Source organism: Salmo trutta, chromosome 18 (genome assembly GCF_901001165.1).
Source record: "Salmo trutta chromosome 18, fSalTru1.1, whole genome shotgun sequence".
NCBI classification, from domain to species: Eukaryota; Metazoa; Chordata; class Actinopteri; order Salmoniformes; family Salmonidae; genus Salmo; species Salmo trutta.
Genome location: NC_042974.1, coordinates 15374854 through 15446942, shown reverse-complemented (window position 1 = coordinate 15446942; position 72089 = coordinate 15374854). Strand labels below are relative to the sequence as shown.

Here is a 72089-nt window from a genome sequence, read left to right as displayed (position 1 = left end):
GTCCTCAGCAGTTATCTGGCCTGGTCTATAGGGTACACACTATTGAGTCTGACAGCATTTCGATGTCACAGGCAGGTCACATCTCTGTGCTGTCCACCAAGGACCTAGTTGCCTGCCCGCCTTGGCAAATATGGGAAATGTACTGTATGTCTGAAGTAAAAATGTTGAGGTAGGTCTGAAAGTTCTTTGTGTCCTTTAGTGGATCAGACATGCCATGGTTGATTATAACTAGGGATTCATATTTTCCTGAAAATGTTAACTTACAAGCCCTTCTCAGGCATCCCAGTATTCCTGTTGAAAGCGGAAGTGCTAGTTAAAAGCATATAACACCAGCGAAGGAAATCTGACATAATTCTACCACTGAAAAATATACACAGGAATCTAACAGTTTCTTGTTGTTTTTGTTTCATTTTAATCAACTCAAAGTTCTCAAAGTCACCACACTATTTCGTTGATGTAATCTAGTTTTAATGTAGACATATGAAGCACTGTTGGCCGACTTGTAAAATATCTGGAGGTTATTACAACCTAGTGAAAACGTCATTCGTTTTAGCCTACCACTGACGGAAAGCTTGTTGGTCCTTTCCTCTCACTATCATGGGAATGGGGCCAAGTAGTGGTTGTTTTGACAACAGTTTAGTCATTTAGCAGACTCTCTTATCCAGAGAGACTTACAGGAGCAATTAGGGTTAAGTGAAATGCTCAAGGGCACATCAGATTTTTCACCTCGTCGGCTCGGGATTCAAACCAGCAATCTTTCAGTTACTTGCCCAATGCTCTTAAACGCTAGAATACTTACTGTGTTGGCTTAGTCTTAGGGAATGTAGTCTCTGATGCTGCGCCAAACAAACAGAAAAGCAAATGGCCGCAGTAGCGGAGATTCAGCACCATGGTTTATTCCCTGCGGATCTTTAAAATCATGCTCTTACTTTTGTTAGTGTAACATCATGGAACAACGTTGCAAATGTCTATTTCCTTGAGTGCTTTTGCGGACACAATGTATCAGCCGTTTTGTTAACAGTGAGTAGCAGTTTATATTTTGGAGCCTCTGCCAGTGCCGCAAAGCTAGTTTGGAGATTTGTGAACGTGAGATTGAGATTCAACGCAGTTATGGTAAGGAAAGGTCTCATGTAGTCTGCTACAGTTTCATGATAGTCAACGATGCCAGTTAAAAGGAATCTATTGGGGACTTGTGTTGAGTAGTCTGAATTGGTAGGCCGCTAGAATTGTGATCAGTGGTCTAATGTGTGGATGAAGTCAGACATATTAAACATTAACTTTTTCCATAGAAATTACAAAGTGCCTTTGGAAAGTTAAAGATCCCTTGACTTTTTCCACATTTTGGTAGGTTACAACCTTATTCTAAAATGTATTAAATAGTTTTTTTCCCCTCATTAATCCAAACACAATACCCCATAATGACAAAGCTAAAACAGGATTTAATTTTGTTTTGCAAATTTATTAAAAATAAAAAACATATCAAATTTACAAAAGTATTCAGACCCTTTACTCCATACTTTGTTGAAGCACCTTTGGCAGCGATAACAGCCTCGAGTCTTTTTGGGTATGATGCTACAAGCTTGGCACACCTGTATTTGGGAAGTTTCTCCCATTCTTCTCTGCAGATCCTCTCAAGCTCTGTCAGGTTGGATGGGGAGCGTTGCTACACAGCTATTTTCAGGTCTCTCCAGAGATGTTCAATCGGGTTCAAGTCCGGGCTCTGGCTGGTTCACTCAAGGACATTCAGAGACTTGTCCAGAAACCACTCCTGCGTTGTGTTGGCTGTGTGCTTAGGGTTGTTGTCCTTTTGGAAGGTGAACCTTCGCCCCAGCAGCAGGTTTTCATAAAGGATCTCTCTGTACTTTTCTCCGTTCATCTTTGCCTCGATCCTGACTAGTCTCCCAGTCCCTGCTGCTGAAAAACATCTCCACAGCATGATGCTGCCACCACCATGCTTCACTGTAGCGATCGTGGTAGATTCCCTCCAGACGTGATGCTTGGCATTCATGCCAAAGAGTTCAATCTTGGTTTCATCAGACCAGAGAATCTTGTTTCTTAAGGTCTGAGAGTCTTTAGGTGCCTTTTGGCAAACTCCAAGCAGGCTTTCATGTGCCTTTTTCTGAGGAGTGGCTTCCATCTGGTGACTCTACCATAAAGGCCTAATTGGTGGAGTGCTGCAGAGATGGTTGTCCTTCTGGAAGGTTTTCTCATCTTCACAGAGGAACTCTGGAGCTCTGTCAGAGTGACCATCGGGTTCTTGGTCACTTTCCGACCAAGACCCTTCTCCCCGATTGCTCAGTTTGGCCAGCCTGCCAGCTCTAGGAAGAGTTGGTTCCTAACTTCTTCCATTTAACAATGATGAAGGCCAGTGTGTTCTTGCGGACCTTCATGCTGCAGAAATTCTTTGGTACGCTTCCCAAGATATGTGCCTTGAAACAATCCTGTCTCGGAGCTCTACGGACAATTCCTTCGACCTCATGGCATGGTTTTTGCTCTGAAATCACTGTCGACTGTGGGACCTTATATAGACAGGTGTGCCTTTCCAAATCATGTCCAATCAATTGAATTTACCACAGGTGGACTCTCATCAAGTTGCAGAAACATCTCAAGGATGATTCATGGAAACAGGATGCACCTGAGCTCAATTTCGAGTCTCATAGCAAAGTGTCTAAATACTTATGTAAATAAGATGTTTCTGTTTGTTTTTTAATACATTTGCAAAAATTTCGAAAAGCCTGTTTTCGCTTTGTCTTTATGGGGTATTGTGTGTAGATTGATGAGGACATTTTTTTATTTAATACATTTTAGAATAAGGCTGTAACCTAACAAGATGTGGAAAAAGTCAAGGTCTGAATTCTTTCCGAAAGCACTATATATTATAGTTCCCGATATCCCGTAATTTTTTTTTTGGGGGGGGGGGTCGCGGATACTGGTGTTAATCCCTAATTATAAAGTATATTTGTACAGTGTATTGATCTGACACCACTAAAGAAGACTGTTTAATGGGCCTGACCAAGGCTGCGGCCCAAATGGTACCCTATTACCTATATAGTTCACCACTTTGACCAGAGTCTTATGGGACTGGTCAAAACTAGTGCAATAAAAGGAGAATAGTGTACCATTTGGGATGCAATCCAGGTCATTACTCCTACAGAGGCTCATCAGCCACTATGAGCCTTCTACAGATCTGACAGGTGCTGGGTGTGAAGACATCTAAAAGCCCTTCCTATACTGATGATCTAACCTAACCTGTGGCATCACGACTCACTCGCAACCCTCATCAACACACCGCCACCGCACATGCCCAGTGGCCCACAACATCATCATTGACATCATCATGCTTCCACATCAAACTATAAAGACTGGAAATGATAACACAGAAAGCATCTAAAGTGTTCTTTGAGTTCATTGGTTCCCACATGTGGGCACACAGAGAGGAGCAGGCTCAGACATGAGGGCCATTTAGAAAAACAGATGGAGAATATGCATTTCCGCTGGTCTCCACAGAGTTCTCAAACCCAGATTAGATTCAAGCCAATGTTGTAGGTAGCTGAACATGTCATTACTTCGACCTTGTGAAAGTGACAAACTGACACTTTTTTTCCATTTTGTAAAAAAATGACTTTATATGGAAGGAGTGCCTTTGATTTTATGGCCTGCACATGAGCTTAGCTAGCTAACATCGCCATGACATCGCCTACAAGCGTGATCTTGGATTTCTATTGGAGAAGCAGTTTCATCTATCGGCTCTTTGGGGTCTCTCTCACCTAGCTCAGGTGCTGCTCTCTGTCAGTGACATCATCATGGGAAGTCTTTGAGCTTGTACAAAGAGATGTCATGGAATGGATTCACCTCTCTCTCATGTTGTGTAACAATGATGGTGGTGATGATGATGAGCGCACAATGCATGTGTGACTGACTATGAGTCCTACCTGAATGAGACTATTGTCTGTGCTGATGTGTGATGATAACACTTCTTCAACATAAGCTTTATACAGAGCATCCACTGTGTGTACAGGATGCCCAGGCTAAGGCATTTCCCGCCTGGCGCCTGCCCTCCATGGCAAGCTGAAAGGGCACGTACATTTAATTCCAGACTCAGTGGTGGTAGTCACAGTTTAATCATAATTCCAAAATTCTCATCTGCTTTTTTCTCTGTGGGGTGATTTCACTGTACGCAAATAAAATAACCATCATTATACTGAATCTGAATGGATATATGATCACGGTACATTTCCAAAATAAATTATTTTTCAATGGGAGTCCTGGTACTGCATACTGTCAAGGGTATGGAAGGAGTATGTGTAGGTGGGGGGCTTGATGTGAATGGAGAGTGGCCTTGAAATTGTCTGACTGTAACTATGGTAGCATACACTGAGATGGTGTTGACAGTGAATGTGTAATGATGTACATAATACAATGTGTCATGATAAAAACACAGCCAGCAACATTTTAAGTTTCTTTGAGTTCAATGATTCTCACATGTGGGCATACAGAAAGGAGCAGGCTCAGACACAAGAGCCATTTTGAAAAACAGACAGAGAATAGGCGCCTCTGCATGTCTCATCTGGCTCAGGTGCTGCTCTCTGTCAGTGACATCATCATCGGGGGCAGGAAGCCTTTGAGCCGAAGTAAAGAGATGATGCCATGGAATGGATTCACAAATGCACAATGCAGTTGTGATTGACTTTCAGTCCTATCTGAATATGAGACTATTGTCTGTGCTGACGATTGATGATAACACTTCTTCGACAAAAGCTTTAGAGTGTTCACCGTGTGTCTGGATACAAGAGACTGTACAGGATGCTCAGAAGAAGAAGAGGGAGGGTAGGTAGGCACTGCCCGCCTGGCACCTGCCCTCCATGACCAGCTTAAAGGGCACATACTGTACACAGCCACAGGAAGGACACAGCCACACTAGTACAGCCACAGGCAGGACACAGCCACATACTAGCACAGCCACAGGCAGGACACATCCACATACTCGTACAGCCACAGGGAGGACATGGCAGCCACAGGCAGGACACAGCCACATACTATTACAGCCACAGGCAGGACACAGCCACATACTAGCACAGCCACAGGCAGGACACAGCCACATAATAGCACAGCCACAGGCAGGACACAGCCACATACTAGTACAGCCACAGGCAGCACACAGCCATATACTAGTACAGCCACAGGCAGAACATAGCCACGTACTAGTACAGCCACATGCAGGACACAGCCACATGCTATGTACAGCCACAGGCAGGACACAGCCACATACTAGTACAGCCACAGGCAGGACACAGCAACCAGAGGCAGGACACAGCCACTTACTAGCACAGCCACAGGCAGGACACAGCAGCCACAGGAAAGAGACAGCCACATACTATTACAGCCACAGGCAGGACACAGCAGTCACACGCAGCACACAGCCACATATTAGTACAGCCACAGGCAGGACACAGCCACATACTAGTGCAGCAACAGGAAGGACACAGCCATATACTAGCACAGCCACAGGCAGGACACAGCAGCCACAGGAAAGACAAAGCCAAATACTATTACAGCCACAGGCAGGACACAGCAGTCACAGGCAGGACACAGCCACACACTAGTACAGCCACAGGCAGGACACAGCCACATACTAGTACAGCAACAGGAAGGACACAGCCATATACTAGTAGAGCCAATGGCAGAACACAGCAGCCACAGGCAGGACACAGCCACAGGCAGGAAACAGCAGCCACAGGCAAGACACAGCAGTCACAGGCAGGACACAGCCAAATACTAGCACAGCCACATACTATTATAGCCACAGGCAGAACACAGCAGCCACAGGCAGGACACAGTCAAATACTAGCACAGCCACAGGCAGGACACATCCACATACTCGTACAGCCACAGGCAGGACATGGCAGCCACAGGCAGGACACAGCCACATACTATTACAGCCACAGGCAGGACACAGCAGCCACAGGCAGGACACAGCCACATACTAGCACAGCCACAGGCAGGACACAGCCACATAATAGCACAGCCACAGGCAGGACACAGCCACATACTAGTACAGCCACAGGCAGGACACAGCCACAGGCAGGACACAGCCACATACTAGTATAGACACAGGCAGGTCACAGCAGTCATAGGCAGGACACAACCACATACTAGTACAGCCACAGGCAGGACACAGCCACATACTCGTACAGCCACAGGCAGAACACAGCAGCCACAGGCAGGACACAGCCACATACTAGCTCAGCCACGGGCAGGACACAGCCACATACTAGCACAGCCACAGGCAGGACACAGCCACATACTAGCACAGCCACAGGCAGGACACAGCCACATACTCGTACAGCCACAGGCAGAACACAGCAGCCACAGGCAGGACACAGCCACATACTAGCTCAGCCACGGGCAGGACACAGCCACATACTAGCACAGCCACAGGCAGGACACAGCCACATACTAGCACAGCCACAGGCAGGACATAGCCACATACTATCACAGCCACAGGCAGGACACATCCACATACTAGTACAGCCACAGGCAGGACATGGCAGCCGTAGGCAGGACACAGACACATACTATTATAGCCACAGGCAATACACAGCAGCTAAAGGCAGGACACAGCCACATACTAGCACAGCCACAGGCAGGACACAGCCACATACTAACACAGTCACAGCAGGACACAGCCACATACTAGTACAGCCACAGGCAGAACACAGCAGCCACAGGCAGGACACAGCCACATAATAGTACAGCCACAGGCAGGACACAGCAGTCACAGGCAGGACACAGCCACGTACTAGTACAGCCACAGGCAGGACACAGCCCTATACTGGTACAGCTACAGGCAGAACACAGCAGCCACAGGCAGAACACAGCCACATACTTGTACAGCCACAGGCAGGACACAGCAGCCACAGGTAGGACACAGCCACATAATAGTAGAACCAAAGGCAGGACACAGCAGTCACAGGCAGGACACAGCCACATACTAGTACAGCCACAGGCAGGACACAGCCATATACTAGCACAGCCACAGGCAGGACACATCCACATACTATTACAGCCTCAGGCAGGACACAGCAGCCACAGGCAGGACACAGCCACATACTAGCACAGCCACAGGCAGGACACAGCCACATAATAGCACAGCCACACGCAGAACACAGCCACATACTAGTACAGCCACAGGCAGGACACAGCAGCCACAGGCAGGACACAGCCACATAATAGTAGAGCCACAGGCAGGACACAGCAGTCACAGGCAGGACACAGCCACATACTATTACAGCTACAGGCAGGACACAGCCACAGCCAGGACACAAACACATTTAATTACAGACTCAGTTGTGGTAGTCATAGTTTATTCATCATTCCAAAATTGTCATGTGTTTTTTTCTTTGTGGGGTGATTTCACTGTACACAAATAAAATAACTATCATTATGTTGATTCTGAATGGATATATGATAACGATACATTTCCAAAATAAATTATTTTTCAATGGGATTCCTGTCCTGGTACTGTATCAATACTGTAAATGGAATGGAAGGAGAGGGGTGGGAAGGGGGTAAAGGATTTGGAGATTGGGGATGATGTGAATGGAGTGTGGCATTGAACTGAAATTGTATGACTGTAACCATGGTACCATACGCTGAGACGGTGTTGACAGTAAACAGTGAATGTGTCATGTACACAGGAAGGGAATGCCAGATAGAAGTGTTTAGTAGGGACATCACATTCAATTATAACTTAATAATAGCTCATTTATAATCTACGATGATTTCCCTATAAAGGCCAGCGACCCTTCCACTTGTGGATATCCCATACTTCAGAGGAACACTGACGAGAAGGAAAGCAGGGTTTTTGTGTCCTGTGTGTTATCTTGTGTGCACTGTAGGCTAAGCGCTGAAAGCTGAAATCCCACCTGGCTTCTATCAGTGTGTAGGGTTATTGGATCAGTAGACCTGAGAAATCCTGTTACATGGCTACAGCTGTCCCCTCCTGACCCTGCCCAGTTCACCCCAGTCCAGTCCACTCGGACCACAATTACATAACTCAATGATCTTCTCAATGAGAGGAGGGAGTTTCACAACATAAATACAGCAAATCATTCATCAGCTCATTCATTGTTCTGATAAACTCGTCCAGTAACAGACATGTAGTGGGGAGGTCATTTGAGAGAAATCAAAGCTGGTCAGAAAATAACCTGGACTCTTTTTGCCTTTTTTTTTCTTTGAGACAAAAATAATATAGTCTGCTCCTTTTTTAGACTGTCCAAACCGCATCCCTGGTCCTATTCGTAGACACACACAGACTCCAACTGTGCCATAATGTTATTTGTAGAGTATATACACTACTGTTCAAAAGTTTGGGGTCACTTAGAAATGTCCTTGTCTTAGAAAGAAAAACAAAAAATGTTATCTATTAAAATAACATCAAATTGATCAAAAATACAGTGTAGACATTGTAAACGTTGTAAATGACTATTGTAGATGGAAACGGCAGATTTTTTTATGGAATATCTGTCACGTCCTGACCCTGGTAAGAGGTCATTTTCTAAAGTAGAATCGACAGGGCGTGACAGGGGGTGTTTTGGGTGGTTTTCTTGTTTTCTATTTCTATGTGGTTTTTCTAGATTTCTATTTCTATGTTGGGGTTATTGGGATGATCTTCAATTAGAGGCAGCCGGTTCTCGTTGTCTCTAATTGGAGATCATATTTATGTAGGGGGTTTTTCCTTTTGTTTTTGTGGGTTGTTATTTTTGAGTAGTGTGTTTTCCTCTCTGCGTCACGGTTTGTTGTTTTTGTATTTTTCAAGTATTTGGTGTTTTGCTACGTTTCACAATAAATATAAAGATGTGGAACTACAACCATGCTGCACGTTGGTCCGATCATTCTGACAGCCGTGACAGAACAACCCACCACAAAAGGACCAAGCAGCATGGTAAGGAGTATCTGGAGGAATGGACTTGGGAGGAAATTATGGATGGTAAAGGACCCTGGAGGCAGGCTGGGGAGTATCGTCGCCCGAGGGAGGAAATTGAAAAAGCAAAGAGGGAGCGACGATACTACGAGGCGTTATATCCAACTGGAGGCTCCAGTCCGGAGCCTCCAGCGACGCCTCCCAGTCCGGAGCCTCCAGCAACGCTCCCTAGTCCGGAGCTTTCAGCGGCAGTCTGCAGCCCAGAACCTTCAGCGGAAGCCTGCAGCCCAGATCCTCCAGCGGCGGTCTGCTGCACAGAGCTTCCGGTAATCATCTACAGTCCGCTTCTTCTGATAATGATCCACAGGTTGGTGTTACAGAAGTGGAGGGATCTGCGGGCGGAACGGGGGTTACGCCCGGAGCCGGAGTCACCTCCGTTGCTGGAGGATCGGAGGGATAGGAAGGATCTGGGTGTAGCACCAGAGCCGCCATAGACTTTTGTCACCCTCCCTACCTTCCCCTTGTGTTTTTGTGGTTGTTTTGTTGGGGCTTTTTTGTGTGCAGTCGGAGACTGCACCTTTGGGGGGGTACTGTGACGTCCTGACCCTGGTAAGAGGTCATTTTCTATAGTAGAGTGGTCAGGGCGTGACGGGATGTTTTGGGTGGTTTTCTTGTTTCCTATTTCTATGTGGTTTTTCTAGATTTCTATTTCTATGTTGGGGTTATTGGGATGATCTCCAATTAGAGGCAGCCGGTTCTCATTGTCTCTAATTGGAGATCATATTTATGTAGGGGGTTTTTCCTTTTGGTTTTGTGGGTTGTTAATTTTGAGTAGTGTGTTTTCCTCTCTGCGTCACGGTTTGTTGTTTTTGTATTTTTCAAGTATTTGGTGTTTTGCTACGTTTCACAATAAATATAAAGATGTGGAACTACAACCATGCTGCGCATTGGTCCGATCATTTGAACAGCCGTGACAAAATCTTCATAGGCGTACAGTGGCCCATTATCAGAAACCATCAGTCCTGTGTTCCAATGTTAAGTTGTGTATGCTAATCCAAGTTTATCATTTTAAAAGGCTGATTGATCATTAGAAAACCCTTTTGCAATTATGTTACCACAGCTGAAAACTGTTGATAATATACAGTTAGCTGGGTTTTCTGTCCATCTGCAAGACAGAACAGCAACCTTCGGTAAGACGATGGGTGGTGGTCTGTGTCTGTGTCAATAACAGCTTGTGCAGCTTGTGTCTGAGGTAGAGTACCTCATGTTAAGCTGTAGACCACACTATTTACCAAGTTTTCATCTGTCTATTTACCACCATAAGCCTATGCAGGCACTAAGACCTCACTCAACGAGCTGTATAAGGCCATAAGCAAACAAGAGTATGCTCACTCAGAAGCAGCGCGTCTAGTGGCCATTTTACCTAGTAATCCATTTTACCTCATTTCTACTAGCATGTCACATGTGCAACCAGAGGAAAAAAAATGCTAGACCACCTTTACTCCACACACAGCCTTTCAAAGCTCTTGATTACTGCTTACAAGCAAAAAGTCAAGCAGGAAGTACCAGTGACTTGCTCAATACGGAAGTGGTCTGACCAGCCTTTCAAAGCTCTTGAGGAGTTTACCACATCAGTCACTGGCTTCATCAATAAGTGCATCGATGATGTCGACCCCACAGTGACCGTTCATACATATCCCAACCAGAAGATATGGATTACAGGTAACATCTGCACTGAGCTAAAAGCTAGAGCTGCCACTTTCCAGGAGCAGGATACTAATCCGTACGCTTATAAGAAATCCCGCTTCCGACGAACCATCAAACAGGCAAAGCTTCAACACAGGACTAAGATTGAATCCTGCTAAACTGGCTCTGACGTTTGTCGGATGTGGCTGGGCTTGTAAACTATTACAGATTACAAAGGAAACTCAGCCGCCAGCTGCCCAGTGACGCGAGCCTAGCAGACAATCTAAATGCCTTCAATGCTCGCTCAGAGCTTGCGCTGACCAACTGGCAAGTGTCTTCACTGACATGTTCAACCTCGCCCTGACCGAGTCTGTAATGCCTACATGTTTCAAGCTGACCACCATAGTCCCTGTTCCCAAGAATGCCAAGTTAACCTGCCTAAATGACTACCGCCCCGTAGCACAGACATCTGAAGTGCTTTTAAAGGCTGGTCATGGCTCACATCAATACCATCATCCCAGAAACCCTAGACCTACTTCAATTTGCATAATGCCCAAACAGTTCCACAGATTATGCGATCTCCATTGCACTCCACACTGCCCTTTCCCACCTGGACAAAAGGAACACCTACATGAGAATGCTGTTCGTTGACTACAGCTCAGCGTTCAACACCATAGTTCCCTCAAAGCTCATCACTAAGTCCCTTCCTGTACTGCCTGTTTTTATTATTATTATTTTATTTGACCTTTATTTAACCAGGTAAGCTAGTTGAGATCAAGTTCTCATTTGCAACTGCGACCTGGCCAAAATAAAGCAAAGCAGTGTGACAGAAACAACACAGAGTTACACATGGAATAAACAAGCGTACAGTCAATAACACAATAGAAAAAAATGAAAGTCTATATACAGTGTGTGCAAATGGCATGAGGAGATAAGGCAATAAGTAGGCCATATTAGCAAAGTAATTACTATTTAGCAGATTAACACTGGAGTGATAGATGAGCAGATGATGATGAGCAGATGATTGTGTGTAAGTAGTGATACTGGTGTGCAAAAGAGCAGCAAAGTAAATAAAACAATATGGGGATGAGGTAGGTAGATTGGGTAGGCTATTTACAGATGGACTATGTACAGCTGCAGCGATCGGTTAGCTGCTCAGATAGCTGATGTTAAAAGTTAGTGAGGGAAATGTAAGTCTTCAGCTTCAGCGATTTTTGAAATTCATTCCAGTCACTGGCAGCAGAGGCGGCCAAAGGAGGTGTTGGCTTTGGGGATGACCAGTGAGATATACCTGCTGGAGCGCGTGCTACGGGTGGGTGTTGTTATCGTGACCAGTGAGCTGAGATAAGGCAGAGCTTTACCTAGCATAGACTTATAGATGACCTGGAGCCAGTGGGTGGCAACGAATATGAAGCGAGGGCCAGCCAACTAGAGCTTACAGGTCGCAGTGGTGGGTGGTATAAGGCGCTTTGGTGACAAAACGGATGGCACTGTGATAGACTGCATCCAATTTGCTGAGTAGAGTGTTGGAAGCTATTTTGTAGATGACATCGCCAAAGTTGAGGATCGGTAGGATAGTCAGTTTTACTAGGGTAAGTTTGACGGCGTGAGTGAAGGAGACTTGTCCACGTATTCTAGGTCAGAACCGTCCATAGTAGTGATGCTAGTCGGGCGTGCGGGTGCGGGCAGCGAACGGTTGAAAAGCATGCATTTGGTTTTGCTAGCGTTTAAGAGCAGTTGGAGGCCACAGAAGGAGTGTTGTATGGCATTGAAACTCGTTTGGAGGTTAGTTAACACAGTGTCCAAAGAAGGGCCAGATGTATACAGTATGGTGTCGTCTGCGTAGAGGTGGATCAGGGAATCACCCGCAGCAAGAGCGACATCGTTGATATATACAGAGAAAAGAGTCGGCCTGAGAATTGAACCCTGTGGTACCCCATAGAGACTGCCAGAGGTCCGGACAACGGGCCCTCCGATTTTACACACTGAACTCTATCTGCGAAGTAGTTGGTGAACCAGGCGAGGCAGTCATTTGAGAAACCAAGGCCATTGAGTCTGCCGATAAGAATACGGTGATTGACAGAGTTGAAAGCCTTGACCAGGTCGATGAAGACGGCTGCACAGTGCTGTCTTTTATCGATGCCGTTATGATATCGTTTAGTACCTTGAGTGTGGCTGAGGTGCACTCGTGACCAGCTCGGAAACCGGATTGCACAGCGGAGGAGGTTCGGTGGGATTCGAAATGGTCAGTGATCTGTTTATTAACTTGGCTTTCAAAGACTTTAGAAAGGTAGGGCAGGATGGATATAGGTTTGTAACAGTTTGGGTGTAGAGTGTCACCCCCTTTGAAGAGGGGGATGACAGCGGCAGCTTTCCAATCTTTAGGGATCTCAGACGAAATGAAAGAGAGGTTGAACAGACTGGTAATAGGGGTTGCAGCAATGGCGGCGGATAATTTTAGAAAGAAAGGATCCAAATTGTCTAGCCCAGCTGATTTGTACGGGTCCAGGTTTTGCAGCTCTTTCAGAACATCTGCGATCTGGATTTGGGTGAAGGAGAAGCTGGGGAGGCTCAGGCTAGTAGCTGCGAGGGGTGCAGAGCTGTTGGCCGGGGTTGGGGTAGCCAGAAGGAAAGCATGGCCAGCCGTAGAGAAAAGATAATTGAAACTTTTGATTATCATGGATTTATCGGTGGTGACCGTGTACTTTTGGAGTTAGAGCAACAGGATGCAAATTTCTGTTTGAAAAAGCTAGCCTTTGCTCTCCTGACTGACTGTGTGTATTGGTTCCTGACTTCCCTGAACAGTTGCATATCGCAGGGACTTTCGATGCTATTGCAGTCCGCCACAGGATGTGTTTGTGCTGGTCAAGGGCAGTCAGGTCTGGAGTGAACCAAGGGCTATATCTGTTCTTAGATCTACATTTTTTTAAAGGGGTATGCTTATTTAAGATGGTGAGGAAATTACTTTTAAAGAACGACCAGGCATCCTGGACTGACGGGATGAGGTCAATATCCTTCCAGGATACCTGGGCCAGGTCGATTAGAAAGGCCTGCTCGCAGAAGTGTTTTAGGGAGCGTTTGACAGTGATGAGGGGTGGTCGTTTGACCGTGGTCCCATAGCGGATGCAGGCAATGAGGCAGTGATCGCTGAGATCCTGATTGAAAACAGCAGAGGTGTATTTGGAGGACAAGTTGGTCAGGTTAATATCTATGAGGGTGCCCATGTTTACGGATTTAGGGTTGTACCTGGTGGTTTCCTTGATCATTTGTGTGAGATTGAGGGCATCTAGCTTAGATTGTAGGACTGCTTGGGTGTTATCCCAGTTATCCCAGTTTAGGTCACCTAACAGAAGTAACTCTGAAGATAGATGGGGGGCAATCAATTCACATATGGTGTCCAGGGCACAGCTGGGAGCTGAGGTGGGTCTATAACAGGCGGCAACAGTGAGAGACTTATTTCTGGAGAGATTCATTTCAAACTCTTTGGGCATAGACCTGGAAAGTATGACAGAACTTTGCAAGCTATCTCTGCAGTAGATTGCAACTCCTCCCCCTTTGGCAGTTCAATCTTGACGGAAAATGTTGTAGTTGGGTATGGAAATCTCCGAATTTTTGGTGGCCTTCCTAAGCCAGGATTCAAACACGGCAAGGACATCAGGGTTGGCGGAGTGTGCTAAAGCAGTGAGTAAAACAAACTCAGGGAGGAGGCTTCTGATGTTAACATGCATGAAACCAAGGATCTTTCGATTACAGAAGTCAACAAATGAGAATGCCTGGGGAAACAAAATCAGCAAAGGGCGTAGTTAAGTGCTTGTAAGTAAGCATGCTGTATTCACCTGCTGTATTCGGCGCATGTGACTAATAACATTTGATTTGATTTGACAGACACACAGCCCATTTCTGATTACAAAACATAACAGAGGGCACACAAGAAAGTAATCATATATCCAAGGGTAGTGGATATATGATTACTTATCAAAGCTTTGTGTCCTGGCACCATCTATAGCTGCTGTAAGATGTTTGGGGGCGGGATGCAGAGATTTTCACGGGGGGGGGGGGCAGTTAGTAGTGGCAGATTTATTTTTTTGCACACGCTACAGATGGCAATATCAGTCTGCTAATACAGGACCTTAAAGCCCAGTGCGCTACCTTTGTGAAAAAAAACCTTAATATTAAGAGGACAGATGTTTTGCTGTGTCCGACATGAAGTAATAATGTCCTTCAATGGAAAAGTAATTAAACCAACAGTGCCACATTTTGTTTTTACTTCAGTTCAATTATTAAAGTGAATATGCATAGACAATAACAGAGACCAGCAGCAGCCTAAAATACGGGGTGGGGGGCAATGCAAATAGTCTGGGTAGCCATTTGATTAGATGTTCAGAAGTCTTATGGCTTGGGGGTAGATGCTGTTTAGAAGCCTCTTGGACCTAGACTTGGCACTCCAGTACCGCTTGCCGTGTGGTAGCAGAGGGAACAGTCTATGACTAGGGTGGCTGGAGGCTTTTGACAATTTTCGGGCTATCCTCTGACACCACCTGGGATAGAGGTCCTGGATGGCAAGAGGCTTAGCCTCGGTGATGTACTGGGCCGTACTCACTAACCTCTGTAGTGCCTTGCGGTTGGAGGCCGAGCAATTGCCATACCAGGCAGTGATGCAACCTGTCAGGATGCTCTCGATGGTGCAGCTGTAGAACCTTTTGAGGATCTGAGGACCCATGCCAAATCTTTTCAGTCTCCTGAGGGGGAATACGTTTTGTCGTGCCCTCTTCACGCCTGTCGTGATGTGCTTGGACCATGTCAGTTTGTTGGTGATGTGGACGCCAAAGAACTTGAAGCTCTCAACGTGCTCTACTACAGCCCCGTCAATGAGAATGAGGGCGTACTCCGTCGACCTTTTCCACAATCATCTCCGTTGTCGTGATCACGTTTACCACGTTGAGGGAGAGGTTGTTGTCCTTGCACCACATGGTCAGTTGACCTGATGTGATGACGACCAAAATACATTATTTTCGAAATTAAAAAAGAAAATCACTTTTCTGGTTGCCTGCTTTCTGTAATATGGCAATGATTATGCCTTCAACTGAAATGTGCCTTCCGCATTTAACCCAACCCCTCTGAATCAGAGAGGTGCCAGGCGGCTGCCTTAATTGACATATCTTTGGCGCCTGGGGAAATGCCTTGCTCAGGTGTAGAATGACAGATTTTTACCTTGTCAACTCGATCCAGCAACCTTTCGGTTACTGGCCCAACGCTCTAACCACTAGGCTACCTGCCACCCCGTATGATGATGGTGATGGTGGTGAATATGATGAGTATGAAGAAGATGATGATGATGGTGATAATAATGGTGATGGTGATTTTGGTGAATATGAAGATGATGAACCTTTTGTTGCTACAGGGACCCATCCTCTCCAATTAAGGTTCCAACAACCTACTGTGATTTCTGCTAATAGCAGCCGTTTAGCTGGTTAAACAATGGTTAGCCATGTGTTGGCAAAAATGTACTTCCATGTCAAGAAAGCTTTGCAGCAGCCGGTGGGAGTGGCATTAGGTATTAGTTATTCTCCTCTTTGTACAGTAGGCATGGAATTATAATTATGTTGTTGCTAGCAGTATTCATAAAAACCTTGAAATAAAATACGCATTTTTCCTCTTATGTTTATTTTTTTCTATATATTTTCACGGACCTGCTGCAGTATTTCACCTCAGGTTGAATACCCATGGTAACTTGATACACATATATTCCTTTGTGACAGTCAGGAAATTGTGTACTGGCCCTTTAAACCACGACAGGGGATGGGAGGGTGGTGAGCGCAGAGAAAGTAGTGGAAAGGACTGCGCCACAGATTATCCATTATATTGGCAAGATTCTCTAGTGTCCGCTATAATAATGGAAAGAAATGTCTTCAAAAATGGAAGGCGGTCAGGCGGGGGCAAGATCAGGTGGGACTATTTTAGCCAATGAGAGGGCAGTTACGCGTGTGAGCAACAGGCACAACTATTTCTCAAAGTTGCCGGGATGTCACGTGTCCTACTTATATCAGTACACTCGTAACAACCTAACCATTACGAAACATATATTCTATCAAATAAGCCACACGGAGCAAATAAACTATTATATTTGTGTTGACCACGTTCGAAACTCTCGTTAACCTCCATACTAAATCTCTAGGTTTGGCGAGCGGGAAAAAACGCCACCTGCTGGAGAAAAAAGATTTTGGGAGAAGTTAACCTTATCCCTCTCGCTTCGCCTCGTTCTCTCTGACTGTTCAGTATTTGTGCGCCACAGCACAGCAAATGTGACGGACGTAGGCTTCATTAGGACTGTGGACCGATATCATAGCCTACCTTATTGTTGGACTCGTGGGAAATTCATAACACTTTGTAGATGAAGTAGTCAGATTCAAAAACGATTTTAGAAATATCGTATTCTGTAAAAGGACGGTATCCTTTGTCCTTTAACAGCGGTTGTGTATTTCGACTAATCCTGCTCTGTTCAGAACTCAATTTTGAAATTCAACTTTCTCTTATTCAATTTCCCAGTCTGGACTACCAGAAATCAAGGTAACATTTTGAACATATTTGTAATTGTGTGATTTGAACTGCTGAGTATTGGCTTGATTACATTTGTCTTTATTACATATAAAAAAAATATATATTGAATTGTTATTGACGATCATAACGCTTAAACATATTTCATACAACGTTCAAATACCTTTGATTCGGGGAGCAACATTGGTAAAAGGAAAAATAAGAATTTACATCTCATTTGAATATAAAATATGTTTGTGGAACAATCTCAGCGCCATGTACTCTCGTCGTGTAGGGGCAGTTCGTTGGCTTGGTTCCTCAATATAGGAGAGCGCAGTCTATTGTACGTTAACTCACAACCATACAGCCAAGTCTTCCCCGTTTTGTTTGTCGTGTCTGTAACTCAACCCACCAACGATGAAGATATATTCATTGTGTTTAAAAAGGTCTTATTAACTGGGTTAGTTTTGACAAGACCCCCATCATTACAACAATTGAACATCACTTTAGGTGATCTGCCTGTCTGAAAGTTGTTGCCTGCCACTTTAAATCAATGACCTACAGGGTTAATGTATGTATTGTTTAGGCTCATCTTTGTTACTTCTATTGTAGCGTGTGATGGCTGCATTCATTGAAGCTGAAAATATGTGACTAGTAAAAAGTTATTGTTGTGAGTTCTGCCATCCCGAGCGAGAGTCTTTTAATAGACTTTAATTGAGCATAAAATAGGCTTAAATGCAATATTTATTTGCGATTATGAAGTGGTTTACTGGGGGGGAACATAAATGCTCCAAATAACTAGTTCCCTAGTACAGTAGATAGAATGTCCTGTAGGACTTAGAAATGGCAGATGGGGTGTAACGCGTCAGTGCTCCAATAGGAAGACAGGTTATTTTAACATTACTCTACATGGGAAAACATTGAGCATCATTATCCATCCCATGGCATTTTAGCATGATTAGAGGTTTACTGTAGTTAACAAACTAGCCAAGAGTTATTCTGTCTGACAGTACTGAGTTGATGCTTGTGTTTACTATTAAAAACTTTCCCAGATGATCTCCCCCCCTCTCTCACTCTTCCCCCATCTCTCTCTTCCCCCATATCTCTCTTTCTCTTCCCATCTCTCTTTCTCTTCCCCCATCTCTCTTTCTCTTCCCCCATCTCTCTTTCTCTTCCACCCCCTCTCTTTCTCTTCCCCCTCTCTTTCTCTTCCACCCCCTCTCTTTCTCTTCCCCCTCTCTCTCCCCTCTCTCTCTTCCCCCTCTTTCTCTCTTCCCCCATCTCCCGCTTCCCCTCTCTCTCTCTCTCTCTCTCTCTCTCTCCCCTCTCTTTCTCTCTTCCCCCATCTCCCGCTTCCCCTCTCTCTATCTCCCCCTCTCTCCCCCCCCCCCTCTCTCCCCCCCTTCCCCATCTCTCTCTGTCTTTCTCTATCCCTCTCTCTCTCTCACTCTCTCTCACCCCCTCCTTCCTCTTTCCTTGCCAAATTGTCTATTTTCCAGTTCATTACCTCTGTGCCCTGAGCCTGTTATCATATTTGGCACGCCACTCGTTCCTCAGTAGATGGGTGTCACTGTATCGCATCAGCCGAGTGATTTTGATTGGACCTGATAGATAATTACAGGACATGGTATTGTGTTGCATCTAGGCAATTGAGTCATCATGTGTAGGCCAAGTACTGTAAACAGCATCAACCACTAGTAAAGCCTCTAACTTCCACTAGGGTTTCCATTTATTTTGTCAATACTTTTCTCAAAGTTCAGTGATTTATACCCCGCTTCTTGTAGCAACTGTTATTCTAAACAAAATGATTGAGACATGGTGACATGAACTTGGCTTTGTGTTGGGTTGCACAGCAGAGCAGACAGCCTCTGACATTTGCCCTCAGATGTTGGGACTCTGACTGTACTTTAATTGAAGCTGTGTGATTGGTGGTAACCGCTGTCTGGGTGTTGTGAAGGTAGAGGCTCCTGCTGGCTACCTGCCCAGTTCTGCTCTGCACTACGATGAGGTCATCTCCCTACAATCTGCAGCATTGGAGGAAGGGTGGATTCAGACACATTGACGAGAGGCTGCTTCTTGTAAAAACAGCTGACTTCAGGCGTATTTCACAGTCAGATTGTGTCAAATTTCTAGAGGTGCCAAACAAATTCCCCAGCGATTCAACAGGGAGTTCAGTTAAAGTGGCAAGTCCTCAGGATGATTTCTAGGGCTGTACACCCATAGCCCATAATCATTAGCTGCCTCATATGCCCAATTTGACTAAAGGTTTCCTACTTGTGGGGACCATGTAGTGTTCTTGTGTGGACCATGTGTAGATCTGCCTGTTCCCCTCTAAACCAGGCAGGAAATGCAAATGTAAATTGTTTGAGTTTGCTGCAGTCCACCTACCTACCTGCCTTCACCCCAGTGACTGCCTATAGGAAACTGGGTATGATTAGAGGAAGACTTTCCATTTTGGGCTTGAAGGGTCCACTTACTTTGTCTACAGACTCTGCAGCACATCAGAACCAATAGGTCTGACCTCTCTGCCTGAGGCTCACAATGCAATGTAGGCCCATAAGTCTCATAATCACCAATATGATTTTAATGGCCATTCAATCTTTTAACAATACATTTTAATTATGCCATTTTTCATTAAGTATTTTGGATAACGTAATGAATGAAGTATTATCCCAAGGGTGTTGCCTCAATCAGTCCTCACGTGATGCAAGCCTTTGACCCCCAGGTGAACATTCAACCCAGCGACCTTTATATCCACGCAGAACTCAAGACACATAAATCTAGAGCTATTTTTATACACACGTTGGCTGGATTGGGTGTCAGTGGGTGATGTGATCTAAACTCTCTTCGGTAATTCAATATGAATTATTCAAACTCTCTAAACTGTTGACACCTTGTGTGACTTGAGTAGCCAGTTTAGGTTATAGGTCCCTCAAATATAAATCTGGACCTTGAAGTCAGTTCCACTGCTTTTTTATATTCTTCCCCTCTAATCAATGACAGATTTAGACCTGGGACACAAGGTGGGTGCAACTTAATGATCAGGTAGAACAGAAACCCAGCAGTACTCAGGAGGACCTCCTTGGGGAAGTGTTGAATACCCCTGCTATATCCCTTAGTGTGTGTGTGTGCGCATTCTTGTGGTTGATAGCAGGTTACTCGTCTTGGTTATTTTCTCTCCTGTTGATCTTGGATAATACAGAGAAGGGATATTGAAGGGATACTGTGTCTGGCAAAATTACAGGAACTACCTTTCTCCTGAACGGGAAGCAGATGCCTTTTAAGTTAGACACGTCTTGCTGAGGACATGAACTTATCTGAACCCTGTTCAACATGGAAGTAAGAAGCAGTTGAACTTGAAAATTGACGTCTTTATACTTTCTTGAGGTTTGAACTTTACCTGTTGAACTTTATTGTTTTATGGGCCTTAGCTGACTTCACCTGCTAGAATTTGAATGAGTTTCAAATGTTTCTGAAGTGGCCTGGACCCTGTTAGCTGATATTGTAGCTACCTAACTCTGAAAGGCGTCCACATTTCAGCTCTTGTCGTCGCTAGGTTGTAATCCTATGAGCGTCCTCTGAGCTACCTACAGGGTTCTCCTGTTGATCTGTAACCCTAGTGGAGTGGGTTACAACCCCATCAAATGGCTTGGGCCATGCCTTAAAGGACAGCGTTTAGCCAGGGATAAGTAGGCTGATACTCAGTAAAAGTTAGTTCTTGCTGTGTTGAGATGCACCTGATACTGTACTGTGTATTCCAAAAGCATACCTGTGTTGGTTACTTTCCATACAATTTGACAAATGCAGAGATAAATAAATAACCAGTTTGGCTGTCAATTTTTTTCAATTTTTATTTAACTAGACAAGTCAGTTAAGAACAAAGTCTTATTTCCAATGATGGCCTACCCCGGCGACGCTGTGCCAATTGTGCGCCAATTGTGCGCCGCCCTATGTGACTCTCAATCACAGCCGGTTGTGATACAGTCTGTAGTCTGTGGGGTCTGTAGTGATGGCTCTAGCACGGAGATGCAGTGCCTTAGACAGCTCCAGCACTCGGGAGCCTTGTAAATGTATGCATCTGTGGTTCAACAGCACTTCAGGCTGATATGTTCAGCTTCTGCTTGACAAGATGGATTTGTTCTACTGGTTGTACTGTAGCATAGGGTTGGGCCGATTTTATAGAATTCAGTTGAATATTGTGATATTTCACATTGATGATATTTTGTGAAGTTTGAGACTGTACTCTATTTAAACTCTACATATCCAAACTGTGCAGTTTTATCAGTCTGTATCAATATGTTGAATATCAAGTCTAATTGAATTAATAACTAAGCCTTTTTTCTCCCCATACTAAGATTATTTAATGAGAATGCAACTAATATATTAAATAAAAACAAAAATTGCACAATCTAGAATGATCTAGTCAGTACCAGAGTAAAACGATTATATTGAATATCACAATATTTGGAGTAGCATATTGTAGAAGAGGTCTCCCCAAAAATCTTTTATCATTTTGCACAAATAGCTTCTACAGTACAGTTTTTACCCAGAAGCCTAGGTTTAAATGGCAACCGTTTAGAGACAAGCGTTTAGACAATGGACGTGGAGAAGCTGTGAAATTTCAGATAATACGACCTGATAATACCTAATTAGCATGTCAGAACTCAAAAGAAATGACTAGAAATCATGTAATTTTCTAATGGTGAGTCACATTCCCAAGGTACAGTCTGAGGCCATCTTCAGTCGCTTTTCTCTTCAACCAAATCGAACAATGTTTTAGGGGAGTGTTTTTGTTTACAATATGTAAATGAGGTTGCAGTGTTTACACTTCGTAGATATTGGATTGCAAGTTGAATTGTCCCTCCTTCTGGTCTGATTGTCCCTCGTGTGCTTTGATAAAGGTTTCAATGGAGACATGGTTAACCATTAACCCTGATTGCATTAATTCCCTTCACCTCTGTCTTTGACACACCACCACTGCTTTGACTGGCCTAGTAGTTGGGCAGATGGGCAATACTGTAGACTACTCACTAGAGGAGTCCTATGTATTCAAAACAGATTGTGCTGAGTGATGTGCAGTGTGCAGCTGGTCTGTCTGTCAGAGAGAGAAATGCTCTGGCCTGTTCACAGTTCAGTGGTTCTCCATTGTTCTCTCCCTTCGTGCTCTCCCTCCGTTCTGTATCTCTCAGGCCTACGGCCACTGGGGAGAGATGACGGCATTCCTTCTTTGTCTTTTCAGCGGCCTCCTCTGTGTTAACCTTGGCCACTCCATTAGAGGGCCGATCCATCCTGTTCCTCCTAGACCACTGTTCCTCCTAGACCACTGTGCCTCCTAGACCACTGTGCCTCCTAGACCACTGTGCCTCCTAGACCACTGGTCTGGTCTATAGAAGTAACATAATACCCTGAGAGTCATACCTCTAATAGTCCTTTGTCTGTCAGCAGTATCCTGGCCATGCAGTCCTTTTTACTCCGGGTGAATAGAGGGTGTTCTGGGCTGAATTGGCATGCCATGTCTACTGGGTCAGTTCTCAGGAGATGGCCCAACGTGCTGTGCGTGTGGAACCCTTTTAGGGTTTGGCTTCCATCTCCCTTTATACTGAAAGCACTGCTTTGTTTCTTGTTGATCTGGGTCCATTGTGATCTGTGACGTTGTTGGTTCTTCAGTTCTGCTGGCTTTGTGCTAGTCTAAGTCTATAGGGACAGACTGGATGTGTGTGTGTGTGAACCGTGAGAGAAAGTGTGTGTTTACATTTTAGTCTGACTGATGAATCACTCATCTACAAATACAGTGCCTTCTGAAAGTATTCACACCCCTTTTTCTACATTTTGTTGAGTTACAGTATGAATTAAAAATTATTTGTGTCTCTGGCCTGAACACAATACCCCATAATGTCAAAGTGGAATTATGTTTATTTGAAATATTTTACAAATGTAAAAATGAAAAGCTGAAATGTATTTAGTCAATAAGTATTAAATCCCTTTTGTTATGGCAAGCCTAAATAAGTCCAGCAGTAAAAATGTGTTTAACAAGTCACATCATAAGTTGCATGAACTCACTCCGTGTGCAATAAGTGTTGAACATGATTTTTGAATTGGTATTGGTGTTTATTAGGATCCCCATTAGCCAATACAAAAGCATCAGCTACTCTTCCTGGGGTGCACATGATACATGTCATAATACAAAGTACTGAACATTATTAGTCAAGGACTGAAATACATCAATTTAAAACGTCTCACACAGCCTACATATCAGTACATACACACAATATCTAGGTCTAATACATAATATAGTGCAAATAACAATATATATAATACAAGTCACCTTTGTGCAGTAAGGTGTTATTTTATCTGTTTTTTTTAATCTGGTTTTATTGCTAGCTTGAGTTACCTGGGTTGGCAGAGTTCCATGTAGTCATGGCTCTATTTAATACTGTGTTACCCAGCCTCTGTTCTGGACCTGGAGACTGTGAAGAGACCTCTGGCTGCATGTCTTGTGTTGTACCGATGAGTGTCTGAACTGTGTGTCAACTGCTTGAACAGACAGTTCAGTACCTTCAACACACTCTCACAAACACCAATAGTGATGCAGTCAATCTCTCCTCAACTTTGACCCATGAGAGATTGACATGCATGTTACTGACACTTTCCCTCCGTGTACATCTAAGTGTGATACGTGCTGCTTTGTTCTGGACCAACTAGAATTTACCTATGTCCTTCTTAGCAGCACATGACCACACAGCTGGGCAGTGGTCCAGGGGTGACAAAACTAGGGCCTGTAGGACCTGTCTGGTCAACTGATGTGTCAAGAAGGCAGAGCAACAACCTATCATGGACAGACCTATTTCCATTTTAGCAACGATTGAGTCTATGTTTTAACCTTTACAGCTTGCTATCTAGGGTGACACCCAGCAGTTTAGTCTCCTCAACTTGCTCAATAGCCACATTATTCAATAATAGATCTAAACGAGGTTTAGCGTTGAGTGAGTGATTTGTCCCAGAGGAAGGAAATCGCTCAGGGATTTCATCATGTGGCCAATGGTTACAGAGTTTAATGGCTTTTATGAGAGAAAACTGAGAATGGATCAACAGTCTTCCCTGTGGCTCAGTTGGTAGAGCATGGTGTGTGCAACGCCAAGGTTGTGGGTTCGATTTCCACGGGGGGCCAGTACAAAAAAATTTAATAAATGCATGGTATGAAATGTATGCATTCACTACTGTAAGTCGCTCTGGATAAGAGCGTCTGCTAAATGACTAAAATGTAAATGAGTTACTCCACAATACTAACTTAATTGACATAGTGAAAAGAAAGAAGCCTTGACAGAATAAAAATATTCCAAAACATGCATCATGTTTGCAATAAGGCACTAAAGTAAAAATGTGTCAAGGAAATTAACTTTATTTCCTGAATAAAAAGCGTTATGTTTGGGGCAAGTCCAACACAACACATAATGTTATGCTTGTCATCGGCAAGGACTAGGGAGTTTTTTAGGACAAAAAGTAACAGAATAGTGCTTAGCACAGGCAAAATCTTAGAGGAAAACCTGGTTCATTCTGCTTTCCAACAGACACTGGTAGACAAATTCACCGTTCAGCAGGACAATAACCTAAAACACAAGGCCAACTATACACTGGAGCTACTTACCAAGGCGATATTGAATGTTCCTGAGTGGCCTAGTTACAGTTTTGACTTAAATCGGCTTGATAATCTATGGCAAGACTTAAAAATTGTGTTTTGTGTAGATTGGTGACAAAAAATACACTTAAATCAATTGTAATCCCACCTTGTAACACTACAAAAGTTTGAAAAGGTAAAGGGGTGTGAATTCTTTCTGAAGGCACTGTAACTACTTACAGTTGAAATCGGAAGTTTACATACACTTAGGTTGGAGTCGTTAAAGCTAGTTTTTCAACCACTCCACATTTCTTTGGTCGGTTAGGACATCTATTTTGTGCATGACACAAGTACATTTTTCCAACAATTGTTTACAGACAGATTATTTCACTTATAATTCACGGTATTACAATTCCAGTGGGTCAAAAGTTAAGAAAAGTTAACTGTGCCTTTAAACAGCTTGGAAAATTCCAGAAAATTATGTCATGGCTTTAGAAGCTTCTGATAGGCTAATTGACATAATTAGAGTCAATTGGAGGTGTACCTATGGATGTATTTCAAGGCCTACCTTATAACTCAGTGCCTTTTTGCTGGACATCATGGGAAAATCAAAAATAAATCAGCCAAGACCTCAGAAAAAAAATTGTAGACCTCCACAAGTCTGGTTCATCCTTGGGCGCAATTTCCAAACACCTGAAGGTACCACGTTCATCTGTACAAACAATAGTACGCAAGTATGAACACCATGGGACCATGCAGCCATCATACCGCTCAGGAAGGAGATGCGTTCTGTCTCTTAGAGATGAACGTACTTTGGTGCGAAAAGTGCAAATCAATCCCAGAACAACAGCAAAGGACCTTGTGAAGATGCTGGAGGAAACGGGTACAAAGTATCTATATCCACAGTAAAACAAGTCCTATATCAACATAACCTGAAAGGCCGCTCAGCAAGGAAGAATGCACTGCTCCAAAACCGCCATAAAATAGCCAGACAACGGTTTGCAACTACACATGGGGACAAAGATCATGCTTTTTGGAGAAATATCCTCTGGTATGATGAAACAAAAATAGAACTGTTTGGCTGTAATGACCATTGTTATGGTTGGAGGAAAAGGGGAGGCTTGCAAGCCGAAGAACACCATCCCAACCGTGAAGCATGGGGGTGGCAGCATCATGTTGTGGGGGTGCTTTGCTGCAGGAGGGACTGGTGCACTTCACAAATTAGATGGCATCATGAGGGTGGAAAATTATGTGGATATATTGAAGCAACATCTCAAGACATCAGTCAGGAAGTTAAAACTTGGTCGCAAATGGGTTTTCCAAATGGACAATGACCCCAAGCATACTTCCAAAGTTGTGGCAAAATGGCTTAAGGACAACAAAGTCAAGGTATTGGAGTGGCCATCACAAAGCCCTGACCTCAATCCCATAGAAAATTTGTGGGCAGAACTGAAAAAGCGTGTGCGAGCAAGGAGGCCTACAAACCTGACTCAGTTACACCAGCTCTGTCGGGTGAATTTAACTTATTGTGGGAAGCTTGTGGAAGGCTACCCAAAGCGTTTGACCCAAGTTAAACATTTTAAAGGCAATGCTACCAAATACTAATTGAGTGTATGTAAACTGTGTTCTGACCCACTGGGAATGTGATGAAATAAATAAAAGCTGAAATAAATCATTCTCTCTACTATTATTCTGACATTTCACATTCTTAAAATAAAGTGGTAATCCTAACTGACCTAATACAGGGAATTTTTACTAGGATTAAATGTCAGGAATTGTGAAATACTGAGTTTAAATGTATTTGGCTGAAGTGTATGTAAACTTCCGTCTTCAACTGTATTATGTGATCAAGATTAGCGATTTTGGCTCTCGCTTTTCTCAAACACACTCACACTTTGTGCTGTGTGTGTGTGTTCGCTACTGTCAGGGAGGGAACTGTGCCAAGCCTTTATGGCTCTCCAATAGCCTACGTCAGGGCCTATATATGTTTCCTAGTCTGCTGAGCATCATGATCTACTTTCACATACTGATGTTCGGTGGCGAAGCAAGGGTAATAGTGCTCTCGAGAGCAGCAGCTTATGTGAGTTTAGGGAGAAGATAGTTGTTCTGCTCCTCGACTGCTGCCACAAGAAAGCCAACACATCTAGCAAAAATGCTTGATTAGGAGTTCATATCAGATGTTGGTTTTTAGTGACATCTTCAGTCAATTGAATGGACTTAATTTGGGACTACAGGTGAGGGATAAAACAGTTTTTGACACGATAGAAAAATAGACTTATTTTCTAAATACATGTTATTTTCTCCTCCTGATTTGAGCCCAAACAAAATGCTCAATTTCCCTAGACTGTGCAACTACGTATATTCAGTCATCAGTACATATCACTCCCAAGATGTCTGAGTTTTTAGATAAACTGAAAGCTAGATTTGCAATGAGATTTGATGAGTTGAAGTCCCCTTGGGGAGGGTGCAGTTTGTTATACGGACCCGTCCTCTACTGATGAGGGGGAGGGGGAGACTTATCTCAGTTGACCAGCTTTTGCAGAGATGTCATACATAAAAGGTTTCTATGTGCTTAAAAAAAGAAAAGAAATAGAAAACAGAACAGAATGTGATGCTGGTCAACTGAGACATGCCATCCATTAAAGGTTTCCTATGTTTAAATAAAAACAAAAGATGAATGTAAAACAGACAGGGAAGCAGGAATGAATTAATATGATGCAGGTGAACTGTGTTCTAAGTACAAATATGTTCCATTATTTAAACCATTTGATGCACTGAATTAAGCTAATCTTAAAGCACTTAAAATGAACTTTTAGCAACATTACATTTTAATAAAATAAAAGGGCTTCATAAGATTATAATTGTGTTTTTGTGCATTTCTTTTTATAACGGTCTTTGGAAAAGTTATCCCATGTAGAAAATGTCTGGCCCCCCTGTAAATAAAATGTTAAGTCTGCCCCCGTAAGAATAGCCCTGGCCTACATACTAGTGAACGCACATGAAGACATTCTCCTAAGGCTCTTCTGCATGTAAACTCGCTGTCTTAAGTAAAAAATAAACCGTTTCGGGGAAATCATTATTTCTGGGAAATCAGACCTGCTCGTTAGTTGAATGCCAAACCCCCATAGAGAAAAACAGGAGGATGGTGACAGGGAAACAGAAAGAGACAGTGGTAAGAGAGGTATGCAGGTAGACGAGGGATGCAATAACATGGCTGGCATAGATTTGGTATTAACTACCGCAGTGCTCTCTGAACAGCTGCAGACTCAGTATTTGTCTCTATCAATTAGAGGTGACACTGTCTGAGTGTACAATGTATCTGTTCAGCAGGGGCTGGCTTGACAAAGGCCACTGGCTCATATGGATCCTATTCCCCCATCGTCCTCCAGCAAATGTGTCCTATTCTCCCATCCTCCCCTAGCAAATGTGTCCTATTCCCCCATCGTCCTCCTCTAGCAAATGTGTCCTATTCCCCATCCTCCTCTAGCAAATGTGTCCTATTCCCCGTCCTCCCCTAGCAAATGTGTCCTATTCCCCCATCGTCCTCCTCTAGCAAATGTGTCCTATTCCCCCGTCCTCCCCTAGCAAATGTGTCCTATGCCCCCATCCTCCCCTAGCAAATGCCCTGAACTGGGCATTCCTGTAAAGTCGCTGGGAAAGAGTCTCTCTCACACACACAAACACACACACACACAAACACAAACACAAACAAACAAACAAACTGACTCAGTCAGCGTTGAAAAGACACCAGTCAGTGAATCCTGCTAAATTTAGCAGCGATGTAATCAACCTAATGATGCGTGTTACGGTGATGTGTTGTGTTTGTGCCAGCCTCTCATTCAGACAACATATTTACTGTGATGTGTTTGTGCCAGCCTCTCATTCAGACAACATATTTACTGTGATGTGTTTGTGCCAGCCTCTCATTCAGACAACATATTTACTGTGTTGTGTTTGTGCCAGCCTCTCATTCAGACAACATATTTACTGTGTTGTGTTTGTGCCAGCCTCTCATTCAGACAACATATTTACTGTGTTGTGTTTGTGCCAGCCTCTCATTCAGACAACATATTTACTGCGATGTGTTTGTGCCAACCTCTCATTTAGACAACATATTTACTGTGTTGTGTTTGTGCCAGCCTCTCATCCAGACAACATATTTACTGTGTTGTGTTTGTGCCAGCCTCTCATTCAGACAACATATTTACTGTGTTGTGTTTGTGCCAGCCTCTCATTCAGACAACATATTTACTGTGTTGTGTTTGTGCCAGCCTCTCATTCAGACAACATATTTACTGTGTTGTGTTTGTGCCAGTCTCTCATTCAGACAACATATTTACTGTGTTGTGTTTGTGCCAGCCTCTCATTCAGACAACATATTTACTGTGTTGTGTTTGTGCCAGCCTCTCATTCAGACAACATATTTACTGTGTTGTGTTTGTGCCAGCCTCTCATTCAGACAACATATTTACTGTGTTGTGCTTGCCAGCCTCTCATTCAGACAACATATTTACTGTGTTGTGTTTGTGCCAGCCTCTCATTCAGACAACATATTTACTGTGATGTGTTCGTACCACTCAGATCACCGCTCCCGAGTGGCGCAGCGGTCTAAGGCACTGCATCTCATTGCTAGAGGCTGTATCATAGGCTGTATCTCAACCGGCCATGATTGGGAGTCCCATAGAGCGGTGCGCAATTGGCCCAGCATCGTCCAGGTTAGGGTTTGGCCGGGGTAGGCCGTCATTGTAAATAAGAATTTGTTCTTAACTGACTTGCCTAGTTAAATAAGGGTTCAAACAAATAAGACCAGCCTATTTACTGTGATGTATGCGTGCCAGCCTCTCACTCAGACCAGTCTATTTACTGTGATGTGTTTTTCAGCTTGTGAATCTGTATTATGGCTGTAGTAAAGAGATGTGTGTGTGTGTGTGTGTGTGTGTGTGTGTAGAGATATGTTTGAGAGGCTTTGTAGGGACCGACCAGGACCAACGCTGCTTAGTTTCAGAAGGAAGGGTGCAGTGGGATGCAGGTTGGTATGCTGTTGGTGTTGTAAACGCGTGTAACTTTCTGTTTATTAGCTTGTCAATTAGAGAGAGAAAGCTGCTTGGTCAGTGCTCCCTACTCCGTGAGTTTCACTGTAACTGTGTGTGTTTGTTTATCAGCAGTAACTGCTGCATTGGCTGAACAGATTCTGCCCTGGTATCTGCTAATCTTTCTGGTGATTTGACACATTCTCTCCAGCTGCCGCTCCGCTCACTCTGTGGGGTACAGATGGGCAGAGCCATCATGGGTGAGCACTCTGGGGTGCGGATAGGCAGAGCCATCATGGGTGAGCACTCTGGGGTGCGGATAGGCAGAGCCATCATGGGTGAGCACTCTGTTTGCGAATGGCTCACCCATCTGGAGGACTTTTATTTGTATTTCTTTTTTGAAAATGAGCTCCAATCAATGTTCCATTGTCCAGTAATATTGTAGGCACAATGTACACCTAGGGTTTAGGGAAATGGCACATTGTCATGACGATGTTTTTCCTACTACAGGAGTGAATGGAAACTGTAGCCTAATTCTGGCAATGGTATGGGCATCTGTTCCAATGTAATGAGGGTTGGGGCACAGCCTCTCCTATCATATCAAATGATCCTCAATAGAAGCTCTCTCAATCTATTGTGGAGCAGCTGTTAGCCTGTTAGCCTGTTGAGCCTGTCCTGTATTCTCCTGGCTGCTGCTGGGATAGAGGAGAGCCCATCAGGCCTCTGACTGGGAGGGAGAGGTTCACTGATTAATAAAACACACTCACAATCCCCCTCTGTGCCTCTCTGTAGGGGCTAATGACAGTTTGGAAATGCTCCATGCAGGGCTTGGAGGACAGCCTGTGTAAAAGCCTGTGTTGGTTCACAGCTTTGGCATGCACTCCTTCTGGGCAGGGAGTGTGAGACGGCAAAGTAGTACCATGCCACCCTCCCTCCCTCCCTCCCTCCAGGAGAGTCTGTTTGCTGATAGTTAGACACTTCAGTGTGGACCAGGAGCTGACAACAACAGCATTTCACTATATACGGAGGGGTATCTTTCCATTTCTCTTTCTTTCTCCTTCCGTAGCGCTTTCTCACTCTCATTAGTCATATGAAGGCCGCCCTATCAGATAACATACCAACCCATTGGTTATAAAGAGAAACTGGAACAATGGGTTATGGTGACTATGATAATTATTTCTGTACATGTGACACTGAAACAGTGGGTTAGCCTGTGTCCAGAATGACTGGTCTGTTTACATGGCCATTATCAGAATATAATTGAAATGATATTGACATCATTCTACAACACTGCCTACGTACATCACCATGAATTCACTATATATAGGATATGGTTGGACATTTCCTGGAAATTGGATGGTTTGTATTTAACTTGCAGGAAGGAATGGGTCTATGCATCAAAACATGAAGATACTTAACCTGTAGTGTAAGCTGCATGGTTTTAGCCCAGGGCCTGGTGAAGAGATGAGGAGGGGGTCATGAGTTCACACTGTGCTCAGAGTAGAGGATGATGGGTAAATAGTTTAGACATGGATGAAGTGTTGTGAGTTGAAGGGGGTGGGATTGAGTTCACAGTGAGACATTTCTCAAGGCGTGTGAACGATGAGGGAGGGATGGGGGATTTACCAGTTCAAAGTTAAACAAAACAGGGATGCTCTCATTGGTTAAATGGATTAGTCTAGTTGTAGTGTTATACTCTTGTAGTAAGAATACATGGATATGTCTTTTGGAATATAGAGAGGCTTTTTTTTAGGACAACAACATCACGTAGTCTTAAATATTTTGCCAAATCAACAGTAATGAACACACGGGCTTGATTCTACAAGCTTTAGGTGGAAAATTTAGCAGGACTTTAGCCTTCACAGTGGAATGGTTATCCTCTGGTAACCTGGTTCCTCCAGACCCTACCACCACAATGCAGCACATGAACAGAACAAGGCACCGTCCACATGTGATAATAACTTAACATGCATAATGTAATATATACCATGTCTAACAGAATTACAGTGTTAGCCCATGAAGCAGACCACCATAGTCCCTGTGCCCAAGAACACAAAGGTAACCTGCCTAAATGACTACTGGCCCATAGCACTCACATCTGTAGCCATGAAGTGCTTTGAAAGGCTGGTCATGGCTCACATCATCACCATCATCCCAGAAACCCTAGACCCACTCCAATTTGCATACCGCCTCAACAGATCCACAGATGACGCCATCTCTATTGCACTCCACACTGCCTTTTCCCACCTGGACAGAAAGGAACATCTACGTGAGAATGCTATTCATTGACTACAGCTCAGCGTTCAACATCATAGTGCCCTCAAAGCTCATCACTAAGCTAAAAACCCTGGGACTAAACACCTCCCTCTGCAACTAGATCCTGGACTTCCTGACGTGCCGCCCCAGTTGGTAAGGGTAGGCAACAACACATCTGCCACTCTGAGCCTCAACATGGGGGCCCCTCAGGGGTGCGTTATTAGTCCCCTCCTGTACTCCCTGTTCATGACTGAGTGGCCAAGCACGAACACCATCATTAAGTTTGCCAACAACAAAATGGTGGTAGGCCTGATCACCGACAACGATGAAACGGCCTACAGGGAGGTGGTCAGACACCTGGTGGTGTGGTGCCAGGACAACAACCTCTCCCTCAGTGTGATCAAGACAAAGGAAATGATCGTGGACTACAGGAAAGAGGGCCGGGCACGCCCCTATTCTCATCCACGGGGCTGTAGTGGAGCAGGTTGAGAGCTTCACGTTCCTTGGTGTCCATATCACCAGCAAACTATCATGGTTCCAAACACACCAAGACAGTCGTGAAGAGGGGACGATAATGCCTTTTCCCCCTCGGGAGACTGAAAAGTTTTGGCATATGTCCTCAGCTCCTCAGAAAGTTCTATAGCTGCACCATCGAGAAAATCCCGACTGGTTGCATCACAGCCTGGTATGGCAAATGCTCGGCCTCCGACCGCAAGGCACTACAGAGGGTAGTGCGTAAAGACTCCAGCCACCCTAGTCATAGACTGTTTTCTCTGCTACCGCACGGCAAGCGATACCGGAGCGCCAAGTCTAGGTCTAAAAGGCTTCTCAACATCTTCTACCCCCAAGCCATAAGACTGCTGAACAGCTATTCAAATGGCTACCCGGACTATTTGCACTGCCTCCCCCCCTTTTTACGCTGCTGCTACTCGCTGTTTATTATGCATAGTCACTTTACCCCACCCCTTTCTACATGTACATGTTACCTCAATTACCGGGACTAATTTGTGCCCCCGCACGTTGACTCTGTACCGGTACGCTCTGTATAAAGCCTCGTTATTGTTATTTTGTTGCTATTTTATTTTTTAGTAAATATTTTCTTAACTCTTGATTTTTCTTAACTGCATTTGTGGTTGAGGGCTTGTAAGTAAGCATTTCACGGTAAGGTCTACACCTGTTGTATTCGGTGCATGTGACAAATACGATTTGATTTGAAATAGTTGCACAAACATGGCTGACACATTGGGAACATGTGGTATGAGTGATGGTTGTGGAACACTGAAAGGAAACTTGATTTTAGTGGTGATATAAAGCTAGCAACTTATGGCGCAAGCATGTCAGCTGTTTATTTCTTTCTTATTAACAGTTAACAGCCTATGACATTGTTAATATATACTAAAATGTGACTATGCCCAGTTAGAATTGAATATCTAACTGGGCATACAGTAGTGACTGCAGTTGTGTAAGATCCACTAACTCTATTTACATTACACAACCAGTACCCTCCCTTCCACCTAGTGAATAAGTCATGTTCTCTCTCGGTCTTTCCTTTTGAAAAATTAAAAGGACCCCAAAATAAAACTAGCATGGTTTTGGACTGCAGTGTGTGCTTGTTTCTCTCCTAGGTAGTCTAGCTGTGAAAGGAAGGAGCGACGGAAGATTGACTTGACTTGGCTACATGGATGACATTTCCCAATCCTCTTATGTGTGTGCATACTCTGAGGAAGAGAGGGTGTGAAGAGCGTAATCTGTGTGGAACATAGTTGGAGGATTGTGGCTTGTGAACCAGGAGGATTAGCAGAGTAAGAGGTCGATGGGGACGTGCCTGACTCACAGTATAGGGACACGCCTAGCTGTTCTGGGCTGGCTACGTTACCAGAGCTGGCACCTGGCATAAGCAGTCACCGAGGGCCCCAGGCTGCTAAGAATACCGACCAGACATGCAGGGCCCTGACCTCCAGGGGGGCCCCCATTGATTTTGTTAGTCACTCTCAATCAGATATCATTAACATAGCATAAGTCATGGCAAAATGAGTAGAATTGCAGGAAATTCACTTTAAAACGTACGTTTTTCTCTCCGCCATCAAGGGTGGGAGGCACTAAAATGTTTTGCCCACCAAGTCTCGCTTGGGTCCTGCAAAAGGCTAGAGCCGGCCCTGCACGTTATGCATCCACCACAGTTCCTGGAACCATGCTATGAGTAGAAAATATCCTCTCTGTCGGTGCCCTGGGGCTGAGGGCGACATAAGATGTTGTTAATCATTCATAGACCTTACTGCCAGTTGGATCTGGTGTCATGATGCTTTGAATGCTTAAAGTTTGTTACATAAAGACACCATCGCTGGCTAGGCTAATGCTTTTGCATGATGTTCAGATTCAAAACACAGATTGAAGAAGGGCAAAATAGAGCGCACATCCTATTAATTCTCTCATTTAAGTAGTTGCTGAAATTAATTTGGAGACCGTATTTGAAGTTAAACACAGATTTTGTGATGTCATGTGTGTTTCTTTAAGTCTGGAGTGTAGCTGTGGAATTCTAGCTAGCATGGGCTGCCTGGCCTTCTCGACTAGTCCAGCTGTGAGCAGCATTTGAAAGATCACTGTGATGGAATCCAGCCCCCAGCGGTGTTCTTAGAACCACTGTATTTGTGTGTAGAGCAGCATATTATGGGCCATACAGCTGGGCTCAGTGGATTCCCCAGTGACTACTCTTACCCATGCATGACGTCCTAGGCAAAGAAGCAAATGGCTTTCCTTTTGACTAGTATTTTTCTTGCAGTCTAGTTAATGCTCAATGTAAACTGAAGGGCCGGGACGATACCAGTATCGTGATATTCATTAGTGCCGCGACAAGGAAACAAAATGCGAAAGCAGCCTTGTTCAGGCGCAGAACGACAGATTTTTACCTTGTCAGCTCAGGGATTCAATCTTGCAACCTTTTGGTTACTAGTCCAAACCACTAGGCTACCTGCCACCCCAATGAAGGGGCTACAAATAAGCAAGCAGTTTGGAAGGTTGTTTTGAATTGCTTGTGGGTTGTATATGTACTGTAGCTTCATATAGCTTGCATGATTTATATTTACGTTAACGCATACAGATTTAGAATCGTAATTTGAGCCAGTCTCCTACAGCAGGAAAATAATCCTGCATCGCCAGGAAGTGTGAATTATTATGTTGATTGAAATTAATTAATTTAAAAAAATTCTGAGCAAATCAATGTATTCAAAGTGGCTATTGATAACTTTAGACACCTTTTTAAAACTAAAATGCACTACAAATGTTAATTTCCTGGGGTGCAGGAAAATTCACAGCAACTAAAGTGATCAAATTAAGATCCTACATCTGTAACGAAACGTCGCCACTAGTTACCACAGCCACAAAGTCCGAAACCCTGCCTATTTCTACAATTTCTCTTAAAGTTTGATTTTAAACCTAACCTTAACCACACTGCTAACCTTATGCCTAACCTTAAATAAATTTTTGTTTTCATACATTTTTACAACATAGACAATTTTGACTGTGGCTATGGATAGTGGGAACTGTATTTGAATGGATGTAATTGTAATGGGGCCAAGTGGTAAGACACTTCTCTCAAACACACACTGGGGCCCTTAGAGCCATTTCCTATAGTGACCCAAGGTGTGAGGTTTGGGCCTTTTTGTTATTAAAGGAGTACACACGGAGGTCTTTTATCCTGAGTATGAATGTTTTCTAATGATGCATCACATCCAATGTATGTTTTCTAACGTATTCCATTCCCCCTCTAGTGTAGCAGTTGTGTTGTTTTCCCCTCTGAGCCCAATAGGCAGGGACTGAGACATAGACTGTGTCCCATATGGCACTGGTTCTGAACCCTCTTCTCTGGGAGCCCCAGCCGGTCCATGTATTTGATCTATTCCACAGCTAGCAGACCTAATTCAACTAATCATCAAGCCTTTGTCTAGGTGAATCAGGTGTGCTAGTTCAGGACTACAACACAATTGTTTGGGGTCCCCAAGGAGAGGTTTAAGAACCACTGCCAAATGGCACCCTATTCTCTACATAGTGCAATACTTTTGACAGCCCTATTTCTATGTATAACCCTATGTCTGTGTTAGCCCTGTTTAACAGCCCTCTTTCTATGAATTAGGGATCCCCATTAGACCCCAGGAAGAGTAAAGACATTAAGGCACTTACATTACATATAAAGCAAAAGATAACACAGTATATCATATATATCAAAATATATTTTGATGACCGCTTTGCACATTGTTTGCATTCTCTCAACCAGCATCACTGGGTTGAGGTTGGGTGATTGTGGAGGCCAAGTCATCTGATGCAGCACTCCATCACTTTTCTTCTTGGTGAAATGGCCCTTACACAGTCTGGAGGTGTGTTGGGTCATTGTCCTATTGAAAAACAAATGATAGTCCCACTAAGCGCAAACCCGATGGGATGGCGTATCGCTGCAGAATGCAGCCGTAGCCATGCTGGTTAAGTGTGCCTAGTATTCTAAATAAATCACAGACAGTATCACCAGCAAAGCACCATCACACTACCTCGTCCATGCTTCATGGTGGGAACCACACATGTGGAGATCATCCGTTCACCTACTCTGAATCTGACACAGACACGACGGGTGGAACCAAAAATCTCAAATTTGGACTCATCAGACCAAAGGACAGATTTCCAACAGTCTAGTTTCCATTGCTCGTCTTTCTTGGCCAAAGCAAGTCTCTTCTTATTGGTGTCATTTAGTAGTGGTTTCTTTGCAGCAATTTAATCATGATGGCCTGGTTCATGCAGTCTCGTCTAAACAGTTGATGTTGAGTTGTCTGTTTCTTGAACTCTGACTCATTTATTTGGGCAGCAATCTGAGGTGCAGTTAACTCTAATGAACTTATCCTCTGCAGCAGAGGTAACTCTGGGGCTTCCCTTCCTGTATCGGTCCTCATGAGAGCCAGTTTCATCAGCGCTTAATGGTTTTTGCGACTGCACTTGAAATTTCTTGAGATTTTCCGGATTGACTGACCTTCATGTTTTAAAGTTATGATGGACTGTCATTTCTCTTTGCTTATTTGAGTTGCCATGATATCGACTTGGTCTTTTACCAAATAGGGCTATATTTTGTATACCACCACTACCTTGTTATAACACAACTGACTGGCTCAAACGCATTAAGAAGGAAAGAAATTCCACAAATGTCATTTTAACCTGGCACACCTGTTAATTGAAATGCGTTCCAGGTTACCTCATGAAGCTGGTTGAGAGAATCCCAAGAGTGTGCAAAGCTGTCATCAAGGCAAAGGGTGCCTACTTTGAAGAATCTCATAAAATATATTTTGTTTTAACACTTTTTTGGTTATTACATGATTCTATATCTGTTATTTCATGGTTTTGATGTCTTCACTATTATTCTACAATGTAGAAAATAGTAAAAATAAAGAAAAACCCTGGAATGAGTAGGTGTGTCCAAACTTTTGACTGGTACTGTAAGTATTCACACCCTTGAGTCAACACTTTGTAGAAGAACCTTTGACAGTGATTACACCTTTTGAATCGTCTTAGGTATGTCTGTATCAGCTTTGCAAATCTGGATTTGGGGATGTTCTTCCTTTCAGATTCTCAACCTCTTAAGTTCGCTGTTCACTGCTTCTCCACATCTATCTTCAAGTCTTTCCACAGATTTTCAATGGGACTCAAGTCTTTGCTTTGGCTGGGCCACTCAAGGACTTTCACATTCTTGTTCAGGCAGCCATTCCAGCATTGCTTTGCCTGTATGCTTGGTGTCATTGTCCTGTTGGAATGTAAATCTTCACCTCCGGTCTAAAGTTCTTTGCACTCTGAAGCAGGTTCTCATCAAGGTTTTCCTGTATTTGGCTCCATTCATTGTTCCCTCTATCCTTACCAGTCTCCCAGTTGCTGCCGCTGAAAAGCATCACCATAGCATGATGCTACCACCGCCATTCTTCACGGTAGGGATGGTGTTAGACGGGTAATGAGCAGTGCCTGTCATTCAGGACAAAGAGTTAAATGTTTGTCTCATCAGACCACAGAATCTTTTGGCTTATGCGCTCAGAATTTCACATACATTTTTGGAAAATCCAGGCGTGCTGTCGTGCCTTTTTCTCAGGGTTGGCTTCTGTCTGGCCACTCTCCCATAAAGGCCAGATTGGTGAAGAGTGGTAGAGACTTGTCCTTCTGGCAGGTTCTCCCATCTCAGCCAAGGAACTATGTAGTTCCAGACTCACTCGGTTCCGGACTGCAGGCAGACTCACTCGGCTCTGAACAGTGGGCCGTCTCTCTTGGTTCCGAACTGTAGGCCGTCTCACTCGGTTCCGGGCTAGACACTCTCTTACCGTATACTCAGGATGGTGTACTATTGCCGAATACTCTGGACGGGGCACTGTTGCCGGATACTCTGGACGGGGCACTGTTGCCGGATACTCTGGACGGGGCACTGTTGCCGGATACTCTGGACGGGGCACTGTTGCCGGATACTCTGGACGGGGCACTGTTGCCGGATACTCTGGACGGGGCACTGTTGCCGGATACTCTGGACGGGGCACTGTTGCCGGATACTCTGGACGGGGCACTGTTGCCGGATACTCTGGACGGGGCACTGTTGCCGGATACTCTGGACGGGGCACTGTTGCCGGATACTCTGGACGGGGCACTGTTGCCGGATACTCTGGACGGGGCACTGTTGCCGGATACTCTGGACGGGGCACTGTTGCCGGATACTCTGGACGGGGCACTGTTGCCGGATACTCTGGACGGGGCACTGTTGCCGGATACTCTGGACGGGGCACTGTTGCCGGATACTCTGGACGGGGCACTGTTGCCGGATACTCTGGACGGGGCACTGTTGCCGGACACTCTGGACGGGGCACTGTAGTCAGAAGCTCGAGGCTGGGCTGACGCACTGGAAGCCTGATGGTAGTGGAGGTACCAGGCTGGGGACACGCACCTCAGGGCTAGTGCGGGGAGCGGGAATAGGCTGAGTTGGACTGGGCTGCCGCACTGGAAGCCTGATGCGTGGTGCTGGTACTGGAAATTCCAGTTTGGGGACACGCAGCCTGGTCCTCGGAGGTGCACCGGTGACCAGACGCGCTGCGCAGGCATCCTCCTACCAGGCTGGATGCCCACTCTAGCACGGCATCTGCGAGGGGCTAGGATAACTCGCACTGGACTGTGTGTGCGTATGGGCGAGATCGTGCGCACTTCTGCAAAACTCGGCGCCCTCCACTCCATACGATCCTGCATATAAGCACTGGTAGCTGGCTTAGGGCTCACCCTTGGCCCAGCCAAACTACCCGTGTGCCCCCCCCCAAAAAATGTATTGGGGTTGCCTCTCGTGCTTTATCGGCGCGTATATGGCTTCATACCTTCCCCGCTCTGCCTTGGCTGCTTCAATCTCCTCCGGTGGGAGACGGTAATCCCCAGCCTGATGCCATGGTCCAGCCCCGTCCAGAATTTCCTCCCAGGTCCAATTCTCCTGATAGTCCATATACTTGTTCCGATGCTCCTTACCCCGCTGCTTGGTCCTTGTTTGGTGGGAGATTCTGTAACAGTTGCCGTCGGATTTAGACCAAAATGCAGCGAGGAAATGTGCACTCATCTTCTTATAAACGGACAAGAAGGAGAACCAAAACAAACACGTACACAAAGAAAACACAACGACTAATCACAGGCTGGTAAGGCACAAAGCTATACACAGCATAATCTCCCACAAAGTACTCAACAAACACATACCTATATATAGGACTCTCAATCAGAGGCAACTAGAAAACACCTGCCTCCAATTGAGAGTCCAACTCCAATTAACAAAACATAGAAATACACTAACATAGAACAGTGCCCAAAACCCCCCGGAATACATAAATCAAATACCCTACTAAACAAACCACCAGCCCGAACCACATAAAACAAATACCCTCTGCCACGTCCTGACCAAACTACAATAACAAATAACCCCTATTACTGGTCAGGACGTGACATACAGTTGACCAGGGCAGCTCTCGCAGGGCAGAAATTTGACGAACTGACTTGTTGGAAAGGTAGCATCCTATGACTGTGCCACGTTGGAAGTCACTGAGGTCTTCAGTAAGGCCATTCTACTGCCAATGTTTATCTATGGAGATTGCATGGCCGTGTGCTCGATTTTATATACCTGTCAGCAACGGGTGTGGCTGAAATAACCAAATCCACTAATTTGAAGGGGTGTCCACATACTTTTGTGTATATATAGTGTATTTCTGTATTTAATTTGTCATTATGGGGTATTGCGTGTAGATGTGTGAGATTTTTAGATTTCTTTAATCAATTTTGAATTCCGGCTTGAAGTCAATGGGTATGAATACTCTCTGAAGGCACTGTAGGCCTGCACATTGAATGAGAGAGAGAGGCAGACGGGCCGGCATATAGAAGAGAGGCAGACGGGCCGGCATATAGAAGAGAGGCAGACGGGCCGGCATATAGAAGAGAGGCAGACGGGCCGGCATATAGAAGAGAGGCAGACGGGCCGGCATATAGAAGAGAGGCAGACGGGCCGGCATATAGAAGAGAGGCAGACGGGCCGGCATATAGAAGAGAGGCAGACGGGCCGGCATATAGAAGAGAGGCAGACGGGCCGGCATATAGAAGAGAGGCAGACGGGCCGGCAAGCTGACTAGAGGATTGTGGTCTCATGCATAGTGAGTTGTGTAATAATGTAATTGGTAATGACGGATCACTCTGCAGTAAAGTAAGCTAGGCCTCCTTAAGGGACTTCCTTAGCCACAACAGCACAATGTGAGATTGCACAATTGTGACCCTCAAAAGCGGTGATGGCTGAGCTAATTTGTATGGTTGTTTTGGAGCAGTTAGCGCTTCATAATGGCTAGTGTTTTAGTTGTTGGTGAAGATGGGAAATTCCATTACAAAGTTTCTACTTCTCCAAACCACTTGTGCAGTATTCATGCTCAGTCTTAGTCAATACAGTTGTCCTTGTGTTTGTCTAAAGGGGAATTCTTTGTTGAGGGTGCAAAACCTCTCCCCACACACTAACAATCCTTATGACTGAGGACAGATTCTCTAAAGGTACTGAATAAAGAGGTTAAACCACAGTAGGCAGACAAGAAGATCATTGAATTGTCCTTAGGGACGTTCTGTCCTTTGAAAGGAGAAGAACTGGGTTAACATATCATCTTTCAAAACCCCCTCTGTTCTCTCTGCTGCTACAGTTGCCTTTTCAGTTGAATGGGCCTTTGTTGTCAGAGATGTAAATGTTTTCGAGGGTGACGTTGCTTTGGAATATTTTTGCCTGAGGCCCCATTCATCCAGAGGGTATGAATACACAAATACACGGAGTCTAGAGGGTGTGTCGTCTGTGTGAGTGTGCACGCGTGCGCTGTGGTTTTAAAACATGAGAATGATTGGATGGCGCCTAGCAGCCACATTGAAACCCTTGTTGACGTCACCTTGGCCTACCCATGTGCCTACAGGGTCTTATTGCTGGCTGCTGGTCTACCTGGGGACAGTAACTTTAATCCCATTAAAAGCTGCCAACTTTGCTACTGTCCACTCCACACCATTATGTTTTGAGATCTTATTTCATTGCGGGGTCAATGGTGACACGAAGACAGATTGGCTTAGGTAAGCAGACACTCTTGAAACGGCCCGTATCATCAGCTTCTGAAATGGCCCATATCATCAGGCTTATTGAGTCATAGGTCAAAATGCTGCCAGGTTGCAGATCAAAGTGTCTGCTGTGAAATCCAGAGCATGTAAGCAGTAAATGATATCCTCGTGGCAGGGCTGTAGACTTATCAGGGCCCCTGACTCTAATCACAAAGTTCTGATCACAGTGATCAGTCACAGCATGCTTTGAGTGTTGCAATAATACAAGTGACCGGTGACATATGGACCATATGTAGCTTAATGGGATAGATATAAGAAGGCTCTGATGGGCGTGAGATTCTTTAGGTCATTATTTACACAGAAACCAGTACCTGCAGAAAAACGGCTGTGTGAAAACAGTACAAGCTTCAAACGTCCCCTTGGCTTAAAGATGTCTGGAAATCGTGAGAAAGAGAGAAATCCAAGATCAAGCAGGAGAGACTCAGAGAGTTTTAATCTGCCAGTGACAGAAGGGTTGGAACAGAACCATAGTCAGCCAGTGACAGAAGGATTGGAACAGAACGACAGTCAGTCACTGACCGAAGGATTGGAACAGAACGATAGTTAGTCTTTGACAGAAGGGTTAGAACAGAATGATAGTCAGTCACTGACAAGGGTTGGAATAGAATGATACAGTTAGTTATTGACAGTCGATACTTCTGAGCTGTTGCTCTAAATTAATCCAAGCTGCAGAAGAAATGTATCGACTGTCAATAACTAACTATCATTCTGTTCCAACCCTTCTGTCTTCATAGTTTTTTTCATCCTCTCTTTATTCCTGGCAGCTGGAGCCCCCTCAAGCTCCCAGTATCCTATGACTGTAGGGTAATATAGGAAAGAGAGAGAGAGAGAGAGAGACGCAGAGAGGGAGAGAGAGGCAGGCATGGGCCCAAATGGGAATTGCAGAACTGCGGCAGTAGAACAGAGTACTGTAGTGGAAGCAGGGACTCCAGACAGCCAGCCGTCTCCTAAAAATGTAAATGCCCAACTGATTAATATTCCGGCTGCCGCTTTTAAACAATACTTCAGCATTTATGGGAACTTGGAAGTTCTATTAAAGACAAGTATTTGCATGAAAAATGTATTCCGATGACTTGAAACGTGTTTCCCCCTGTTTTTAAAAAGTACTTTTAGTTCAGGCAGAGAAAGGTTAGAGTTCCAGTTAAGTGAGAAAGAACTTAAGTCCCACCCCCTCTACTTCACCCCCTCTACTTCACCCCCTCTACTTCACATTTACATTTACATTTACATTTTAGTCATTTAGCAGACGCTCTTATCCAGAGCGACTTACAGTAGTGAGTGCATACATTTCATACAGTACTGGTCCCCTGTGGGAATTGAACCCACAACCCTGGTGTTGCAAACACCATGCTCTACCAACTGAGCCACACGGGACATCTGTGGCATTGTGTGAGAATATTTTAAAGTGGCCTTCTATTTTACCCAGCACAATGTGCACCAGTGTAATGATCGTGCTATTTAATCAGCTTCTTGATATTCACCCCCTCTACTTCACCCCCTCTACTTCACCCCCTCTACTTCATGGAACAAACTGCAAAAATCTATGAAGCTGGAGACTCATATCTCCCTCACTAGCTTTAAGCACCAGCTGTCAGAGCAGCTCACAGATCACTGCACCTGTACATAGCCCATCTGTAAACAGCCAATCTATCTACCTACCTCATCCCCATACTGTATTTATTTATTTATCTTGCTCCTTTGCACCCCAGTAGCTCTACTTGCACATTCATCTTCTGCACATCTACCATTCCAGTGTTTAATTGCTATATTGTAATTACTTCGCCACCATGGCCTATTTATTACCTTAACTTACCTCATTTGCACTGACTGTATATAGACTTTTTGTTTTCTTTTGTTCTACTGTATTATTGACTGTATGTTTTGTTTATTCCATGTGTAACTCTGTGTTGTTGTATGTGTCGAATTGCTATGCTTTATCTTGGCCAGGTCGCAGTTGCAAATGAGAACTTGTTCTCAACTAGCCTACTTGGTGAAATAAACCTTTTGTTCGCCTAGAGTTTGGAACCACTCAACTGGAGGTTTCATTTCAAAGCCCCCTGGCAACAAAAGTTTCCACATTTGAGGCAGAGCGGCATAGAAGAACAAAGTTGTCTAGATTCTGGCCGCAGACGCATTCAGCAGCTATTGGAAATAGATTGTTTACTGTCATGTGTCATGTGCTTGTTCTCCAAAGGAATAAAATTACAAAGCTACTCTGTGTTATAGTTAGTTTCCATGCCAACTTTGAGGATCTGAGTTGGTTTGCATGGTTCTTGCAATGTGATTTTAATGTGTCCTCTTCTGTTTTTCCCTTAGGTTGATTTGTGGATTATCTGGACCAGAACTCACCGTAGCTGTTTGAAGGACCACAATGGCTGTGTACTCTAGAGATGTGAATCAATCCTTGCCTTGACAACACAGTTTACTATTAAATGTGAGAAAGACACAAACATCACATAACTCTCAGCACCAATCAGGTGTTTCTGGTCTTGTGGCGTATTAAATCAGACTTCATCAGACATCACCATGCCTATTCTCAAGCAGCTAACCTCGAACCAGTCCAAGCGTCGCTCCCGGGCCGACCTGACTGCGGAGATGATCAGCGCCCCTCTGGGGGACTTCAGACACACCATGCATGTGGGTCGTGGCGGGGACGCCTTCGGGGACACCTCTTTTCTAAGTACCCGGTCTGGGGAGCCCCCTAAAGAACAAGGTCCAGAGGTCCAGCAGAGCTCCCCTGGACCCAAACCAGGCCTGCTGTCCCGAACCTTTAGGAGCAGCAAGCGCTCCCAGTCGGTGAACCGCGGTGACATGTACAAGAACAACTCGTTGGCGCCCCCCGGTGGCTCGCCAAACTTTGTGAAGAACGCCATCTCCCTGCCCTACCTCAATGACGAGGACGTGGTCAGGATGGGCGGTGGTCAGCAGATGCCCAAGAGCGTCTCCTCCAGCCCTCTGAAGAAGCTGCCCGAGGTCGATGGAATCAGCAAACCAGTCAATGGTGCCATGGCGATGCTGGATCTGGAGTTTGACGAGCATAACTTTGGAGAACTGACTGACCTGCCCCCGTCACATCCTCGGGGTGGCGGGATGAAGCACGCGGAGTCCATCATGTCATTCCACATTGACCTGGGACCCTCCATGCTGGGGGACATCCTCAGCGTCATGGAAAAGAAGGGCTGGGAGGAAGACGACCTGGGGTACGAGGAGGGGAAGGGCAGCGAGGGCCGCGGGTCACCCCCCTTTAGCCCTCCCACCACGGAGGATGAGATCGAGGACCAGGTGGATCTACAGCCTCCAGTCAGGCCCCCACGCACCTATCCTCAGCAGAAGATGATGGCCGACCCCCTCTACACCCCTCGCAGGAACTACCACCCCCACAGCCACCAGGACAGCTGCTCCGTGTCCTCCTCCGGCTCTGCGGCTCTTGAGGAGAAACCACTCCTCCATCTGCAGGAGGGGGACACGGACAGCGCCAAGTACAGCTCTCGGGGGGCTGGAGGGGAGGACGATAAAGACTTCTCCTTCATGGACGAGGATGATGATGAGATCAGGGTGTAAAACAGAACAGGGCTGTAATGTCACCACCACAGAACGTGGTTAATAAAGACATCAGAATGTGGTTTGTGAGGTCACCGAAGGAGATAATTATTTTTCATGAGTTTTGAAGCTATAATAAGTCTGGGAGGGGTTGGGAGCACGGTAAAGACCGCACAAATCCCTACATATGGATCTATCCTGAGAACTTCTATACGGGGACACCCAGTTCTGCTATACCTCCTGGATCAGGAATACCCATACACCATCTGTTATTTAACCTTATTTACTCCTGTGTGTGTGTGTGTGTGTGTGTGTGTGTGTCCCACAGTTGGAAACTAAAATGCCTGTCCCATGAGTCCATTTCTCCAGCCCATTACAGAATTCCGTGTCGACCACTAACTCTCTCACTCACACACCCACACACACACACACACACACACACACACACACACACACACACACACAGCAACTCTGAGACACCAGTTATTGGTTTGAGGGATTCTTTTTGTAGAACTATGATCTGCCATTATGATGATCTAATCCCACAGTTCCAATATGTCATTTAAAGTGTGTTTCTCCTTATAAGGGGATCAACCCTTCTATCCACTCATATTCAACAAGAACCATATCCCACCCAAGCCACCATTGTCTTTCCATTCAGAGGATTTCCCTTCATGTTTACCATAGCTACAGTCCTGGCTACAGTACTAGCATATTCCTTATTGCGCATTATTAGGTAAGGGAAAACCAACCAGCGGTCATGACACTGATTGTCACATTCTTTGAAAGCGGACATATGGAGATTGACAGAGGTCACAGAGGTCGAAGCATGAACTGTTGATCACCCAGATGGAGGTGTAATGCGTGAGGTGTAGAGTCATGTGAGGTCACGGACTGAACTGTATATTTCCACACTGCTTTGGAGAAAGGAAGTGAAATGTATCCCAGCATTCTTTGGGGCATTGAATGGATTGTATGTGTATGTGTGTGTTGAGTGAGGTGAGATGCAGTTAAAATATTGGTTTTGTTCATGTTCAAAGGGTAAATAAAGGTGGCTTCTCCTATGTTTACTACATTCAGAATTGATAGGTTAGTCTTCAGGTTCTTAATCAATGGCACAACTTGGTTGTTCATTATTCCAACCATTAGTCAGCTTTATTGTCCTGTTCACTAGACATACTCTATACAGCCAACACACTCTGAAGTCCTAAATGATCCAAGTTAGCTTGTTTCATTTGTTATCTAATAACTACTTCTAATAAGGGGTAGATCATATTGTGCACTGTTTTAAGTCACCATGTTGATTGGAGGAATTTAGTTAAAGGTTGGATTTTGGTGATCTTTAGTTGTTCTGAAGCCTAACGTACTAGCCTACTCAGTGAGCCAATTTAAGCCTTAGCTTTGGAGTTGATTAGGCTAGGTTTGGGTTTGGCCGTGAGTCCATGGCACTTTAGCTTAGATCAATGGACTCAGTCATATATCCCCTGCAAGCACTGCCAAGGTGTAGCAACATGGTTCACTCCCTAAAACACTAACTATTGTACATAAAAAATCTTTGTTTTGTTTCCATGTAAATGTTTTAAATTAACTTGACTTATTATTAAATAGAAAAAAATGAACATTTTGAAAATAAATGGCCTTTTTGTAGAAGCTTTCATGACCAGTAGTGCTTTTATTGTACAAATGTTTAGAAATAGATGAAAACAAATACATAACTCACAGGAGCAGAGATGGTGGTTGTGAACAAGAGTAGTGACCGTACAGTAGACTGTCATATCTATGTGGTCATCTCTTCCCCCTACTCACCCCAGGCTTGTAGGATCAGGAGAAAGAGAGGAGTTTGAAGGGAGGAAGGTGTCAGTAATAGTAGAACACTAGTTATAAGTGACAATATTACCCTCCTCTCTCCATTGTGCCACGCAGACCTGGCTACTGTAGGAGCAGATTGAATCAGCACACCCTCTGGCTTCCCTCTCATTCATAAACATACTGTAGGAGCAGATTGAATCAGCACACCCTCTGGCTTCCCTCTCATTCATAAACATACTGTAGGAGCAGGTTGAATCAGCACACCCTCTGGCTTCCCTCCACCCTCTCGTTCATAAACATAGTGTAGGAGCAGATTGAATCAGCACACTCTCTGGCTTCCCTCCACCCTCTCATAAACATACTGTAGGAGCAGATTGAATCAGCACACCCTCTGGCTTCCCTCCCTCCACCCTCTCATTCATAAACATACTGTAGGAGCAGATTGAATCAGCACACCCTCTGGCTTCCCTCCACCCTCTCATTCATGAACTCAGTTGGCTGATTGGTCGGTAACCAAACCAACGACTCATCCATTCATGAGTCATATGTTTGGGAAAGGAAATGGCAGGCACGCCTGTTCCCTTTTCCTTTAGATTCCTGCTACAGTATTTGCATCCCAAATGGTACCCTATTCCCTATATAGCGCACTACTTTTGACCAGGGCCCATAAGGCTCTGGACAAAAGTAGTGCACTATATTGGGAATAGGGTGCCATTTAGGATGAATAGTGTGACTATAGGTCCCCCCCGCCTCCCTCTCATTAATTTGGTCAGATAAAAATCTAATCTGTAAAGCAGGAAGTCCCTGTTCACGCCTTCCTGGATCCCTGAGTATTGTCACGTTCAAAACAACTGGGAATCTCTGAACTAGGTCTGACTGGGAAAATCATTTTGAACAGTCATCCAAGTCGGAAACTCGGGCGTCTTTCTAAAACTGACTTTATTTTCCGACCGGAAGATCACTGATGTCACGATTTGACAGTTTTTTCCTCAGAGTTCCGAGTTGTCTTGAAAGTACCATAATCTATTGACTTTATGCTTGAGTGAGAGAAAATTACATATGTGCCATATGTGACACTGGGGATCACTGTTTTTGTTCCCTGTTATGGTGTTGTTTGGAGAGGGGAACACATTATCCAATGGTATTAGGTCAGGGGAGGAGCCTAATGCTAGGCAGGATGTGACATCACTCAGCCATATATTCATGCTATGTATGTTAGAATTCCATGTGTACATGTCTGTATTAAAGAGAGATCGGTTCAGAGATTATAATGACCAGGTGTAAATGTGCCAAGTATGTATGTAATCATCCTCTGATATGTCATATGGAGTCTTGATGTTTGAAGGAAACATTTACGGGCTACAGCAGTACAGGGAACTTAAATCTCAGGCCTCTCACACTGTTCATTTGTAAATGGGCCAAATTTGGGATTTATTTTATGTTTTTATTGTTTTAAACTCAGTTGCTTGTTCCATTGTTGTAGAATCTGTCTATGGAAAGTGGGTTAAACTGCTGCAATCCCTTAGCTGTTCTTCACCAATATGTTGTATAATCTGTCTATGGAAAGTGGGTTAAACTGCTGCAATCCCTTAGCTGTTCTTCACCAATGCCGGGACACTTTATAAAGAACCTTTTAATTTTCTATCAAAACACTCATACCTGTCCACCACCATTTTATTTGAAGTGAAGTAGATAAACACTAATGGTGCCATCCATGAAAAACAGTGACTATTACTATGTTTGTTATAGGCATTATGGCATAGTGACGCTAATGAAGAGACATCAGAAAGTAAAGTGTGTTTTAACCACAAGAAGATTTCAGTGCCCTGGGGGGGGGGGAGAGAGTCATACAAGGGGAAGGGATTGTGAAAAAGAACTGGCTTAAAGGTTCAGCTGGAGAGTGTTTAATTTTTTTCTACTCTGTGGCTAGTTTTTATGCCAGGTATGTGCTACTTTTCTTTTTCTTTCTCATTCTACTGTGTATACATATATACTGAACAAAAATATAAACATGCAACAATTTTAAAGATTTCACTTAGTTATAGCTCATGAGGAAATCAGTCAGTTGAAATAAATTCATTAAGCCCAAATCTATGGATTTCATGACTGCGAAGGTCAAAGACACCTTAAAAAAAACGGGCCTCAATATGGGCCGTCACGGTATCTCTGTACATTAAAATTAATTAAACTGTAGCTTATACCTGCCCATACCATAACCCCACCACCACCATGGGGAACTCTGTTCACAACGTTGACATCAGCAAACCACTTGCCTACACAACGCCATACACGTGGTATGCGGTTGTGAGGCCGGTTAGACATACTGCCCAATTCTCTAAAACAACGTTGGAGATGGCTTATGGTAGACAAATTAACATTCAATCTCTGGCAACAGCTCTGGTGGACATTCCTGCAGTCAGCATGCTAATTGCATGCTTCCTCAAAACTTGAGACATCTGTGGCATTGTGTTGTGTGCACATTTCAGTGGCCTTTTATTTTCCCCAGCACAAGGTGCATCTGTGTAATGATCCGGCTGTTTAATCATCTTCTCGATATTCCACCCCTGTCAGGTGAATGGATTATCTTGTCAAAGGATACATTTTCACTAACAGGGATGTTAACAAATTTGTTCACAAAATTGAGAAAGTTTGTGCGTATGGAACATGTCTGGGATCTTTTGTTTCAGCTCATGAAACATGGGACCAACACTTTACATTTTGTGTTTGTTTTTGTTCAGTGTATTTACCTCCCTCACACGTCCTCTTTGAAATAACAGCTATATTTTTCAATAAAAAGAAAGTTTGGTAATCTTTACCTGGAGCGGTGTTGTGGTTTATTTCATATTCTGTGTTATGTTGTGTTGTCTATCTGTGCCTATGGGAACCTGTTTCATAGAGAAAATACTTGAACAAGTCAGTTCACGTTTTATTTATGCAGTTAGCAGCATAAGGGGCTGAGGTGGAACTTGTGTAAGACGCTGGTATTCACACTCAGTGTTGACAGAGATGCTCCTCTCCATCAAGTCCACACACTTCACATACAGTTCGACATAAAAATACAGCTAATCTGTGTTTCTTACCAAATAAACCTGTTTAAATTATAACTGATATACAGATAATTGGTAATGACATTCTCTAAGCATAGACAGGCTAGAATAGCTGTATTGATAGGGAGTGCATTGTATAATCTAATCTATTGTGTTAGCTTTTTGTCTGCCAGATACAGTACAGATCATTAATCCAAGAAAATTGTGAAGTTATTTTTTCTTGCTGAGAAGGATAAATATGAGGCACCTACACAGTCAGATTAGGATATATGGTTTAGAAGCATCAGCCTTTTTATATTTAGCAACTGATTTAGGCCAACATGTCGTCCATTAATTTGACAATAGGTATATATGTTGTCCATTAATGAAACAATAGGTCCATTAAAGTAATAAAGGTACCAGAGGGGAGGGCTGCCATTTTACGGGCTCCTAACCAATTGTGCTGTTTTGTTTGTTTTTTCGCATTGTTTGCAACTCATTTTGCACATAATGTTGCTGCTACCGTCTCTTATGCCCGAAAAGAGCTTCTGGACATCAGAACAGCGATTACTCACCTCAAACTGGACAAAGATTTTTTCTTTAATGAGTCCGACACAAAGGATATACTGCTTTGTTCGAGACAAGGCCGAAATCCCCATCATCAGCATGAAGAAAATACAGACGGAGAAAAAGGGGGCAGAGAGCGGGATGCCTTGTAACTGGACAATCTATGATTATGACTATCCTACCAACGGGACAGTAAAAACTGTAATATCTTATGTTTCACCGAGACTTGGCTGAACGACGACATGGATAATATAGAGCTGGTTGGCTTCTCCATGTTTCGGCAGGACAGAGCAGCTACGTCTGGTGAGACAAGTGGTGGGTGTGTGTGTCTATTTGTCAATAACTGCTGGTGCACGATATCTAATATTGAAGAAGTCTCGAGGTATTGTTCACCTGAGGTAGAATACCTCATGATAAACTGTAGACCACATTATCTACCAAGAGAGTTCTCATCTATATTATTCGTAGCCGTCTATTTACCACCACAAACCGATTCTACCAGCGTGTCACATGTTCAACCAGACAAAAAACTCTAGACCACCTTAATTCAACACACTGGGATGTATACAAAACTCTTCCTCGCCCTCCATTTGGAAAATCTGACCATTATTCTATCCTCCTGATTCCTGCTTACAAGCAAAAACTAAAGCAGGAAGTACCAGTGACTTGCTCAATACGGAAGTGGTCAGATGACGCGAATGCTATGCTGCAGGACTGTTTTGCTAGCACAGACTGAAATATGTTCCGGGATTCATCCAATGGCATTGAGGAGTATACCACCTCAGTCACCGCTTCATCAATAAGTGCACAGTGACTGTACGTACATTTCACAACCAGTAGCCATGGATTACACGCAACATCCGCAACGAACTAAAGGATAGAGCTGCCGCTTTCAAGGTGAGGGACACTAATTCGGAAGCTTACAAGAAATCCCACCATGCCCTCAGAAAAACCATCAAACATGCAAAGCATCAATACAGGACTAAGATTGAATCCTACTACACCGGCTCTGATGCTCGTCTGATGTGGCAGGGCTTGAAAACTATTACGGACTGCAAAGGGAAACCCAGACACGAGCTGCCAAGTGACGTAAGCCTACCAGATGAGCTAAATGCATTTATGCTCGCTACGAGGCAACCAACACTGTCGCATGCATGATAGCACCAGCTGTTCCGGCCGACTGTGGGATCACGCTCTCCGTAGCCAATGTGAGCAAGACCATTAAACAGGTCAACATTCACAAAGCTGCGGGGCCAGACGGATTACCAGGACGTGTACTCAAAGCATGCGCGGACCAACTGGCAAGAGTATTCAACCTCTCCCTTGCCGAGTCTGTAATACCTACATGTTTCAAAAAGACCACCATAGTCCCTGTGTCCAAGAAAGTGAAGGTAACATGCCAAAATGATTACAGCCCCGTAGCACTCACGTCGGTAGCCATGAAGTGCTTTGAAAGACTGGTCATGGTTCACATCAACACCATCATGCAAGAAACCCTAGACCCACTCCAATTCACATACAGCCACAACAGATGCAGAGATGATGCAATCTCAATCCCACTCCACAATGCCCTTTCCCACCTGGACATAAGGAACACCTATGTGAGAATGCTGTTCATTGACTACAGCTCAGCGTTCAACAATTAAAATAAATGTATTGGGGCCTAATCTATGGATTTCACATGACTAGGATTACAGATATGTATCTGTTGGTCACAAATACCTTTAAAAAAATGGGCCTCACAATGGGCCTCCCTATTCCGTCATGTATTTTTGTGCATTCATATTGCCATCAACAAAATGCAATTGTATTCGTTGTCCGTAGCTTATGCCTGCCCATACAATATCCCCACCGTCACCATGGGGCACTCTGTTTACAATAATGACATCAGCAAACCGCTCACCCACACATCGCCATACACGTGGTCTGCGGATGTGAGTCCGATTGGATGTACTGCCCAATTCTCTAAAAGGACGTTGGAGGCGGCTTATGGTAGAGAAATGATCTGTCAACAGCTCTGGTGGACATTCCTGCAGTCAGCATGCCAATTGCACGCTCCCTTAAAACTTGAAACATCTGTGGCATTGTGTTGTGTGCACATTTTAGAGTGGCCTTTTATTGTCCCCAACACAAGGTGCACCTGCGTAATGATCATGCTGTTTAATCTGTCTGTAAACAAGAAGCCACTGCTCTAAAACCGGGGACAAAGATCGTACTTTTTGGAGAAATGTCCTATGGTCTGATGAAACAAAAATAGAACTGTTTGGCCATAATGACCATCATTATGTTTAGAGGAAAAAGGGGGAGACTTGCAAAAGAACACCATCCCAACCATGAAACACGGGAGTGGCAGCATCATGTTGTGGGGGTGCTTTGCTGCAGGAGGGACTGGTGCACTTCACAAATTAGATGGCATCATGAGGGTGGAAAATTATGTGGATATATTGAAGCAACATCTCAAGACATCAGTCAGGAAGTTAAAGCTTGGTCGCAAATGGGTCTTCCAAATGGACAATGACCCCAAGCAAACTTCCAAAGTTGTGGCAAAATGGCTTAAGGACAACAAAGTCAAGGTATTGGAGTGGCCATCACAAAGCCCTGACCTCAATCCCATTGAAAATATGTGGGCAGAACTGAAAAAGCGTGTGTATTTATATAAATTAGCAAAAATGTCAAAACTAGTTTTTGCTTTGTCATAATTACATATCTTCATGTAAACTGATGAGTAAAAAAAACTATTCAATCAATTTTAGAATAAGGCTGTGGAGGCTTTTTCCACAAAATGTGGAAAAAGTCGAGGGGTCTGAATACTTTCTGAAAGCACTGTAATCTCAGGGAAGCTCAATTGCTATGGGGTTGAATGCACACAAACCAGATGAGGTGAGTTAGGCTGATGAAGATGGGTAACTGCAACTTATTTGCTCTGTAATTAAAATGTTGCTGTATCCCTGTATTTGTTGTCTGCAATTGTTGTTTGTGCATTGGATCAGGGGAAACTATTTGAAGGACGACTAAACGTGTGGATGCGTGGGTTATATCAAAAGTCTCTTTGGCTGCGTTTAGACAGACATATGGCCTGTTGGGGGTGCTGCAAGAGGAGTGAGAAAAAATTCCCCTTTACAAATATAGCATTGTATGCATCTATAAATGCATATGTGTACTGGCATACAGTTGAGCAGACAAGTTTTTAGGATTTTCACTCATGGGGAACATTATTTAGCCGAGTCTGGGAATGACAAAGTTTCACGAGCTGGTTTTAGTATCTACTGCCCCCTAGCGTCAGGTAGCACATTTTACATTGAGTGCACTGATAAGAAACCTAATTTCTCTCCCCTCATGTTCCTTTTCTCCAGGCTGCCACAGTAGCGACAGAGATACAGTGCCTTGCAAAAGTATTCATCCCCCAGTTTTTCCTATTTTGTTGCATTACAACCTGTAATTTAAATAGATTTTTATTTGAATATCATGTAATGGACATACACAAAATAGTCCAAATTGGTGAAGTGAAATGAAAAAAAGAACACGTTTCCCCCAAAAATATTTAAAAAATGGAAAAGTGGTGTGTGCATATGTATTCACCCCCTTTGCTACGAAGCCCCTAAATAAAATCTGGTGCAACCAATTACCTTCAAAAGTCACATCATTAGTTAAATAAAGTCCACCTAAAGTGAGGGAATAAAGTATTTGATCCCCTGCTGATTTTGTATGTTTGCCCACTGACAAAGAAATGATCAGTCTATAATTTTAATGGTAGGTTTATTTGAACAGTGAGAGACAGAATAACAACAAAAAATCCAGAAAAACGCATGTCAAAAATGTTATATAATGATTTGCATTTTAATGAGGGAAATAAGTATTTGACCCCTCTGCAAAACATGACTTAGTACTTGGTGGCAAAACCCTTGTTGGCAATCACAGAGGTCAGACGTTTCTTGTAGTTGACCACCAGCTTTGCACACATCTCAGGAGAGATTTTGTCCCTCTCCTCTTTGCAGATCTTCTCCAAGTCATTAAGGTTTCGAGGCTGACATTTGGCAACTCGAACCTTCAGCTCCCTCCACAGATTTTCTATGGGATTAAGGTCTGGAGACTGGCTAGGCCACTCCAGGACCTTAATGTGCTTCTTCTTGAGCCACTCCTTTGTTGCCTTGGCTGTGTGTTTTGGGTCATTGTCATGCTGGAATACCCATCCACGACCCATTTTGAATGCCCTGGCTGAGGGAAGGAGGTTCTCACCCAAGATTTGACTGTACATGGTCCCGTCCATCGTCCCTTTGATGCGGTGAAGTTGTCCTGTCCCCTTAGCAGAAAAACACCCCCAAAGCATAATGTTTCCACCTCCATGTTTGACGGTGGGGATGGTTTTCTTGGGGTCATAGGCAGCATTCCTCCTCCTCCAAACACTTTTATAGAGGTAACAAACTGAGATTAGGAGCACTCCACTTAAGGGTGTGCTCCTAATCTCAGCTCGTTACCTGTATAAAAGACACCTGGGAGCCAGAAATCTTTCTGATTGAGAGGGGGTCAAATAATTATTTCCCTCATTAAAATGCAAATCAATTTATAACATTTTTGACATGCGTTTTTCTGGATTTTTTTGTTATTCTGTCTCTCACTGTTCAAATAAACCTACTATTAAAATTATAGACTGATCATTTCTTTGTCAGTGGGCAAACATTCAAAATCAGCAGGAGATCAAATACTTTTTTCCCTCACTGTATGTGCAATCTAAGTGTCACATGATCTGTCACATGATCTCAGTATATATACACACCTGTTCTGAAAGGCCCCAGAGTCTGCAACACCACTAAGCAAGGGGCACCACCAAGCAAGCGGCACCATGAAGACCAAGGAGCTCTCCAAACAGGTCAGGGACAAAGTTGTGGAGAAGTACAGATCAGGATTGGGTTATAAAAAAATATCAGAAACTTTGAACGTCCCACAAAGCACCATTAAATCCATTATAAAAAAATGGATAGAATATGGCACCACAACAAAGCTGCCAAGAGAGGGCCGCCCACCAAAACTCACAGACCAGGCAAGGAGGACATTAATCAGAGAGGCAACAAAGAGACCTAAGATAACCCTGAAGGAGCATCTGTTCATAGGACCACTTTAAGCCGTACACTCCACAGAGCTGGGCTTTATGGAAGTGGCCAGAAAAAAGCCATTGCTTAAGGCAAACTTGTTCACCAAAAGCCATGTGGGAGACTCCCCAAACATACGGAAGAAGGTACTCTTGTCAGATTAGACTAAAATGTAGCTTTTGGCCAACAAGGAAAACGCTATGTCTGGCACAAACCCAACACCTCTCATCACCCCGAGAACACCATACCCACATTGAAGCATGGTGGTGGCAGCATCATGCTGTGGGGACGTTTTTCATCGGCAGGGACTGAGATACTGGTCAGGATTGATGGATGGCACTAAATACAGGGAAATTCTTGAGGGAAACCTGTTTCAGTCTTCCAGAGATTTGAGACTGGGACAGAGGTTCACCTTCCTTCAGGACAATGACCCTAAGCATACTGATAAAGCAACACTCGAGTGGTTTAAGTGGAGACATTTAAATGTCTTGGAATGGCCTAGTCAAAGCCCAGACCTCAATCCAATTGAGAATCTGTGGTATGACTTAAAGATTGTTGTACACAGGCAGAACCCATCCAACTTGAAGGAGCTGGAACAGTTTAGCCTTGAAGAATGGGACAAAATCCCAGTGGCTAGATGTGCAAAGCTTATAGAGACATACCCCACGAGACTTGCAGCTGTAATTGCTGCAAAACGTGTCTCTACAAAGTATTGACTTTGGGGGGTGAATAGTTATGCACACTCAAGTTCTGTTTTTTTTGTCTTATTTCTTGTTTGTTTCACAATAAATAATATTTTGCATCTTCAAAGTGGTGTGCATGTTGTGTAAATCAAATTATACAACCCCCCCAAATATCCATGTTAATTCCAGGTTGTAAGGCAACTAAATAGGAAAAATGCAAAGGGTGGTGAATACTTTCGCAAGCCACTGTAAGAGGGTCATAGTGTTCAGGTTCTGGATACGCAGACAGTGCAGGAATGGCTACACGTGAAGGTTCCTCCATGGCCACAGGAGAGATACAAGGGTGTCCAAGAAGTGCAACTCTGATCCTATTTACATTACATTTCCAGTACAATAGGTCTCCACCCCAGCTCTGGAATGAGATATGACGGTGTGGTATGACTGAGGTGTGATGGGGTCAAATTGGGTAGCATCATAGAGAAATTAGAGTATGCATGGTGACTAGTGAATGTAGTGATCTTTTCTGTCTTTATCCATTGAATCAGTGGGCTACTATGACTGTGCATACTCCACGGAGTACCCTGTTCATCACTGCAGTCATAGTCAGACAATTTTAACCCAGGGGATTCTGTATCCATGGAGAGGATGGAAGCATCACTCAGCCTTCTGGGGGATGTCGTTTTAGTGGGACTGGGCCATGTAGTCTAATGTCAGAAGGTTTGTTATGAAGTTGTGTTGTTGTTACAACAAGTAATGATACAGTCAAACGGTAGGTGCTTGCATACAGTCACACATCCTGCGTGGTTTTGGTACCGATCGATATTTTCGCTTAGAAATCGATTTGTGGACACCGTACATAAAAATGGATAGCCCTGGTTCCCATGGACACAGAGTATATTTTCTGAGCCTGTGTGACGGATGTGAAATCTGAAACCACTTGAACCTCCTACCATTTAATTTTCTCTTCCGGCTGTCCATCAACTCCTGACTGAACCCGACGTCACAGCCACTGACAAAGGACATGCCTACAAACATCGTAGAGCAGCAGGAGAGAGTGCTTTTATCACGGGAGCACATTCAGACAGGAGCGCACCTTTGGTTTTAGAAGTGGGGGGGACATAACCTGGCAGGGAGTCTGGGGGTCCTCCCTCAGAATCGACTGGTTTAAATTTTTAAACGTGTATTTTTCCATATATAGACACACCCGATGTGTTTTATTAAAATTACCTATATGTACTGACCTTTTCTGATGCTTTAAGCATGCTGTTTGATTAAATAATTAAGACACACAAATGACTCAAGAATGAGCCAGAGATCAATATATCCTAACCAGAAAAAAATACCTGTTCCCGACCCTCTTTCTCCCGCTGATGCTGGCCTTTTCACATTCTGCCATTAAGCTCCTGAAGTTGCCGTTAATAGGCTACTCCAGCGATCGGCAACCTTTTATATTTGGAGCAACAATTTATCTTACTATTTCTACCAATCTGCATGCCAGTTATGATTTTTATATGGACATTTTAGTGGAACAGTTACATGTCATTTATAATAGTCTTTGTATCGCAAAATCATTGTCTGTGGTTAATCTACATTCTATCTAAAACTAAATGAAAATTATACAAATCTATAAGTAACTTTTAATGCCATTGGCAACTATGTAGAAATAGCCTACAACACATAAGAACGTTGCAGCCTGCAGGCTGCAATCCTGATAAAGATACATATCCTATGAGGGATGGATGTGGGAGGTAATATCTGTTTACCTGTCCTTGTTCTGTACATTTTATTTTGTATTGTTTATTTTGTACCTACAACTCTGGGTATTTTCTGAATCTGTCTGCTTTTTTATGTTTATATAAGAATTGCATACTTGTCTTTTCTACAAAGTACCTATACACCATTCTTGTGTGTGTTCAAAAAAAAATATTTGAGCAAAATACATATCCTAGAAATAACATTGGCTACACATATTCTGTCTGCAACGAACTTGAGACATTGTATCAACTATCAACTGGGCCGCCCAGAAACTCGTGCTTGCAAACTTGAAACATTGTATAAAATATTCTGGGCCCTCAGAGTTTCCCGCGCCAGTGAGTTCGGGACAGACACAGCTGTCGGCTATTCTTTAAAAGTACCTTCCTCACCATCTTAAATAAGCATGCCGCACTCAAAACATGTTGAACTAGGAATAAATATAGTCCTTGGTTCACTCCAGACCTGTCTGCCATTGACCAGCACAAAAACATCCTGTGGCGTTCTGCATTAGCATCGAATAGCCCCCGTGATATGCAGTTAGGAACAAATATACACAGGCAGTTAGAAAAGCTAAGGCTAGCTTTTTCAAACAGAAATTTGCATCCTGTAGTACTAACTCAAAAAAGTTCTGGGATACTGTAAAGTCCATGAGAATAAGAGCACCTCCTCCCAGCTACCCACTGCTCTGAGGCTAGGAAACACTGTTACCACCGATAAATCCACTATAATTGAGAATTTCAATAAGCATTTCTCTACGGCTGGCCATGCCTTCCACCTGGCTACTCCGACCCCGGTCAACTGCCCGGCACCCTCCACAGCAACCCGCCAAAGCCCCCACCATTTCTCCTTCACCCAAAACCAGATAGCTGATGTTCTGAAAGAGCTGCAAAATCTGGACCCATACAAATCAGCTGGGCTAGACAATCTGGACTCTCTTTCTAAAATGATCTGCCGAAATTGTTGCAACCCCAATTACTAGCCTGTTCAACCTCTTGTATCGTCTGAGATTCCCAAAGATTGGAAAGCTGCCGCGGTCATCCCCCTCTTCAAAGGGGGTGACACTCTAGACCCAAACTGCTACAGACCTATATCTATCATACCCTGTCTTTCTAAGGTCTTCGAAAGCCAAGTTAACAAACAGATTACCGACCATTTCGAATCCCACCGTACCTTCTCCGCTATGCAATCTGGTTTCAGAGCTGGTCATGGGTGCACCTCAGCCACGCTCAAGGTCCTAAACGACATAATAACCGCCAGCGATAAGAGACATTACTGTGCTGCCGTATTCGTTGACCTGGCCAAGGCTTTCTACTCTGTCAATCACCACATTCTTATTGGCAGACTCGACAGCCTTGGTTTCTCAAATGATTGCCTCGCCTGGTTTACCAACAACTTCTCTGATAGAGTTCAGTGTGTAAAATCGGAGGGCCTGTTGTCCGGACCTCTGGCAGTCTCTATGGGTGTGCCACAGGGTTCAATTCTCCAATCCAAGCATCTCCAATCCAAAATTAAATCTAGAATTGGCTTCCTATATTGCAACAAAACATCCTTCACTCATGCTGCCAAACACACCCTCGTAAAACTGACCATCCTACCGATCCTCGAATTCGGTGATGTCATCTATAAAATAGCCTCCAACACTCTACTCAACAAACTGGATGCAGTCTATCACAGTGCCATCCGTTTTGTCACCAAAGCCCCATACACTACCCACCATTGCGACCTGTACACAATGGTGGGTAATGTATAGTGTTGGTTGGCCTTCGCTTCATACTCGTCGCCCACTGTCTACAGTTTATCTACAAGTCTCTGCTAGGTAAAGCCCCACCTTATCTCAGCTCACTGGTCAGCATAGCAGCACCCACTCATACCTGCTGGAGCGCATGCTACATCTCACTGGTCACCCCCAAAGCCAATTCCTACATTTGCCGCCTTTCCTTCCAGTTCTCTGTTGCCAATGACTGGAATGAACTGCAAAAATCTCTGAAGCTGGAGACTCATATCACTAGTTTAAGCACCAGCTGTCAGAGCAGCTCACAGATCACTGCACCTGTACATAGCCCATCTGTAAACAGCCAATCTACCTCATCCCCATACTGTATTTATTTATTTATCTTGCTCCTTTGCACCCCAGTATCTCTACTTGCACACTCATCTTCTGCACATCTACCATTCCAGTGTTTAATTGCTATATTGTAATTACTTCGCCACCATGGCCAATTTATTGCCTTAACTTACCTCATTTGCACTCACTGTATATAGACTTTTTGTTTTCTTTTGTTCTACTGTATTCTTGACTTTAAGTTTTGTTTATTACATGTGTAACTCTGTGTTGTTGTATATGTGTCGAATTGCTATGCTTTATCTTGGCCAGGTCGCAGTTGCAAATGAGAACCTGTTTTCAACTAGCCTACCTGGTTATATAAAGGTAAAACACAATTTGAAAAATTAAAATATAATTGAAATGACCATTATTCTCAGATCTTAGACTGAAGCCTATCCATCAACTCAAGATGGAACTTTGTATCTATTCACTGATTGTTTTAATATACTGCAAAATTCACCTGCGCTCCATAGCCTGGTCTTCCCTGGCTGTCTGACTCTGCTGGGACACCTGTCACCATCCAATCCTGCTAAAACATGATGAGCATAGTGTTGTGTACTGACCGTGCAGCATGACAGTGAATCCTGTAGAGCTATTTATACCGTGTCCGTGTGAAAAGTAGGGAATTACCTATGGAAACTGACAGGTTCAAAATGTTACATTGCTATACTGACTCTAATAAAAACTCACATTGCCCTGTTAAAAAATGTCAGAATATCGGTCTTCAATCGTTTGGCCACTGGTTTCATCATTTGATTCAGGTCTAGTATGATTGAGGCAAAAAAAATTATGTTATACCTAAAGTTAGTCAGCTAGCTAGCTAATATTAGCCAACTTTTGGATAGTTCTTATGGTAGCTACAAAAACTAGCAAAGTAAATTTACTTCTGTTGAAACGGGACAAAACATTTCCATATGCACAACAGCTGTTAGACACTGCTACCTGACAGATAGCTAGAGGCTAGAGCAGAACTGGCGGTGGTAGCTACTAGCTAGCTAACGTTAGCTAGCTAGTTCATTCACTTCAGACAGAACTTCAGTCGAGAGGGGATGAAACATTAGCTAACGTTATATGTCAGTTACACTACTAGCTCAGCACTGGGAATAAATCGTTGCCCTCATCCATGAGATGCCCGCCATCCCTACCAGTGGAGGCTCCTCAGAGGAGGAAGGGGAGGACCATCATCCTCTGTGAATTTCATAAAAATCTAAATAATACAATGTTTAAAAAAGTTACTTTTTATATATATAACTATGCTAAATATATTCATGTCACCAAATAATTGATAGAAACACACTGTTTTGCAATGAAGGTCTACAGTAGCCTAAGCAGCACTCTGTAAGGTAGCACCATGGTGTAGCTGGAGGACAGTTAGCTTTGATCCTCCTCTTGGTACATTGACTTCAAAACAAAACCTAGGAGGCTCATGGTTCTCACCCCCTTCCATAGACTGGCACAGTAATTATGACATCTTCTGGGATACGTCCTTCAACCTATCAGAGCTCTGATATACACAGTATATGTCATTTGACTGTATTTATTTTTATTATAGGCCTATTGTAAATGTGTATTATTGTTGCGTCACCATCTTTGATGTAAAAAAAAAATAGAAGTACAAACATAACTTTAAGGTATGTATTATTTTGACAGAAGTAATGAACTGTCTATTGATCAGCACAGCAATTGATAAAACAGAACCATGTTTGAAACACAAGTGGTTCTGAGCTTATGTCAACATTACAAAGGTATGCTAACAGTTACAGAAATCAGGAATGCAGGCAGGCTCTATCTGTGGTTGGGCCAAGGGTAGGGCATCATAACCATGTTTGAAACACAAGTGGTTCTGAGCTTATGTCAATACTTCACAGGTAAGCTAACAATGACAGAAAATCAGGAATGCAGGCAGGATCTATCTATCTGGGGTGGGGCCAGGGTCATAGCTTGGGGGTACAATAACACTTTACTGGCACATTTATAATTCTAACAGCTTTTTTGTTGGTTGAGTATTTGTCTTAAAATATTTTTTCAATTTCCTTTTGTAAGGTAAGAAAAAGGAGTGTTTTGTTTGTAAATGTATATTTGTGAATATCACATTTGGCCAAAATAATATTGACCTTAATTATGTACAATTATTTTAAATTGTTTTTATTGTAGGTACTGTAAAGAATCAAATATGTACATCTCTCCATAATAGGGTAAAATCTTAATAAGACCAATTATAAATCTACTGATGTCTTGCCACAGATTCTTTACATGAATACAATGCCAAACAAGATACAACACTGTTTCTGGGTCGCCATTACAAAATGTACAATTTGAGTTTGTCTTTTTTCTTAGGGCTAGGCCCCTTTTTTCTCAATTTCCACCTGAATGACGTGCCCAAAGTAAACTGCCTGTTGCTCAGACCCTGAAGCCATAAGAGGTTAATAAGTAGGTATGTGTGAGGCAATATCCAAACTTTTTCCAACAGATATTATTAATAAAATGATTCCAATAATGCATAACATGAGGTATAGATACAACATCTTGTTAAAACAAGGCACATATAATTCTATTATTGTTGTACGGACCAAAATAAAAATAAATCTTTCCTACTGATGAGTCAACAGGGATAATCGAAGCTAAGTTCTGAGGATCATGTCTTGACATGTTCATGAATAATAAACAACCCCTGAGGGAATATCATCTAAAATGACTGCAAATTCTTTAGGTGTTACAGGGATCTTATAAAGAGATAATAATTCCTCATAACTAAGTAAAATAACCTCTGCATTTACAAGTTGGTTCAACAATACGATATTATTTTGGAACCAATATTCTAAAAACAAAGATTTATTTTTTATACAATATGCCCCGATTATTCCAGATATTTGTGTGGAGAGAAATGCTTATAAATTAAGGACCATGACAAAAAACCTTACGATGAAAAGCAGAGAGTTTCACTGGAACCTTGTCAATATTATAATTGCAAACCAACATGAAGTTAAGGCCACCAAAAGTAGAGAAGACACAATGGGGAATAAAGTTCCACATAGAAGTGGGTCTTCTTGGCAATTGTTTTATCCAATTGACCTTAAAGTATTATTTAAGGTTGAAAAGTCCAGACAATAAAGCCCACCATACTCATAAGTGTTCATTACAACAGTTTCTCATATAAAGGTTATGGTTTCTCCACAGAAAGTTGAAAGCATCTGGTCTCTCTCTTTGCTTGTTTTCCTGTCAAGATGTAAAGATAGACAAACATATTCTGCTCTATAGATACCTGTAACGGTTGTCGTCTGGAATGGAGGACCAAAACGCAGCAGGAATGTGGTTGCTCATCTTGTATTTTATTTTAAACCAAGAAAACACCAAAATGAAGAACGAACAATCAACAAAACAGTCTCGTCAGGCTCGCTCACGCAAAACAAGAACCACGAAACTCACGACATGCTTACTACAAACAAAAGGACTAGCAGTGTTAGCACAACCACCCACAAACCCAAGTGACAAACATACTCCTAAATATATGACTCCCAATCAGGAACAAGGATCCCCAGCTGTTCCTGATCAGGAGTCACAAGACTAACACAGAAACAGACATACTAGACAACACATACAGACTTCTTCTGCCACGTCCTGACCAAAATACTACACCACTACTCCCTCTGCTGGTCAGGACGTGACAATACCCTCAGCCTTGGTTATTTGGACTCTTCCTTTTAAAGATAACTCCCGCTGTAGCCATTGGTTTAGCTTCTTCAGTTCAAAAAAATAACAGGGTTAAAATGTAAGAAGCCTCTAGATGTTTGATCCTTTGTAATGGTTATGGCTAAATGTGTAAGTTATTCTTTCACTGGAATACCATAATATGAGGTTGTCACCTGTACTTGATTTGGACTGAAAAAGGTGCCGGTACTGTTTACATTTAGGTGCAGGTGCTCCACAATACTTTTGAGCATTTGTTAATGTTAAGACATAGAATCATTTTCCAATACATTATTCTATCACATTGATCAACTAGTGTCTTTCACTGTAGCTCAGTTGGTAGAGCATGGTGTTTGCAATGCCAGGGTTGTGGGTTCGATTCCCACGGGGGGCCAGCACAGAAAAAAAATGTATGAAATGTATGCATTCACTACTGTAAGTCGCTCTGGATAAGAGCGTCTGCTAAATGACTAAAATGTAAATGTTAAGACATAGAATCATTTTCCAAAACATTAATCTATCACATTGATCGACTAGCGTCTTTCAGAAAAAGTGTAGTATCGTCAGCCAGCTGGCTAATAATAATTTTTTCACCAGCTTGTAGAGGACTATTACTAATAGAATTTGTAAGAAGTTGGGTGACTAATAAAAACAGATACCGTGAGATGGGACAACCTTCATAGTTCCTTTCTTTAACTCAAATCTAGGTGAGGTGCCATGTTTCCGTTTGATAGAGCTGTTACCATTCGTAGAGAGTTTTAATACAGGCCATGACATTAGTTTTGTGAAATGTTTCATCCTCTCAACAGTTCCGAAGTTCAGGCGTCACCATATCCCAGGTTTGATAATGTGTCTCAATTATCTGATTGGCTTCTGTCCATATGGAGCAGTTTCAGCCCAGTAAGATGCCCCTTCACCTCGTGTGATTATGTGCATTTTTAAGAAGTTTACTTTATGACACAAAATTGCTTTTATTCTTGTTTACTTACAGTCTATTTTTTAAATCTTCAGCCCAAAATGACAGACCATAAGTAAAGTCTACACTGACAGGGATCATTCAATGGTTGGTTCTACTGAGGTCAAGCCACATATACTGTATTCTGTGCTCTAGCCTAGTGTAGTAGATGTTAGAAATGACTGTGAAATCTATCTACGCAAATCTATTAAAGTCTATATTTATGATGTTTGCATTTTTTTCCCCTCAGAAGAACAAAGCTGAACAATGGCATGTACTCATGGCTTCCCCAAAAAATGTAACAACAAAAAACATAAAATAATAGATTTTTGTCTCTCTGTTTATTATTTTCCTTCAATTCACAAGAGGCTGAATGTATCTCACCGGAGAAATCATTATAGCGAGGAAAACAGCGTCTCTCTGTCTCTGTATGTGTAGCCCATCTATCTGATGCTGTCTGGTCTAAAATAATATGACATTGTTGCCGCCCGTAGCATTGAATGCAAGGGAAGCCAGCGAGCATTTGGCCTCCTTTGATAAAACAGTATTAAATAATAGTGTTGAGCTAAACTGAGTGAGCTCAACTGTGAATGGTCCTGGCACACCAACATTTTTTTTTTAACTGTCAAGGGAAGCCAGTTAGGATTTGACTTCACACAAATCAGATCACATCAAAAGCCAATCGTCATTGACAGAAAAAACTTGAATTGCTGCACGTAGTTGTGTCGTTGTCCACCGGTGGCTAGCTAGCTAAAATGACCACTTTTCTAAGTTAGCCATGGATGGAGATAGGGATTTGGACTTGTGGTATTACTTAATACTCTGTAGTGGCCAACTATTATAACGGTGATTATAACGGCGATTATAACGGCGATTGCCCATGAAAGGGATTTAGGCTAGAGAGCAAGCATTTTAGCCAGGTGGCCTAAGACAACAAAAACTAAAAGTGTGTACTGTATGACAGTCCTAGATGTTTTGGCAAAATGAATGCGAGGAGGATAGCATTGTCATTTCTCTACAAGTAGGGGTGAGTCAACATATTTTTTCTACTTGCACACACACACACACAGAAATCAGTACCATGAACAGCCAAATCATATTTAGCTTACGTTGATAGAATTGAATTGTTTCTGGTATCTTTAAGTTGTACCTGCATTAGACTAAGCTGAGGTGATTTGATGATGTTCAACTGTTGAAGTTAAAATGGTGCTGGAATAGTGGAGGCAATAGTTGTTTAGTAGTATGAAATGTCGGAAACATTAACTTGATTGACCATGCTGTAGCTCATGTAACTGTTTGTTACATGCAGTATGCTTTGTGTACTTCACTGGACTTCTCTGGTTTTGTAATGAAACAAAGGAGTGGTAGAATTTATTCTGCCACTGTGTTTTCTTATTGTCTCAGCCTTAGTCATACTGGATGACGGTGGGAAGGATTATGAACTACCAGGTTATAAATCAACCAAGACAATGTTCACAACACATAGGTTGTAATATGGCTTTTCTTCCCTGGCTTGGCTTCCCCAGTGATATTCTCAATGCACCACTAGTGGAGCTGACCACTCAAGTTCCGCCTGCAAAAAGCTAGCCCTCTCTCCAGTACCCAGCATGGAGAACATCAACTATCGGATCAGACACCAGTGTGAAACCTACTTCAGGCCATACCAGTTTAGCCCATCCTACCCCAGGTAACACCACTCTAACCCAACCTACCCCAGGCCACACCACTCTAACCCAACCTACCCCAGGTAAAAACACTCTAGTCCAATCTACCCCAGGTAACACCACTCTAACCCAACCTACCCCAGGTAACAACACTCTAACCCAACCTACCTCAGCCACAACAACTCAGTTTCACCCATGGTAACCTTCTACAAGGTATGACTTGCCCATTTTGGCACCAGTAGATATGTGTTGGTCTTGGTTTTGGAACCTGTACAAAAATGATTCCTTCTACTGGTTGACACAACTTACTAAATGTGGATATTCTGCCTATAGTTGACATCAGTTAAAACAGTCCTTTAAACTGTCCTATACTGGAATAAAGACAGGCATGCATTGAGATACATTTCTAATGTACATTTACTGATGAACATTTTAAAATGTACATGTGTTCATATTGTGTAGCAGACAGTATATTTGATAAATGTACAATAACATCACTCAATATTTATTCTTGGTACATACAATATGACTATATTCCAAACGAATTATTTTTACTCAAGATTTACTCAACCAAAAATGTACCTTCAGATTTCAATATAGGAAACTCAAGGTAAAACTGAAAAGAATCTCTCTCTCTTATGTATTACAGGTGTAGAGAGAAGACTATTTGACCTTGAAAAAAAGTATGACAAGTATGACATCTCTGCTTTTGTCTGTTTCTGTTTAGTGTGGGCATAAGGGCCACTCTGCCAAAGCTTCCAAACTACAGGACTGGCTGCCTTAAACATCAACCCGTCATGATTCTCAACTCATCCTCAAAATACCAAGAGATTTTGATAGTTTCTGTTCATACCATGTCACATTGTTATCTTGTATTGTCTGGAAGGATTGGATAAAACCAAAAATACTGGGGGACAAATCAAAGACCAGTTAGTCTCTCCTCCACTAGGTGGCAGTCACAATCCATTTCAGCTTTCAGATTGTTCTTTTCATTTAAGTATGGCTCAAGATCATATTACAATGTTCTTATATACAGTAAGTTCTAAGTTGTTATCTTGTTTTAAAGGAGTGGGGCAGTCCAACTCTTTACATATTTTATTGTGTATCAGATAGGCAAGGTAAGAGTGAGTGCTGAAAGAGCAATGGGCTTGATTCGAACCCATGCTGGCAGCGCTATATCAATTCTAAAGGAAGCGGCTTAGATCACTAGACCATACTTTGTTCTAATTTAAAAGATAACCATGTGACCACTACTGACCCTCTTTACAACTAAGGAGTGTAGTTGCTGTTCAGAAACAGTATGATGTTGATATTCTCTGGCTCCAGGCAACTTCGTCTGCTGTAGAACATTTTATCTGTCTCATGGAAAGCCCTATCCAAGGGGATCGCTGTAGAAACCACACCAAGGTTTCTAAGGGCTACCCTGCTCAGATCCTTGAATTTCTCAGATCCTTCAAATCTCCACCATGCAAGTGGGTTTTCCGTCTCTGGAATTGAACTGTGTTCACTGTACTGTTTCAGCAATTGAACTAAGTTCGGTACATAGGATGAAACTACCAGTGGAGATGAAATCGCTTTGAGATCTTTAAGCAATTTAGTTAGGAAGTGATTAGCACTTTCACTGTCGTTGACATTCAGTATGAGGTTTTTGAACCTTGGGTCCAGGGCTGTGGTAAGGACTTCTTCAAATCACCAAAATGAAGTTTGCATTGCATGGCTAAGTGATTAGCTACATCGTTTCCCCTTTGTTCTTTGTTGATTTTTGTCTGAAGTTCTGCGACCAGAGGAATGCTGTTGGAGAGGAAGTAGTACTTCTGATTATTAGAGGTGTCTTTACATCTCTGTGACATCTCTTCTGTCACATCTTTGAAAGGCTGAAGGGCTGCTACGGCACTGGAGGCTTTAGTTATATCAGATCCATTAAGACAGAGGTCGAACTCTTGCCTTTGGCTAAGCACCATATTGATAGCCATGTATTGCTCAGCAAGTCTCTTCAGCATGTGAAAGCAAGAGAACCATCCATCACCAACAGACTGGATCAGGACATGATGCGGCAACTGTTGTTGGAGTTGAGCCTCTTTTAGCTTTTTCTGAGCTTCTATGTTGTTGTGGAAGAACCTCACAATCTTCTGACATTTCCTCAGCATTGCCTCTAGAACAGGATCATTCATCAACGTATTTTTGAACACCAGGTTTAAAGTGTGGGCAAAGCAAGGAATGTGTGTCCATCCATTTCTAGAAATGTCTTCTCTCATGGATCCATTTATGTTTGTCACCACAGTGTGAATCTTTTCCTTAATTCTCCAATCGTTTGCAATTCCTAACAATTGTTTTACTATGTCGACTGATGTATCTTCACCCAGGACTTTAGTTGTTTATAATACGTAGGAATTGAGGTTCCATTCTGTGTTGATGACATGGCAAGTCACTGTCAGATAGGACTCTTCTGCTCTTGCAACCCACAGTTCAGCTGTTAAGACAATGTCATGAGCCAAGGCAAGGGATTGCTCTACCTTCTGCCTCGTCTTATTGTACATTCTGAGAAGGTCTTTTCGAATAGAAAATGTCTCCTTTGGAATGAGGGTGCCAGGATTTTTTATGGCATCCACAAATGCCTGGAAACCAGCATCTTCTACAATGGACAGTGGTTGCAAGAGGGAGACAATCAGGTTTGACATGTGCCTTTTGGGTGTGAATATTCCTTGAGTGCCAGCTCTGTCAAATTGGACATTATAAGTCAAGATCATCATAAATGTATCACATTATATAATTATCTCTAACATAATCAGAAATATTTATGATTGGTGTTTTTCTAAATCAGTACTACACAGTCACAGTTGAACACAATCATTTTAAAACAAAGACTGAGATTATATTCAGCATAGTATTGAATATTTGTCAACTTCGTTCTCTCTAATTTGTATGCACTGTGTTTGTTCATGGAGTACGCACTGAATTAAGCATTAAATACAAAAACTGGTTACCGTTTTGTCTGACTCTTTGATGTCTAGTGAACTGGTGAACAGACAGGTCTTCACAGTTTCCCCTGTTCCTGGTGTTAGGCCTATCAGTAAATCCCCTCCTTGCAATCAGGCGACAATTCAGTAGACAAAACCAGAAATAGTCGAATAGAATAAAGTAAGATCATCATGTATCACGTTATGCAAATATCTTCAACCTACTCTAAAACGTGAATGACTGTCTATTTTTAAACCATATAACAGTAGTCAGATTCCACCACCTTTGAATAGGCAAAAACATAGTTGTATGCAGTATTTTTATTCATATGTATTTTTTAAGAAATATTTAAATCACAATTTGAGGAAAAATTATATTCATTGTTGTATTCATATGATAATACATTGTAATATTACATCGAAATTAAATATACTGCTCAAAAAAATAAAGGGAACACTAAAATAACACATCCTAGATCTGAATGAATAAAAAAATCTTATTAAATACTTTTTTCTTTACATAGTTGAATGTGCTGACAACAAAATCACACAAAAATAATCAATGGAATTCCAATTTATCAACCCATGGAGGTCTGGATTTGGAGTCACACTCAAAATTAAAGTGGAAAACCACACTACAGGCTGATCCAACTTTGATGTAATGTCCTTAAAACAAGTCAAAATGAGGCTCAGTAGTGTGTGTGACATCCACGTGCCTGTATGACCTCCCTACAACGCCTGGGCATGCTCCTGATGAGGTGGCGGATGGTCTCCTGAGGGATCTCCTCCCAGACCTGGACCAAAGCATCCGCCAACTCCTGGACAGTCTGTGGTGCAACGTGGCGTTGGTGGATGGAGCGAGACATGATGTCCCAGATGTGCTCAATTGGATTCAGGTCTGGGGAACGGGCGGGCCAGTCCATAGCATCAATGCCTTCCTCTTGCAGGAACTGCTGACACACTCCAGCCACATGAGGTCTAGCATTAGGAGGAACCCAGGGCCAACCGCACCAGCGTATGGTCTCACAAGGGGTCTGAGGATCTCATCTCGGTACCTAATGGCAGTCAGGCTACCTCTGGCGAGCACATGGAGGGCTGTGCGGCCCCCCAAAGAAATGGCACCCCACACCATGACTGACCCACCGCCAAACCGGTCATGCTGGAGGATGTTGCAGGCAGCAGAACGCTCTCCACGGCGTCTCCAGACTCTGTCACGTCTGTCACATGTGCTCAGTGTGAACCTGCTTTCATCTGTGAAGAGCACAGGGCGCCAGTGGCGAATTTGCCAATCTTGGTGTTCTCTGGCAAATGCCAAACGTCCTCCACGGTGTTGGGCTGTAAGCACAACCCCCACCTGTGGACGTCGGGCCCTCATACCACCCTCATGGAGTCTGTTTCTGACCGTTTGAGCAGACACATGCACATTTGTGGCCTGCTGGAGGTCATTTTGCAGGGCTCTGGCAGTGCTTCTCCTGCTCCTCCTTGCACAAAGGCGGAGGAAGCGGTCCTGCTGCTGGGTTGTTGCCCTCCTACGGCCTCCTCCACGTCTCCTGATGTACTGGCCTGTCTCCTGGTAGCGCCTCCATGCTCTGGACACTACGCTGACAGACACAACAAACCTTCTTGCCACAGCTCGCATTGATGTGCCATCCTGGATGAGCCGCACTACCTGAGCCACTTGTGTGGGTTGTAGACTCCGTCTCATGCTACCACTAGAGTGAAAGCACCGCCAGCATTCAAAAGTGACCAAAACATCAGCCAGGAAGCATAGGAACTGAGAAGTGGTCTGTGGTCCCCACCTTCAGAACCACTCCTTTATTGCCTATAATTTCCACCTGTTGTCTATTCCATTTGCACAACAGCATGTGAAATGTATTGTCAATCAGTGTTGCTTCCTAAGTGGACAGTTTGATTTCACAGAAGTGTGATTGACTTGGAGTTACATTGTGTTGTTTAAGTGTTCCCTTTATTTTTTTGAGCAGTGTATATCCAAACTTTAACAATGGCAGGCAGTGAGAGGAGAGAAACAATACAACAAAACAAACATGGAGGGAAAACCATTGATATGATTTTTTCCAAGCTAAGTGTCTGAGTAGGAACAGACAGTTATTGGTTAGAATGTGAGTGAATTAGGGGCTATTATGATGTAAACAGAGCTGTGAAACCCAAACATTCCCTCTGCTAGCCTTGACCTCTGACCCCCGCTATTCATCAGCAGTAGTAGGAGAGGCAGGAGGCTATATTTGTCCACGAAGGCCAGTGAAATAATGCGGAGTGCAAACTGTATATGGTAAATATAAAATCTACTAATAATGGCTGAAGTCTTCTTGACTACTGACCATGCTGCACAGGGGTTTCTCAAAATACCAAACTTTCACTACTTATTGTATTTTTAAACTATATTGTAATGTCTTCTGAATCCTGTCTCTTTGTCGATTCTGTCATTGAGAATGTGTTATATTCCGCTCTCTCCTACATTAGCACAGCCCGTGTCTACCCATGGTACAGTCTCACAGTCCAGTCCAATGTCTACCCATGACATAGTCTCCAT

The 72089-nt window shown here is 43.4% G+C and overlaps 2 protein-coding genes across 7 annotated transcripts in view; both read left to right on the top strand.

Annotated features, from left to right (window-relative positions):
• The window catches only part of LOC115152880 (protein sidekick-2-like), a 594976-nt gene extending 594586 nt beyond the window's left edge, over window positions 1-390 (top strand). For all 6 annotated transcript variants that reach the window (XM_029697773.1, XM_029697775.1, XM_029697771.1 and 3 more), the window contains one exon: window positions 1-390. This exon is cut by the window's left edge and continues 1216 nt beyond it. The gene's annotated coding sequence lies outside the window, so the exon portion shown is untranslated.
• A 16311-nt stretch (window positions 391-16701) lies between these two features.
• On the top strand, window positions 16702-49057 carry LOC115152879 (cdc42 effector protein 4). Its single transcript, XM_029697769.1, has 2 exons — window positions 16702-17176; window positions 44021-49057. The coding sequence occupies exon 2, from the start codon at window positions 44231-44233 to the stop codon at window positions 45263-45265; it is 1035 nt and encodes a 344-aa protein (XP_029553629.1). The 5' UTR covers window positions 16702-17176; window positions 44021-44230; the 3' UTR covers window positions 45266-49057.
• Window positions 49058-72089: the final 23032 nt, after the last annotated feature.

What these genes read in the sequence shown, in the direction of transcription:
- LOC115152879 (XM_029697769.1), top strand. Translation starts at nt 44,231, where the DNA reads ATGCCTATTCTCAAGCAGCTAACCTCGAACCAGTCCAAGCGTCGCTCC.